The 72,089-nt window shown below is 45.7% G+C and overlaps 1 protein-coding gene across 1 annotated transcript; it reads left to right on the top strand.

The window, feature by feature from the left end:
• Window positions 1-16,746: 16,746 nt before the first annotated feature.
• On the top strand, window positions 16,747-46,257 carry UBE2V1 (ubiquitin conjugating enzyme E2 V1). The gene is made up of 4 exons (XM_063459676.1): window positions 16,747-16,854; window positions 38,942-39,090; window positions 40,937-41,062; window positions 45,406-46,257. Exons 1-4 carry the CDS (start codon window positions 16,833-16,835, stop codon window positions 45,550-45,552), a joined length of 444 nt encoding a protein of 147 aa, XP_063315746.1. The 5' UTR covers window positions 16,747-16,832; the 3' UTR covers window positions 45,553-46,257.
• The last annotated feature ends 25,832 nt before the right edge of the window (window positions 46,258-72,089 follow it).

Below are 72,089 nucleotides of genomic sequence, written 5' to 3'. Positions count from 1 at the left end.
ATAAGGTGGGAATGAAGCAGAGCTGGAGGAGAGAGTAAAGTGCTGCCCTATAGGAGAGAGCAAGAGACAGGTGTGTAAGGTAGAGGTTACTCTGGGAGGCCATACGCTTCCCTAAAGAAATTAGTTTTAAGGCACTTCTTAAAGGATTGAAGACTGGGGGAGAGTCTGATGGGGGTAGGCAGGCTATTCCATTAGAAGGGAGCCGCCCGTGAGAAGTCCTGCAAGCGCGAGTTGGCCATACGGGTGCAAGCAGCGGTCAGGAGGTGGTCATGGGCAGAGCGGAGGGAACAAGAAGGGGCATACCTATGGATCTGTAAAGAGATATAAAAGAGGGGCTAGAATTGTTCAGTACTTTATAGGTATGGGTTAGCACTTTGAATTGACTCCTATGGGATACAGGAAGCCAATGTAAGTACTGGCAGAGGGGTGAGAGGACCGACTAGAGAGTTAAATCAGTCTGGCGGTGATACCGGAGAAACTGACGGAAGCCAAGCACAGAGAGATGGACACAGGTTTCTTCAGGAAGGAAGAGATTCTTTATTGGATCACCGATCGGGACTCAGAGGGACTAACGTCACCAAAATACAGCAAATTCTGAGCCCCGGACAATAGTGCAGGCTCCTTATATAGGCACATAACTCCTCCCATATTAAGCTCCACCCGCACATTCTCTTAACCAATCAACACAAATAAGAATTAACTTCCTGTTTGACCGCATGGCTTGTCCAGCACAATGGAGGAGGGGGAATACTACATCCTGTATTCTTGCACATGCTCCGTACACTACTGATCGTATCTTGCCTCGTGCAACCAACTGATCTATACGTCAGCATATGCACGTACACATGCCACGTGGTAATCTCGGCCTACTAAATTTATTTTTACCGAGATTCCACCACATTCCCCCCTTTGATGCCTCTTGATATTTCACAATTACTTGAGGCATCACTTAACCTTGGTTTGCATACACCGCAAGTTACCATGAACCAGACCAGACTTATCTTATGATGTGAATCTTCAACACTCATCTTCCTGCATTGGTTCTCCCTGATCTAGAGCCTTATACTTATAAATCGCCATTATCTGTGCAGCAGCCTTCCTCTCTGCTATATTTTCTATCAGGCTTTGCACAGACCTAACTACTAAGGGTATAAGACACGGCAGGAGTAGACACAACATTAAAATCAGTAGGACTCCACCTACCACTGCCTTAAGCCCTCCAAACCACTCATACCAGCTACCAAACCAACTACTTGGATTATACCCTTTCCATACCTGAGTAGGCACATGCGCTAGTTTAACCATATGGCTAGTAAGCTCAGGTATTGCTTGCCCTTCGTCATCTATTTGAAGACAGCAATTGCTCAGGTTAAACTTCCCACATACACCTCCCTCTACTGCCAAAAGGTAATCCAAGGCTAATCTATTTTGGTAGACTGCTGTCCTCATCCTGGTGTTATGCTTCGCTAGAAGATTGAGCGCTTGTGATGTCTCGTTGGTGATAATCTCAACCACCGCCTGTAATCTTATAATTCGGTTGAGCATATAAATAGGGGTTCTATAACCAAAGGTACCATCTTCAGCCCACGTGGCTGGCCCATAATAATCTATGATACGCTGGGGAGGCCATTCATTATCTTCCCAGGTGCCTATCTCTATGGGTCCCCTTTTCTTCCTATGATTCACATCATACACTTTAACACCTAAAGTCTCACCTGTTTCAATTGGTAACAAGAAGAAGGATGGTTTGAGCATACCCAACACACATGCCCCTTCCCAGTCCTGTGGCAACTCCGAATAGGCTTTCTTACCACAGATCCAGTACAAATTTGCTGGGGCTCTCCAGGTAGATGTGATGGATAAATCAAACCACACATCCTTTAAATTGGCGTATCTAGCAAACGGGTTAGATGGTTCTGAGACATTTGAAGCCGACCACCAAGTTGTATTCTTTGTATCATCATCATAAGCTTTTTTGCCCTAGACAAGTTAATTCTCCTACAGAAGTATTATACATTATTCCTTTCCTTGCTATGCAAACATAACCTATGATGGAGGTCTTTAATCTCCACTCAGATTTACCTCTAACACTCATATGATAATCGGCTTGTGTAGATATTAATTGGTCAACTGCCTCAGAACCGGACATTACCTCCTTTGCTTCCCAAGGCCATTGGTCTCCCATGTTAGTACCTCCACACACATAGCAGTTGGTAACATTAAGACTACCGGCAATACTTTCAGCTAAATCAATGAACAGGTTTTTAGCATTATGGGGGATCTTATTATCTATACTCATCTCTTCATAAAAGGAATGGTATACTTGATGAGTTTGGGAGGATACCGTATCAGTCTCTATCCCTATAAACAATAATGTCCCAGGATCTAAACCCGTCCCGTATATCTGAAACCCAAATAAATTGCCATATTTGTCTAAGAACTTATCGGGGTTATTTATAAGTATATGGATGGGATTACATTCCATAGACTTACAATATGGGCTAGTCGGCAACTTAGTCACTATCATGTCTTTGTCTACTGTCTGTCCCCAAGTCGCCCACCCCACAAAAGACCAATATGGGCAAAAGTTATAGTCTTTATTTGGGCATCTAGGACTTACATATTTATTTTTACTACTGGGACAAATATATTTATCATTAGACCCATACGTCCTCTCCCATCTAAGATCCCCACATACATTCCACGGCTTTCTACCACTCGATATCGCTTTACACGCATCAAATAGCAGAACACCCGAAGAATGTACGGATTCTAACACCGTCTTATTAATTAGGGTCCCCTGAGGATCTCCATTCCTGAGAGTCAACCAAATTGTACGAGGTTGATACTCTGGACTGAAGCACTTAGGTTCTCCTACTCCTAAATGGCACACACTATAGTCTATATTTAAGTATCTACATCTCGATACATCTCCTTTACACTCGTATTGTGAATGCCAAATTAGGGTTTGGGAAATATGGTTACCTGTTCTCGTAGTCTTAATGCATACCTCACAGCTAGGAGTGTCGGTACCTCTACCTTCCTGAATATAAAAACACATATAAATAAACACTATCAAAAGCACATCTTTCGCCGTCATCCTCAGTCTTCGTCCGTGCGAAGGCGCCTCAGCTTCCAGGATGTGAGGGCTGCAGGGAATGGAGTTCTGCTCGTCTTCACAGGTGTCCCTTCGAGACTTTCCTGGCTTATATACTATGTGTTGGTAAGCGGACAGGCTTTATTATGGCCTTCTCACTCACGCACCAAATCCCTGTAACAATAAAATTTGTAATCCACACGATTCCTCGTTACTCCGACTGAGTAGTGCGTTTTAACCGGATCTTGCAGGGATTCTCTGGATCTGCTGTAACTTGCCAAGAATCGACTGCTGCTGGTTTAACCCTGGAGTGATGTATCCACGGAGTCACTTCGGCTACTTTTATCGCTGTAGGGGTAGACAAAAGAACAACATAAGGACCTCTCCACTTGGGCCCTAACGGTACATTATTCCACTCTTTAATCCACACTTGATCTCCTGGATGATAACTATGAACAGGGGGATAAATATTCACAGGTAATCTATCTTGTACCCATTTCTGTACCTCCTCCATAGTCTTACCCAACTCTACAACCTGCTGCCGGGTAATTCCTTCTCCCAACTGACTCAAATCCCCCCTTAAGTTACCAAGTACGGGAGGTGGTCGCCCATACATAATTTCAAAAGGAGAGAGGCCCATCCTTCTGGTAGGGGTACTGCGGATTCGCAATAGAGCTATGGGTAAGAGAACGTTCCACTTAAGTTGGGTTTCCTGACACATTTTAGCCAACTGGTTCTTAATAGTTCTATTCATTCTCTCTACCTTACCAGAACTCTGGGGTCTATATGCAGTATGAAGCCTCCACTTTATACCAAGCATATGAGTCAGTTGTTGTAGGCACTGATGAACAAAAGCTGGACCATTGTCCGATCCTATAGAACAGGGTAGTCCATATCGGGGTATTATTTCTCGTAGCAGGAATCTCACAACTTCTCCTGCTTTCTCTGTACGAGTAGGACATGCTTCTACCCAGCCTGAATAGGTGCACACAATTACCAACAGGTAACGATGTCCACCCGATTTAGGCATCACTGTAAAGTCTATTTGTAGATCGGACATGGGGAGTCCCCCCATAAACTGGACTCCTGGTGGCTTTACTGGTCCTTGTCTTGCATTATTTTTAGCACACGTTACACATCTTCGTACAATGGCCTGAGTCAAGTTGGACAATCTTGGTATGTAGAAATGTTTTCTAAGAGATTCTTCAGTACTGTCTCTCCCAGAATGTGTCCCGTTATGATAATTTTGGACAATTTCTACCGCTAGTGATGCTGGTATGACTATTCTTCCATCTTCTAGCTGATACCACTTGTTCTACAAATACTTTCCTGGTTCAGTCTTTAACCACTCCTCTTCTTGAGCTGTATAAACTGGAGTCCATTGGGACAGTGGAGTTGGTATAAGAGCAGCTATATGCTCCACATACTCCTGTCTTCCTGATTCAGCAGCACGCTTAGCTACACTATCTGCCATCCGATTTCCCTTGGTTACATCACCATTTCCTCTCAGATGCGCTCGACAATGTATGATACCGACTTCTTTCGGCTCCCACACTGCTTCCAATAGTTGTAGGATTTCAGCTGCGTATTTGATTTCTTTGCCTTCTGAATTCAGTAGTCCTCTTTCTTTATACAAAGCTCCGTGGGCATGAGTGGTTAAAAACGCATATTTAGAGTCCGTATAGATATTCACTCTTAAACCTTCAGCCAATTGTAACGCTCGTGTTAGTGCTATTAATTCTGCCTTTTGTGCTGATGTTCCTTTCGCCAGTGGCCGAGCTTCTATCACCTTGTCTATTGTTGTTACTGCATATCCTGCATAGCGGATCCCTTCTTTCACATAACTACTGCCGTCGGTGTAATATTGAACATCGGGGTTCTGGATGGGAAAATCACGAAGATCTGGTCTACTTGAGAATACTTCATCCATTACTTCCAAACAATCATGTTGACTTTCAGTAGGTTGTGGCAAAAGGGTAGCTGGATTTAAGGTATTTACAGTCTCTAAATGCACTCTTGGGTTTTCACACAACATTGCTTGATACTTGGTCATTCGGCTGTTACTAAACCAATGATTTCCTTTGTAATCCAACAACGTCTGTACTGCATGTGGGACTCGTACATAAAGTTCTTGACCCAGAGTGAGTTTATCGGCTTCAGCTACTAGCAGGGCGGCTGCAGCTACGGCTCTTAGACAAGGTGGAAGTCCGCTGGCCACTGCATCCAATTGCTTAGACATGTAGGCAACAGGTCTTTGCCATGATCCCAAGTACTGTGTCAATACTCCCACAGCCATTCTTCTTTGCTCGTGTACATATAAGTAGAATGGTCGTGTGTGATCAGGTAGACCTAATGCTGGGGCACTCATCAAAGCCTTCTTCACATCTTCAAATGCCGTTTGTTGTTCTTGGGTCCATAAGAAGGGGTCGTGCTCTGTACCTTTGATAGCTGCGTACAGAGGTTTTGCCAGTATCGCATAGCTGGGAATCCATATCCTACAGAAGCCTGCTGCCCCCAAGAATTCTCGCACTTGTCTTCTATTCTTGGGTATTGGTATTTGGCAGACAGCTTCTTTTCTCTCTGGCCCCATAATTCTTTGACCTTCAGAGATATGGAATCCCAGATATTTGACAGTTGGCAAACACAACTGAGCCTTCTTTCTAGACACCTTGTATCCTGCCTTCCAGAGAATGTGTAGTAGATCGTGCGTTGCTTGCTGACAGATTTCTTTTGTAACTGCTGCTATCAACAAGTCATCTACATATTGTAACAATACACACTCTCCTGGGATGGACTCGAAATCCAGTAGATCTTGGCTTAGGGCTGAACCAAATAGGGTAGGTGAATTTTTAAACCCTTGGGGCAGTCTTGTCCAAGTCATTTGGCGTTTTGAGCCCGTTACAGCGTTCTCCCATTGGAAAGCGAAAATACATTGACTTTCTGCGGCAATTCGGAGGCAAAAGAAGGCATCTTTGAGATCTAAGACTGTGAAGTAAGTAGCCCCGCCCGGAATTAAAGCAAGCAGGTTATATGGATTGGGTACAACTGGATGTATACTAACAACCGCATCATTGACTGCTCTCAAGTCCTGCACAGGTCGATACTCATCTGTACCGGGCTTTTGAACAGGCAGCAATGGGGTGTTCCAGGGGGAAGTACAGAATTTTAGGATACCATACCGTATGAACTTATCCAGATAGGATTGGATGTTCTTCTTAGCCTTCTGCGGGATGTGGTATTGTCTTAGGCTCACTGGATAAACCCCATGTTTTAGTTCAATTTTTATAGGTGGAATATTGCGGGCCAGTCCTGGTGGGTTGTTCTCTGCCCAAACTCCTGGTATGTTAAATAATGTCTCATCACTCCTAGGGTTTTGGCTAGTCAACGCTGTATAAAGTCGCCACTCTTCTTCCTTTGGTACGGATAATGTCATGATACCTGAAGGTCCATTAAACTTTAAGGATGTTGTTCCATTTGGTAGGAACGTAATCTGCTCTTGTAATTTTGATAGCATATCACGTCCCAGCAATTGGACTGGACATTCAGGCATATAAAGGAATTGATGTTTTACTACGTGGCCTCCCAATGTACAGAGTCGACTTTTAAGAACCGGTTTTTCAGCACTTCTTCCAGTTGCTCCTATCACAGTAATAGTCCTTCCAGATGGAGGAGCAACTAGATTAGTCACCACTGAATGTTCAGCACCAGTGTCGATCATGAACGCACTCCTTTTCCCCCCTATTGATACATCTGTCACGGAACCGCTGGCACCCCGACCGGGTACCCTCCGCTGACGGATGCTCCTAGTGCTTTCCGAGGTCTCCAAGCACTCCACCAGACACCATAACCACTGTAGACTCCCACGAACCGCCGCAGCTTGGTTGGGGTCTCGCCACGCTACCCACTCTGGACCCAAGACCAGGGTCTAGCTTCCAGTAGATGGACCTCTCCGAATTCCAGAGCGCAGGAACAGGAACCAGCTCTTAGCAGAGCTCAGCGATTATACCCTGGGGAGTATAGTGATTATAGCAATCCCCAGAGTGTAGTTCTCCAATCCCCCCAAACATGAGCCGAAACTTCATGAAGGTACAAGATGATCTGAGGTGCTAGCACACCCAGTCTGCTTTTATTTCCATCTTACACATAAAAGACCGCCCACAGGGGCGGGGTAAAACAGCCAATAGCATAACGGTTACAACCCACAAGTTCCCTCCCCTCAGATAACCAGTTAACATAATTATTACAGCCAGGGAAAATACAGTTTTTATACATGTGCTATAACTTTAAAACCCTACATCCAATATTCATAACAATTACATATTTGAACTCAGCACACTTCAAACATAAACCCTTCCAAAAATCAGCCAAATCCCTCCAGTGGATCAAGAGTTAGGTGGAAGTCCTTTATGACCGACCGCAAGCACAATTTCCTGCCCAAAACAGTACCATAGATTTGGGCTGTGCGGTCGGTCAATTTCATGCGGAAAAACGACTAAGTCCCATTTCGAACGGGACTTAGTCTCTGGAGCTGCAAGTTCCGTATGGGAGAAGGTAAGGGTCAGCGGTGTTCGGCAGAATGTGTAGCCGATTTTAGTTCCACAGAATCTTTAGCATACACCGCTGACCGCATTCGAATGACCAAAATGGCCGCCGCCACGTGTTCGGCTGCCGAATGACGGCCACCCAGCGCTCGGCAATTAACCTGCAGTAACCTCACAGCCTGGGAGGTAAATTGCCTGCACACTTTAGCTTCTGGGTGGTCCGCCTGTGTGGTACTTGGTTCAGTAAGCCCTATTTACTGAACCAAGTGGGAGAAAGCCAGGGGAAAGTTATTTTACAGGTCTGGGGACATAGTCTTAAAGGGGCATTGTTCAGCAAAGTCACAATATGTCCCCAGACGGTTCTTAAAGGGCCATACACACCAATAAAAGTCCATACGTTTTCAGGGGCCATAGTCTTAAAGGGTATTGTTACCCAAAGTCTCAATATGTCCCCAGACAGTTCTTAAAGGGCCAGCAGCAGTACAATAAAATACCATTCACTGTACTTAAAGGGCCAGCAGTTGCACAATAAAATACAATATGCCCCAAATAATCCAGGGGCCATAGTCAGCAGGTAGGAGGCGGGCAAACAGGTTTCTCCAATGCCCAGTGGCGAGGTTGGTTTCGTCACATTTCTCCCCTTTTCCAAACAGACTAACAGGGTACCTGACCTCTTTCCGGTCAGTGCCCTTGTTAGTCCAGCAGCCCACCCACAAAACAGGAACAGCAGTACAGCCCACCCACAATAAATGGTGATTACACCTGAGTAAGGAAAAAACTTGTCCAGGTCCAGATGCCTCACCATGGCTGTGTGGGGGACTGGTAGGCTGTTTTGGTGGGTTGCTGAGTGGGCAGAGGCCAGCTACTCTGCCCTGGTGCCAGCACTACCACGGGAGTAGTCTGGTTGGAGCCTGGTTGCTGGAGACCGACTGTCTCCCCTTTAGCTGCGCAGCTCTGCTGTTGGAGACCGATTGTCTCCCCTTTGGATACATAGTTCCGCTGTTGGAGGGGGAGACCGACTGTCTCCCCTTTGGCTAAGCAGCCTTGTTGCTGGAGGACAGGACTGACTGTCCTTACACCCTGTGCTGTAGGTGCAGAGACCGTAGTCCCATCTGCACAGTTGTGGGGCTTACAGTCTCCCCCTGGTACATTAAGCTGCCGCTGGGGAGAGGTGGTAACCAGCTCCTCTCCCATTAGAACACGCTGTGCTGTAGGTGCAGAGACCACGGTCCCATCTGCACAGTTGTGGGGCTTACAGTCTCCCCCTGGTACACTAAGCTGTCGCTGGGGAGAGGGGGTAACAGGCTCCTCTCCCGATAGAACACTCTGCCGCTGGGGAATGGAGACTGGGCTCCCAATTCCCTGCACATTAATGATCTGCCGCTGGGGAGGAAGGACGGCACCTTCTGCTCCCTGGGGTACACACTGCCGCTGGGGAGGAAGGAGGGCACCTTCAGCTCCCTGGGACACACACTGCCGCTGGGGAGGAAGGACGACACCTTCTGCTCCCTGGGATACACACTGCCGCTGGGGAGGAAGGACGACACCTTCTGCTCCCTGGGATACACACTGCCGCTGGGGAGGAAGGACGACACCTTCTGCTCCCTGGGATACACACTGCCGCTGGGGAGGAAGGACGACACCTTCTGCTCCCTGGGATACACACTGCCGCTGGGGAGGAAGGACGGCACCTTCTGCTCCCTGGGGTACACACTGCCGCTGGAGAGGAAGGACGACACCTTCTGCTCTCTGGGACTCACACTGCCGCTGGGGAGGAAGGACGGCACCTTCTGCTCCCTGGGTTACCCACTGCCGCTGGGGAGGAAGGACGGCACCTTCTGCTCCCTGGGGTACACACTGCCGCTGGGGAGGAAGGACGACACCTTCTGCTCCCTGGGACACACACTGCCGCTGGGGGGGAAGGACGGCACCTTCTGCTCCCTGGGGTACACACTGCCGCTGGAGAGGAAGGACGGCACCTTCTGCTCCCTGGGTTACACACTGCCGCTGGGGAGGGAGGATGGCACCTTCTGCTCCCTGGGGTACACACTGCCGCTGGGGAGGAAGGAGGGCACCTTCAGCTCCCTGGGACACACACTGCCGCTGGGGAGGAAGGACGACACCTTCTGCTCCCTGGGTTACACACTGCCGCTGGGGATGAAGGATGGCACCTTCTGCTCCCTGGGGTACACACTGCCGCTGGGGAGGAAGGAGGGCACCTTCAGCTCCCTGGGACACACACTGCCGCTGGGGAGGAAGGAGGGCACCTTCAGCTCCCTGGGACACACACTGCCGCTGGGGAGGAAGGACGACACCTTCTGCTCCCTGGGATACACACTGCCGCTGGGGAGGAAGGACGACACCTTCTGCTCCCTGGGGTACACACTGCCGCTGGGGAGGAAGGACGGCACCTTCTGCTCCCTGGGGTACACACTGCCGCTGGGGAGGAAGGACGGCACCTTCAGCTCCCTGGGACACACACTGCCGCTGGGGAGGAAGGACGACACCTTCTGCTCCCTGGGATACACACTGCCGCTGGGGAGGAAGGACGACACCTTCTGCTCCCTGGGTTACACACTGCCGCTGGGGAGGAAGGATGGCACCTTCAGCTCCCTGGGGTACACACTGCCGCTGGGGAGGAAGGACGGCACCTTCTGCTCCCTGGGGTACACACTGCCGCTGGGGAGGAAGGAGGGCACCTTCAGCTCCCTGGGACCCACACTGCCGCTGTGGCTTGGGTGTCCCCCACCCGGCTCGTTCGGCTTGGTATTGCAGATCCTCGGCCACATGAGCCTCAAGTATCCGGACAACGCTGTCCGGGACATCCGTGCTAAAACACGCCAGTCGCCATCGCATTTCCCGAAGGAACGCCTGCTCGTAGGTGAGCGCTGCCCAGGTGCTAACTCTCTCCATTCTGTTGTGAACAGGGCCGCTGTACGAATACGAACGTTGCCCTCAATTATAACTCCAAACGAACTGTGTCTCTGAGCTGCTTTACCTCGCACTAGGACGCCATCCCACCGCTGCCACCACTGTCACGGAACCGCTGGCACCCCGACCGGGTACCCTCCGCTGACGGATGCTCCTAGTGCTTTCCGAGGTCTCCAAGCACTCCACCAGACACCATAACCACTGTAGACTCCCACGAACCGCCGCAGCTTGGTTGGGGTCTCGCCACGCTACCCACTCTGGACCCAAGACCAGGGTCTAGCTTCCAGTAGATGGACCTCTCCGAATTCCAGAGCGCAGGAACAGGAACCAGCTCTTAGCAGAGCTCAGCGATTATACCCTGGGGAGTATAGTGATTATAGCAATCCCCAGAGTGTAGTTCTCCAATCCCCCCAAACATGAGCCGAAACTTCATGAAGGTACAAGATGATCTGAGGTGCTAGCACACCCAGTCTGCTTTTATTTCCATCTTACACATAAAAGACCGCCCACAGGGGCGGGGTAAAACAGCCAATAGCATAACGGTTACAACCCACAAGTTCCCTCCCCTCAGATAACCAGTTAACATAATTATTACAGCCAGGGAAAATACAGTTTTTATACATGTGCTATAACTTTAAAACCCTACATCCAATATTCATAACAATTACATATTTGAACTCAGCACACTTCAAACATAAACCCTTCCAAAAATCAGCCAAATCCCTCCAGTGGATCAAGAGTTAGGTGGAAGTCCTTTATGACCGACCGCAAGCACAATTTCCTGCCCAAAACAGTACCATAGATTTGGGCTGTGCGGTCGGTCAATTTCATGCGGAAAAACGACTAAGTCCCATTTCGAACGGGACTTAGTCTCTGGAGCTGCAAGTTCCGTATGGGAGAAGGTAAGGGTCAGCGGTGTTCGGCAGAATGTGTAGCCGATTTTAGTTCCACAGAATCTTTAGCATACACCGCTGACCGCATTCGAATGACCAAAATGGCCGCCGCCACGTGTTCGGCTGCCGAATGGCGGCCACCCAGCGCTCGGCAATTAACCTGCAGTAACCTCACAGCCTGGGAGGTAAATTGCCTGCACACTTTAGCTTCTGGGTGGTCCGCCTGTGTGGTACTTGGTTCAGTAAGCCCTATTTACTGAACCAAGTGGGAGAAAGCCAGGGGAAAGTTATTTTACAGGTCTGGGGACATAGTCTTAAAGGGGCATTGTTCAGCAAAGTCACAATATGTCCCCAGACGGTTCTTAAAGGGCCATACACACCAATAAAAGTCCATACGTTTTCAGGGGCCATAGTCTTAAAGGGTATTGTTACCCAAAGTCTCAATATGTCCCCAGACAGTTCTTAAAGGGCCAGCAGCAGTACAATAAAATACCATTCACTGTACTTAAAGGGCCAGCAGTTGCACAATAAAATACAATATGCCCCAAATAATCCAGGGGCCATAGTCAGCAGGTAGGAGGCGGGCAAACAGGTTTCTCCAATGCCCAGTGGCGAGGTTGGTTTCGTCACAACATCGACCATAGGCTCCGCTCGACCAAGGGGGATGGAGCCCGGTCGGTATCAATAGTCCTCCATGACCGTGTCAGCCAATCCTACAAAGTCCCTACCTTCTCTATCGGGACCTTTGCGCTGCTGGGATATATCTATCTTCCCTAACACTTCCTCTGTTCCCATTACTCCCTCCGGGGCCTCCTCTACCTCTCGCTCTGCCTCTAAAGTTTCCGTAACCTATCCTAGGTCTGTCTTTCTCACACTGTTCTCTTCGAGGACACTCATTTCTCCAATGCCCTTCTTCCCTACAGTATGCGCACTGATTTCTACTTAGAGGTTCCTCATTCCATCTACTATCGCCTCTATCTGGGCCCCGTCTATCTACGCCTGCGATCGCTACCGCTAGCATATCAGCCTTTTTACGCATCTTGCGCTCTTCCTCTTTCTTACTTTCTGTTTCCCTATTCATATAAACCTTATTCGCTACCTCCATTAGTTGGGTGATTGACATACCTGCGAACCCTTCTAACTTTTGTAGCTTGCGCTTAATATCTCCGTAAGCTTGGCTGACAAAGGCGGAGTTCACCATTCGGGAATTATCTGCGTCTTCCGGATTAAAGGGGGTATACAAGCGGTATGCCTCCAATAATCGGTCATAAAAGACACTGGGCGCTTCATCGCTTTTCTGAATCGCCTCAACTGTCTTCGACATGTTAATAGCTTTCTTTCCTCCGGCTTTCATGCCAGCAATTATAGCGTCTCTATAGGCTCTGAGTTGAACCATATCAGCACCATTTACGTTCCAATCGGGATCGGTGTTGGGATAGTGTGTTGCGGCCCATGCTGATGGATTGGCTTGGTTTAAAGTACGGGCTTTATCCTCTAGTGCTTTAATGGCTGCTTGATTTATTCTTGTCCTTTCCTCATTGTTAAACAAAGTCATTAATAACTGCTGGCAATCAGCCCATGTCGGGTTATGTGTCTGTACTATTGAGGTGAACAGATCAGTCATAGCTTGTGGTTTCTCAGTATACGAGGAATTGTGGGTCTTCCAATTTAAAAGATCGGTTGTCGTGAATGGGACATATACAAAGACTGGGTCAGCATGTGCCATTTGGCCTGCGGCATCGATATAGGCTGACCCAGGATTCAGACGAAGAGGCATCTGATAGTGTCTTAATTGTTGGGCACCGGTCAACTGTCGGGTCTGTATGGGGCTACGTGGAGGGGCGTCAGTCATAGGTTCCAGTCGGGGAGAAATAGGGTATGGGGATGTGGGAGCTTGGTTTTGGGAAAAGGTGGTAAATAAAACACTTCGAGCCGAGCTAGATGAAACTTGACCGGAAGTCTGAAGTGGCGCCAAATCAGGATATTCGTTTTTAATGGGGGTTGGTTCTGATTCCGGAAGGGGAGATTTAGTACGAGGGGGGGTGGATCCTGTACTGGAGGAGGAAGCGGAAGTGGATGGGGGTAATGAGGGGAGGGTTGCAGGACTTCCTGCGTTTGCGTCACTTCCTCTTAACGGAAAGTAAGGGGGCGGCAAAGGGATCTCGGACTCAGGGGGCGTGTCCAAAATGGGCCTAACACCAGTCCTAGTGGACGAACAAGTCCTAGCTACCATGAGGCGACACTGCTCCTCGTGGCATGTCCGGAGCCATTTTGGCGAGTCATTTACGGCCTGTCTCCAACAATCAATATAAGGAAACTGGCCGTAAAGTTCAGGCCTACCTGATACAGCCACGTGTAAGCGCTGTACCAGAGTTGGATCCAAACTGCCACGTGGCGGCCATGCCGCAACCAAAGTAGGCCACTCCCTAGTACACAAAGTGACCAAACGTACAGGAGACATTTTAACCCCAAAATCACAAGTTTTAAATCCCTTTTTAAAATTCTTCACCATACAACCTAAGGGATCCGGAATCGTTGACTGCGACGCACCCATACTTAACAATGGAACGTCGTCGACAACGAATACTATACACGCGTACTATTCAACAGTCACACCCGTTTCCTCTGGCAACAGCACCACGTGGTACGGTTACCAAGTGAAACGTACACAATAACAATAAACACTCAGGGAATTCCCGTACACACACAGCTGTTACACCAGTCACTATATAATCAATATTATGCCCTTTGGCGTAACTATACAGTCACCCACGCTATAATTCCCTATATACGAATTACCCGTCTATAACACACCCCAGTAACATCGTCTTTTACAAATAGCGGTTACAATACGGTTAGCATAGGTCAAAGCACAAGTTAAGGTCACAATACAATTATTAGTGGTTATGGTGTTAAACATGCAATGGACGACAATGATTAGTACTTATATACAGTGTCAGTAAATATACAGGGTTATGGTACCGTGCACTATAATACAGAAACACACTATTAACACTCTCGCTAGACGGCTGAGCTCGCGCTATCTAACAAGATATACACTTTACTAAACAATCGTTAACACATTTACAATTCCCAACTAAACTATTGGCCAGTACCTTGAATGGACTACCTAAAAACAATCTACATACGTTTTGGTTAGCCACCCTGCCCAATCACCACATATATAGCGAGCTAGAGGACCGAATTTACACAGACGCCTCTTAGTCGCACTATCAAAAGTCTAGTGGGTTCCAAATTTACACGCCTTCCCACTTAGCCCAGATAGGATGAGATCTAGCGAACCGAATTTACACAGACGCCGCTTAGTCTCCCGGTCCCTCCGACCTAGCGAACAAAATATACACCCTAGAACGCTAGTCTAGACAAGACACCGGTGTCCGGCTAGGGCTATTTACACCAGAGCCCCGCCTGACTAACAAAATCAAACGGTCTGACTAAAGAGCGTTCGATCGAGCGGTGCGCCTTCGCTCCTTCCCTCCGACAGAGGGGGCAGATACACAGATTCAAAACCCCTTTGGGCCTACCGCACAATCGGTATACCCCTAGTGGGTCCTGCCGTCTAAAACAGCAGTTGTCTTACCTCCTCGTTCCTGAACCTGAGTTCACACTCATCGACGGGGACACCCCAGCACTTCTCACGTAGAGGCCGATGATCTCCTGGACAACAGACCAGTGGCACCGAGACGAAGGGAGGTCCACGCAGAAGTTCAGGGGTGCAGCCGTAGAGAACGTGGGCAAAGATAGACCGTCTCACGCCTCTGCCTCTCAGCTACCGTTGAACGATGAGCTTCCCGGCCAACGCACCAAATGATACCGGAGAAACTGACTGAAGCCAAGCACAGAGAGATGGACACAGGTTTCTTCAGGAAGGAAGAGATTCTTTATTGGATCACCGATCGGGACTCAGAGGGACTAACGTCACCAAAATACAGCAAATTCTGAGCCCCGGACAATAGTGCAGGCTCCTTATATAGGCACATAACTCCTCCCATATTAAGCTCCACCCGCACATTCTCTTAACCAATCAACACAAATAAGAATTAACTTCCTGTTTGACCGCATGGCTTGTCCAGCACAATGGAGGAGGGGGAATACTACATCCTGTATTCTTGCACATGCTCCGTACACTACTGATCGTATCTTGCCTCGTGCAACCAACTGATCTATACGTCAGCATATGCACGTACACATGCCACGTGGTAATCTCGGCCTACTAAATTTATTTTTACCGAGATTCCACCACAGCGGCAGCATTCATTACAGACTGTAGCGGGGCAATACGGCTTTTGGGAAGACCAATCAGGAGAGGCTTACAATAATCCATGCTGGAAATTACTAGAGCGTGGACAAGCTCCTTGATAGCATCTTGCGTAAGATGCGGCGGGTGCGGGCTATGTTTTTAAGTCGGAATCTACAGGATTTGGCAACAAACTGAATGTGAGGCTCAAAGCTGAGGCCAGAGTCAAGTATGACGCCAAGACAGCGTGCTTGCAAGGATGGACTTATGTGGATACCACTAACATGAAGGGAGAGTGAGAGAGGAGGATCAGTATTAGGAGGAGGAAAGACCAGGAGCTCAGGTTTAGAGAGATTGAGTTTCAGAAAGCGGGAGGACATCCAGTCAGAGATGGAAGAAAGGCAAGCAGTGACACGTTGCAGGACGGCAGGGGAGAGGTCTGGGGAGGAGAGATATAGCTGGGTGTCATCAGCGTACAGGTGGTAGTGGAATCCAAGAGGCAAAAGGTTTTCCAAGAGAGGCAGTATAAAGAGAAAATAGAAGGGGACCAAGGACAGAGCCTTGGGGGACTCCAACCGAGACAGGACTCGCTCACCTAAGACACACACTCTCCCTCACACTCTCACTCTCTCTCTCCCTCTCTCACTCTCACACTCTCTCTCCCTCTCACACTCTCTCCCTCTCTCCCTCACACTCTCTCTCCCTCTCTCTCCCTCTCCCTCTCTCACACTCTCTCCCTCACACTCTCTCTCCCTCTCTCACCCTCACTCTCACTCTCACTCTCACACTCTCACACTCTCTCTCTCTCTCTCTCTCTCTCTCTCTCTCCCTGATCTCCATGGTAACTGCACACAGCCGGATGTCCAGTATCTATCAGACTCTGTGATTTCCTGGGTGGGATTTCTCTTTATTTTGACCCGTTATATCTCTATTGTTTAGCGCTCGGAGCTCGCTGCCAGTTTCCAAGATGGCCGCCGCGCACTCTGTTTATGGCCGTTCTATCCGCCCGCCCCCCGCGGTCTCTATGGTTCTTCCCCCAGTGACAGCCGGGAGAGGTTCCCGCCTTCTCTGACGTCACCGTGAGGCCGGCTCCGGAGCGCAGCGAACGCAAGATGGCGGCCACCACGGGCTCGGGTGAGCTGGGAGCCGGGGGGAGAGCGGGGGGAGAGCGGGGGGAGCCGGGGAGGGAGGCCCATGGTGTCCGCAGGCCGAGTGTGGGAGCCGGGGGCCGAGTCAGGGGCCACAAACCGAGCGGAGGCCGAGAGCTGGGCCTTCCCACCACCCTCAGCCAGCCATCTGCCCTGTCACTCCCATCATCCCAGACACCTCCACTCCCATCATCCCAGACACCTCCACTCCCATCATCCCAGACACCTCCACTCCCATCATCCCAGACACCACCACTCCCATCATCCCAGACACCACCACTCCCATCATCCCAGACACCACCACTCCCATCATCCCAGACACCTCCACTCCCATCATCCCAGACACCTCCACTCCCATCATCCCAGACACCCCCACTCCCATCATCCCAGACACCCCCACTCCCATCATCCCAGACACCCCCACTCCCATCATCCCAGACACTGCGCTCAGCCAGCAATCTGCCCGTCACCTCCCACTCCCATCATCCCAGACACTGCGCTCAGCCAGCAATCTGCCCGTCACCTCCCACTCCCATCATCCCATACAGCTCCCACTCCCATCATCCCAGACACTGCCCTCAGCCAGCAATCTGCCCAGACACCTCCCACTCCCATCACCCCAGACACCTCCCACGCCCATCGCCCCAGACACCTCCCACTCCCATCGCCCCAGACACCTCCCACTCCCATCGCCCCAGACACCTCCCACTCCCATCGCCCCAGACACCTCCCACTCCCATCGCCCCAGACACCTCCCACTCCCATCGCCCCAGACACCTCCCACTCCCATCGCCCCAGACACCTCCCACTCCCATCGCCCCAGACACCTCCCACTCCCATCGCCCCAGACACCTCCCACTCCCATCGCCCCAGACACCTCCCACTCCCATCACCCCAGACACCTCCCTCAGCCGGTAATCTGCTCTGTCACCTCCCAATCCCATCATCCCAGACACCACCCTCAGCCTGCAATCTGCCCTGTGAGGGTTCTTGACTTCAATCACACCCATCAATCCCTAGCACTCTGAATCCCATCATTACAGACTCCACAGTCGGCCAGCAATCTGCCCTGTCAGGGGCCAGGGACTCCCATCATCCTAGGTCCCTCACTCCAATCACCCATGGTCCACACATTGGCCAGCAATCTGTTTTGTCTAGGGGCCCGAAATTTCCACCACCCCTCTCCCATCATCCCAGACCCCCATCAATCTCTGGTCCAATGACTCCTATCATCCCTCACTCCCATCATCCCAGACACCACCCTCAGCCAGCTATCTGCCCTGTGAGAGTCCTAGACTCCCATCATCCCAGGACCCTTGACTCCTATCATCCCTCACTTCAATCAATCCCAGGTCTTCAAACAGTGGTCCCTGTGGGCTCCCTCTCCTGCCTGCTATTTAGTAGAGTTGCCACCATGTTTTTAGAGACTTGTCAATTATGTATATTGATGGGCAGCACAGCAAAATGATTGCTCTGCCGGAGGGAAATTAAGACATCAGTCATTATAGATGTATATACCAATGAGATTTGAAGGAAATGCACTAATTCAATTGAGCAATTATTGGGTGAACCAGACCAGTACAATCCCCACCAGGTTAAATCCAAAGCAGTAGAAAAGGCCCAGGCACTCCAAAGCTCAGAAAGGCTAATTTATTTTAACGTTTTTTCAGCAACATTTCGAAACCTCAGTGGGCCTTGCTGGGGTCAAAATGTTGCTGAAAAACTTGGTAAATTTGCCTTACCGAGTTTCGTTGTGCCTGGACCGGTCTTCACTGTTGAATTCATTGTTAAGGGGTTCCAGCAGGGCAGCACGGGCTACCTATAAACATAACTGTGCAACAATACTGCTTGTATTTTAGGTTTCCCATTCACATTAGAGAATCCAGTATTTTAAATTCATTAAAAGGACACTATAATCACCCAGACCACTTCAGCTCAATGAAGTGGTCTGGGTGCCAAGTCCCCCGGGTTTTAACCTTTCAGATGTAAACATAGCAGTTTCAGAGAAACTATGTTTATATCGCAGGGTTAATCCATCCTCTAGTGGCTGTCTTCCTGACAGCCGCTAGAGGTGAATCTGCGACGCTGGATCCGAAATTCGCATCCAGTTGCAGGACGTCCATAGGAAAGCATTGAGAAATGCTTTCCTATGGACTTTTTGAATGCGCGTGCAGCTCTTGATGCGTATTCCGCTTCACTCGGGAGCTGACGTCGGCGGGGGAGCCCGGCGCTTGATTAGGGTAAGTAACTGAAGGGGTTTTATCCTCTTCAGCGTCAAGGGAGGGGGACCCTGAGGGTGGGGGGGTCCTAAGGGTAATATAGTGTCAGGAAAACAAGTTTGTTTTCCTGACACTCTAGTTAGTAATCCTTTAAGACAATGCATCCCTAATTAAATGCACAATCGTGCTGCTAATCTATAAAAGGGGTGATACATTTTACATTTCCTGCTTGGAGAATGATTGCTCTGTAGTTTCGTGCCTAGAGGTGTGTTTAAATGGATACACTATAGTTCCCTCTGGCTCCCATCTCATTCACACCCCCCCTCCCAGCATGGAAAGAGTTAAAGGGATACTATAGTGCTTGGAATAAAAAAATGTATTCCTAGCGGCCCCCCATTGCACTGCTTTCCTATGGGGAATTGACGGTGAATGGATGCCCTTGTTCAGAGTGTGAGGACGTCCAGCGTCAGGCGACCAAAAGTTTGACTGGGAAGCAGGAAGTGCCTCTAATAGCTGCCTGATTGACAGCCTCTAGAGGCAGTCTTAGTCCTGCAATGTCATCATTGCGGTTTCTCAAAAACTGCAATGATTTACATTGCAGGACTAAGGGGGATGGTGCTGAGTGATCCTAAAGGGCCAGGAAAACAAACCCGTTTTCCTGGCACTAGAGGTTTAATAGGTCCCTCCCTCCCGCGGGGCTGAAACGGTTAAAACCCCTTCATCCACTTGCCTGAATCCAGCACCGATGTCCCTCGGCGTTGGGTCAGGCCCCTCCCCCACATTGTCAGCCGGTGGGGAAGACCTAATGCGCATTTACGGCAATGGGTGCGCGCGCGCATTAGACCTCCCCATGGGAAAGCATTATTCAATAACGGACCAAAAGTCTGTTTGTATTCCGGAGGCCCTCTAGTGGCTGTCTGTTAGCCACTGAGGGCAGACTTAGAGCTGCAATGTAAACATTACAGTATCTCTGGAACGGCAATGTTTAACATAGCAGCACTAAGTGCAAAAGGGTAACAGCACCCGGACCACCTCAATGAGCTGAAGTGGTCTGGGTGCCTACAGTGTCCCTTTAACCCTGCAATCTAAACATTGCAGGTTTCACAAAACTGAGAAGTGGTCTTTTAATTGTATTCAGTCTCACATAGCTACAGTAAGGAGTAATTCATTATACTGGGCGATAGAGTGAATGCTAAATTACAAAACATAAAAATCAAGAAAAATCCGCTATTTATCCAACAGAGTTATTAGTAAATCATCACGGTCGGTGTATGAAAGGGTTAAAAATGAAGTACGTGACTACTGTAAATGGACAAGACTATATTATTAGAAATAACATTGTAAAATGTCCGCTTAAAGTAAAACCTGTTGCAGATCATCAAAGAAATAACCTTTTAACCTCTGGTTACAGAAATACATGTTGTTGGTTGCTGAATAAGCAATATCGTGTTTAGCTGATGTAATCTTGTCATGTTACTTTTGCTGTAACTTCTGTCTATAAATATGATTGCCTGACTCTTAATACACTGGTTGTAGCCCACATTGAAACACGTTGTCTGTGTATCACCGAAAGGCTCTCCCCGAACGTTCGGTCCTAAAGTGAGGTGCATGGATAAACTCAGTGTAACATGATCCCAACAATTTGGTGGCAGTGGTGGGATTCGAACCCACGCCTCCAGTGTGTTACCCGTTACACCATACACAGATTTTATAGCAAACATGTGTCAAGTGTTTTGACAGTATTTAGTTTTTTTTTTTTTTGGTTTTTTTTTTTTGTTTTTGGTTTTTTTTTTTTTTTTTTTTGTTTTTTCTTTCATTGTGCATATATCTTTTAAATTCTTTATTTTTGTTGTGTTTAAAGATAATACACAGGATATCAGTAATCATGGCATTGCTTAGTGACAGAAGTATCCAATGTTACATGTCTAGAAGAGAAACTGCACATTTTTTGTAAGGAAGGCATACATCATACGTCTAAAGCGATTAGTGAGTGCTAAGGTATCATGGAAACGAGTCAATCTGGACATAAAGATTAAGAACAAGAAAATAGTTTATGTTACATTCTTAGTTACGCATAGTTAGTATAAATAAAGGGTAGGATAGTTAAGGGAGCAAGCTTGTTCAGATACAGCGCACCAGTTGTGGCGCGTTTAGGTAGATCAGGCAAGGCATATACATCAAGCTGTGATACTTTTTGTTAAATGCAGTGTTTACACAAATACTTCCAAATTCACCCGTATATACATCCTATTTGTACATATATCATCCTTGGACATTCTTATACATGTCATGCACTTTTCATTTGTCTCAACAAGTATATATCAGATAGGCAATATTTGACGATATTGTATGGACATTGGAGGAATTTGCACTAATTCGTATGTCTGGCTGTGTATAGCCACGTAACCGTATTCGTATGCAAAAATGTAACTATCGGATGGGTGAACATAATAAAAATTAAAAATTAAAGATTAAAAAGTAAGTAACAATTAAACAGGCACTATTCAAGGTAGCAGTTTCCACGGACATAAATCCTGGAGGGGAAGCTGTATACAATTGTGTTTCGGTCTGGAAACGAACGTGCACAGTACTGGAGAAACTTGGTCTACAGCTAATGGTGTCAATATATGACCTTGTGTATGACATTTTGTTAACATTCGGGGGTTGCTGGGATCTTCTACACACCTGCGTTCCGCTAGGACCCTGGCGGCCAACCATGCTTGTAGCGCATCGTGGAAAGCCTAGCATTAGCCAACAGGGTGCTGCAGAACTTAAATTGCAGCGAGTAGCGCATTCTACGGGTCATTCGTAACATACATTTCCAAAGAGGCAATACATATGAAAATAGCTATCCTGTACCGGTATTAAAAACTAATGCAGGTTCATGCACATTTCTACCTGTAAAATTAGTAATCAACTATGTAACGCAATTGTGCATTTACAATTTTGTTTCAGGAGTAAACCGATACCGGCACAAGTACAATGGCTGAGAACTAGGACCTAAATCAGAGTTTTCAGGAGGTTTTCAGATTTGTGATGCAAACACACCTTCCGCGCTTGCAAGACTAGAAATAACAGCTATTAAACAGAGGTTCAAAATGCGGCAATCTAAAAATCTGAGTATTAGTAGCCCCTACATACATTAAGAGCTGTCCCGGAATAAGCCTTGAAATGTTATCTAATGCCACTGCTAACATGCAGTATATATAAAAAGACAACTTGGTCTTGGAGGGTATCCCAGGTGGCTGCTGAATAGGCTATGTCCTAGCACTGTAGGGATTCTGCTTTCAGGCAAAATGTGACGATATCCTGTATGCCTCAGGAGCACCGTGGTCCATCAAGTTCTTTATAACACCTGAATCCATTCCCGCTACCATATGCGCTTAGACACAGGATGGCATCACGGTGAGCGTCATTGCATGCAAAGATGTTCCGAGTATGTCAGCAATCCTGGAATCCTTGGTACTCGGCATGTGGGTAACTGTCACTTTGTCTTGTGTTGTAATGGGGTGTTCTGCAGTCATTGTTTCCCCCTCTTTTTCACCATACCAGTGTCTCTCTCTGTATTTCCTTCTCCACCTGTACCGTTTGGAGTCTTGCCGCTCCCCGGTTCCGGAGGTATCAGCTGTAGCTGCTGTAAGCTCTGTAGAAATCTCGTGGGGTCCTCTTCTGCGGATAGTGTAAGGATAGTGTCTTTATGTGGTACGACTAGCGTGCCCGCTGCCCCCCAGCGATATCTAATACCCCTGTCTCGCAGTTGGCGGGTGATTGGCATTAACTTCCGCCGCTCCATCAGGGTTGAGAACGGGAGGTCATTGAAAACTCTGATGTGGTGGTTATTCATGTTAGTGGTGGGTGTTTCCCTCGAGTGGGCCATAAGCGCTGCTTTGACTGAGATGTCTCGGGTGACGGCTATTAAGTCCCTGGGGGCATCCACCGGGGCGGTCGGGGCCTTCCTAATCCTGAATGCTGCCATTATCGGCCAAGTATCGCCATCTTTTTTTGCCCCCATGGTTATTGCTGCCCTGTTCGTATACTCTAGCAAGGCCTCCGGGCCTATGTCTTCTGGGGCTCCGCGTATGCGGACATTTTTCTTGCGATGGCGTGTTTCCATTGTTGCCACAGTGCGTGTGAGTCGTTGGAGTTGGTGGGACAGTTTTTCCACTTGCGTTCTGGTGTCTGTGAGCAAGGTGTCCCTGTCTCCTTCCCGGCCTTCCACTGCGCCAAGGCGCGCCTTGATGCCTGCCACCTCTGATTGCACGCCAGCCAGGTCGGCCTTCCAGACCTCCCGCAAATCTAGTAACAGCTTTTTGATGTCACCTTTCGTGGAAGGTGAGTCATCCGAGTCCGATTCTTCTGACTGGTATACTGCGGTAGCGGCTTGTGGTGCCGGAGGGTTGCTTTCCTCCATAGAGGAGTCTGATTCACTGGCACTTCGAGGCCTGCACGGCGCCATTTTGGGTTGTGTTTGCTGCTGCGGCCTCTCAAAGGAGCGTCTGATGTCGGGCAGATAGGAGCCCTCCGGGCGGGCTAGTCTTTTGGTTTTCCGCCCCATCTCTCTGTTGGGGGCTTCAGCTCTGATGGCAGCTTGGTTTTAGGGTCCCAGTGCTGTAGTTTTGTGGCTTTTTAGGTCTATTTTAGACGTTGTGTGCAGGAGCTCCACACAAGCACGTCTTAGTCGTTGCTCAGCTGGCCACGCCCCCCGACAGTATTTAGTTTTTAACAGTATTTAGTTTATATATTAAAATACTTTGGAACAGTAACAGAGATTATTGGAAATAGTGTTACATCATAGAACGTGGTTATTCTTGAATAAATGACCATTAGGGCCAGGTAACTGTGGCTGCTGCAGAAGTTGTACTTCTCAATCATTCAGAAAATCCACCCCAGCTTCTAAATATTATTTCGGCTCTGTCACCCCAAACTTACCTTTCTTCCATCGTTTTTACTTTTTCTTCCTCTTTCACAATCTGTTCTTTTCTTTATTTCTGACCTGATTTTCTTCGCAGTAGGGACTATTTTGTCTTGTGTATTCTTTCTACACTTTGCAATTTTGACAAACAGAGCTTAAAGCAAGCTTTGCCCTTTGTTGGCTTGACAGAGGAAGTAGAGCCGTAAAGGGACACTCCACTGGCCAAACACAAAATAAATAACTGTTTAGTAGATATACTATAAATGAAAACTTACATGCATTTTATTATTGAGGGTATGTCTAAAAATAACTTGCACACAGTGTAGATCTCTTGTCTGCAGCCTTTGCAAGCCCTCCCCTTCTAACCCCGCCCAGACTTTCTGTGGCTGTCTAATCACAGACTCCCCAATGCAGCTCAATGAGAAGTCTTTGAAAGGCAGGTGCTCTGGGCAATTGCTGCCTTTTGAGTTTATCTCCACTGAGCTAACCAAACCAGGAAGTAACAGGACTGGTTGTATGATTGACAGTTAGGGGAGGTGTAACTAGGTTCATTTATAAATGTGACAATTCTATTGAGAGCCGCACTGTTTGCAAAATGAATAAAGAGGGGTCTGGAGTGATCCTTTAAGCCCCACCCTTTGGTCACATTTCTCAGGCGTCGGTATAATATCTAGTTCCTCTGTCCCCCAGTCTGTGCAAAGGTGAGTTTGCTCTGGTCTTGCTGCGGCTTGTTCCACTCCATGACTCAATCAATCTTGATTATCTCAGCCATTAAAGGAACACTATAGTCACCTAAATTACTTTAGCTAAATAAAGCAGTTTTAGTGTATAGATCATTCCCCTGCAATTTCACTGCTCAATTCACTGTCATTTAGGAGTTAAATCACTTTGTTTCTGTTTATGCAGCCCTAGCCACACCTCCCCTGGCTATGATTGACAGAGCCTGCATGAAAAAAAAAAACTGGTTTCACTTTCAAACAGATGTAATTTACCTTAAATAATTGTATCTCAATCTCTAAATTGAACTTTAATCACATACAGGAGGCTCTTGCAGGGTCTAGCCAGCTATTAACATAGCAGGGGATAAGAAAATCTTAATTAAACAGAACTTGCAATAAAGAAAGCCTAAATAGGGCTCTCTTTACAGGAAGTGTTTATGGAAGGCTGTGCAAGTCACATGCAGGGAGGTGTGACTAGGGCTCATAAACAAAGGGATTTAACTAATAAATGGCAGGGGATTGAGCAGTAAGGCTGCAGGGGCATGTTCTATACACCAAAACTGCTTCATTAAGCTAAAGTTGTTCAGGTGACTATAGTGTCCCTTTAAGCTTCTCCATGCAGAGTGTGGAGACACTGAACGCCAGTGTTGCACACTGTGCAGCACTGACACAGGGAATTACTCTAGTGACCGTCTGAGTTCCCCACCAGCTGCTCATGGGCCGGCGGGAGGACAATAGGTCCACCCCTTATTGTAATTTAGGGCCCCCATCCGCCGCTCATGCGGGTCGTCGTCGTCCCCTCCCACCAATTTTCATTCATGGTGGGAGTAGGGAGGGGGACGCTAGGTCCCCCTTCAGTTAAATAGCCCCCACTCACGCGGCACGGGTGGGGGACACTATGTTTTTTTTCTTAACAGTGAGCAGTCACGTTTGGGAGATTTCAATCTCCCTTATGCTATTATGGGGGTCATATTTACCCCATAGAGTGAGGGAGGACATGGGGGCTTAGGAGGTGGTGGGGAGCACCAAGTGTTTAACTGGTCATGCGCAGGAATTTCACAGCGCCATCTAGTGTGGGCAGATGATCATAAAAGTAGTAAGGGGGACACTATAAAACTAAATACATGTAAATAAAACATACTTACCATTTGATGTCTTCTTTTTTCACCCCCCAAAAAGGCCAAACAAAAATCTATAATACCCATCGTACTTATAAAATAAATCAGACAGAAAAAGAAATCCTTAAGCTGAAAAAGTAATCCATCTTCACCCAGCGAGGGCATGGCGCAGACTTAGCTCCGCAGGGCAGGGAAAGGCTTATAAAGCCTTCCCACGACCTGCAATTTGACTTAGAGCACTCTGATTGGTTGGTTTAAGCCAACCAATCAGAGTGCTCTGACAGGTAAGTCTCTACATTTACCTGTCACAGCACTCTGGTTGGTTGGCATGAAATGCAACTAATCATAGTGCTCGGAGTCATTTTACAAAGTGTGGAAAAGTTCTATGGATATTCGGTGTGTGTTTGTCTAAAATTTCTATTCATTCCTTTGTCTTTTTGACGAATGAATTGACGAAATTCCCGTAGCGAATGCCCAAGTGTTTAACTGGGCCTGCGCAGGAATTTCACAGCGCTATCTAGGGTGGGCAGATGACGTGTCCCACAGGTGCTTCATCTACCCAAACAAAGATGGCGGCGCCCAGGACTTGGGTCTGGGCACAAAATAAAAGCTTAAAAAATAAGTAATATGGGTGGCTTAGGGGAATTTGGGCGTGTCTAGTGGGACAATTAGATGTAATTGAGTCGGGAGGGGGGTAAAAAAAAAAGGGTTCGGCCATGACAATGCAGCTTTAATACAGCCCTAGTCATGCCTCGAGGATGTGTAAACAAAGTGATATAAACCCTAAATGGCAGAGAATTGAGCAGTGGGACAATAGACCAAAACTGCTTAATTAAAGGGACACTATGGTAACCAAAATAGCCTTATCTTAATGAAGCAGTTGTAGTGTACAGATCATGCCTCTGAAGTTTTACTGCTCAATTTATTGCCATTTAGAAGTAAAATCACTTTTGTTTCTGTTTATGTAGCCCTAGCCACACCTCCCCTGGCTGTGAATGACACAGCCTGCGTGAAATCAAAATGGTTTCATTTTCAATCAGATGTTACTTAATGTAAACGTTTTTATCTCCTGCTCTATGCATTTTTTGTAATTACACACAGGAGTCTCCTGCAAGGTCTAGCAAGTTATAAACAGAGCAGGAGGTAAGAAATTCTAAATTAAACAGAATTTGCAATAATTAGATCTCACTTTACAGAAAGTGTTTAGGAAGGCTGTGTAGGGGATGCATGCAGGGAGATGTGACTAGAACTGTATAAACAAAGTGATTTAACTCCTAAATGGAAGGTAATTGAGCAGTGAGACTGCAGGGTCATGGTCTATACAGTGAAACTGCTTCATTAAGCCGGAGTTGTTTTGGTGACTGTAGTGTTCCTTTAAAGGACACTTTGATTAAACTGACACAATCTTGAATCTTTATTTAGGACAGTGAGAATGCTTGTGAAACTGTTTAGGTCACTCTACGTGTCAGATTTTTGTAAGAACTGTAGGATTTTCTTAAAATATTTAAATATTTGTCGTGTGGCTTGCGTTGCGGTCTTTAAATGTAAATTCAGACCAAGAGTTCCAAGCTTAAAGCAATGCTTCTCAGAGCACATCTCTTTGGAATTCCAGGTTTCCGGTCTCTCCTCTGATAATCTCGATTGGTTCGTCTGCAGAGTTTAATTTAGATGATGTTACTGTGTATAAAAAATTGCACATAAAACAGAACCTTAGATTTTCTTAGTCAAGCAGTTGCCAGCACTGTAGGCATATCCTTAACCCCTTAACGCCGTTACGGCGTTCTATGCCGTCGCGGCTTTAAAGGGCTTTAAAGCCGTTGCGGCGGCATAGAACGCCGTAACGGCTTGCAGCCCCAGGAGCAGAGGTGTACTCACCTCCGCCGCGATCCTCTTCTGGGGGGCTGTCTGAGAGCCCAGGCAGCCCCCCTCCGGCAAATGAGGCCCCCGGGGGCCATGTGATCGCTCTCAAAGAGCGATCACATGGCCCCCTATAGCTGGCTATGGATCTGCCAGCAGGGGGACTGTTTAAAATATTAGACAGTCCCCCTGCTGGTAGGTAGTGTAAAAAAATAAATATTAAAATGTTATAAAATAAATTAAATGCCTTTTTATATATATATAATATGTATATATATTATATATATAATATATATACATATTATATATATGTAACGTCATACGTAATGTATTTTAATATTAATATTAGTATATATATTAATATTAAAATACACTTAGAATGACGTTACATATATATAATATGTATATATATTATATATATAATAGATCTACATATATATATTATATATATATACGCATAATTACAATAATAAATAAATAAAATAATTAAATAAATAAATAAAATATTGAAACAAAATATAAAATAAATTATATATTCATATGTAATTTCATTCTAACTGTATTTTGTTATTAATATATATATATTGGAAACAGAATACACTTAGAATGACATTCTATATATATCTATCTATATATAAAATACAAATAACCGCAAATATATATATATAGATAAATACATATAATTACATAAAAGATTATATTAGTATACACGTAGAATTTATATACCTATAAATGCATATATATTAAAATTCTACGTGTATATTTAAGTAATTTTTTAACATAATTATGTCATTTGATTAATTAAAATTTGATTGACATGCCTGACAACACAGGGAGAAAGTGCAGAGAATTTAATTCGCATGCACTATATTAGACCCTGTAACTCTCCAAGACACCATAAAACCTGTACATAGGGGGTACTGTTTTACTCGGGAGACTTCGCTGAACTCAAATATTAGTGTTTAAAACTGGTAAATTGTATTACAACGATGATATTTTAAGTAAAAGTGACGTTTTTTGCATTTTTTACAAACAAACGGCACTTTTATGGACTATATTATTGTTGTAATATGTTTTACTGTTTTAAAACACTAATATTTGTGTTTAGTGAAATCTCCCGAGAATAACAGTACCCCACATGTACAGGTTTTATGGTGTTTTGGAAAGTTAGAGAGTCACATATAAGGCTTGCATTTCATTTTTTTGACATTGAAATTTGCCAGATTAGTTATGTTGCCTTTGAGACCGTATGGTAGCCCAGGAATAAGAATTACCCCCATGATGGCATACCATTTGCAAAAGTAGACAACCCAAGGTATTGCAAATGGGGTATGTCCAGTCATTTTTAGTAGCCACTTAGTCACAAACACTGGCCAAATATTAGTTTTTTGCTTTTTTCACACAAAAACAAATATGAACGCTAACTTTGGCCAGTGTTTGTGACTAAGTGGCTACTAAAAAAAACTAAACATACCCCACGTTCAATACCTTGGCTTGTCTACTTTTTCAAATGGTATGCCATTATGGGGGTAATTCTCATTCCTGGGCTACCACACCGTCTCAAAGGTAACATTACTAATCTGGCAAATTTCAATTTGAAAATGGAACGTTCTATATTTGACCCTGTAACTTTCCAAAACACCATAAAACCTGTTAATGGGGGGTACTGTTGTACTCGTGAGACATCGCTGATTACAAATATGTGCATTTTGTTGCCGTAAAACCTAACAGTATTATGACATTTACAGCTAAAATGTGAGGCGGAACTACAAATTTAAAAAAAAAATTCAAATTTCTCAGTTTTTTTTTTATTTTATTCATAATAAATTGTTTCAAATACAAATATTTTATATGAAATGAAAGCCCTGTTTCTCCTGAACAAAATGATATATAATAAGTGTGGGTGCATTTAATATGAAAGAGGGGAACTACGGGTGAACAGACATATAGCGCAAATTCCAGTTTTTGTTTACGTTTTGTTTTGATCAGAACGTGTACTATTGACTCCGTCCTGAAGGGGTTAAAGGGATCATGGATTCCAGAAAATAAACATTTTTGTTTTTAGAATATATGTTCCCTATTATCGCTACTTAGAATGAAAGTTTATTGCAGATTATTTACCCTGTATCCTCTGCAACTCCTTCATATAAATAGATGTTGGCGTGCCTGCTGGTGTATTCTGCGATCTCTTCCAATCAAATGCTTCTTTTATAGAATCAGTGGATTGGATAAACACATGCACAGCCATCCAATCACATTCTATGAGCAGCATTTAATTTCAGGACCAAGTGACCTCTAGTGACTCTCAGGAAGATGGCCACTAGAGGTGTATTTTTAACACTGCAATGTTGTAACGGAACTCCCCATACTCTGACTGAGTACCTTCCGTTGATGGATGCTTCCTAGCCTGCGCCTTGGAGCACATTCACCGCACCGGACACCAGAACCACCACAGCTTAATAGGAGTCTCGCTGTCTTCTGTCCACCCTGGATCAGCTATTGTCCTCCAGGATCATGTGGGGAAGACCTCTCCTCCAGGAGAGCATATCAGGAACAAGCTCTTTAAAGAGCTAAGTGATTAAAGGTCCAGGGAGTATGCAGAGCAAAGCAATCCCCAGTGTGATTATACCAGTTCCCTCCAATAATGAGACAAGGCTACATTTTGAAGGGTATAGAAGAACTGTCTAAAACTTTATTTTACTTGGGACTAGCCCATATGGTTATTACATTAACATTGCTGTGAAAACTCAATAAAATTACAAACTGTCAACTCATAGCAGGCAACATACAGTGACTTATTATAACACAATGGCATATTTTTAAAGAGGTGGGGGAGACAATAATTAACAGAAAATATCTCACGTGCTGGCAGAATTCGAAATATGCAAATCTACCCAAATATGCAAATGAACCAGTCTTGCTATTCAGGTTGTGCATATTGCTGTTGCTACCAACAGAGGGCACTAGACAAGCTCCATAGCCAAATCCACCTAGTTGGTAGCAAACCTCAGCAGTACAGGAGAGCAGGCAATACATCCTAGGGGCCATAGTCACATGGCAGGAGGCTGGCAATCAGTCCTCTCCAATGCCCAGTGGTGAGGCTGGTTCCGCCACAAATGTAAACAACTAAAATCTGTTAAAATGACATGACCACTGCACGCAGACTTCTTTGTGATGAAGTGGTCCACGGTTACCTTTAGTTGCCCTTTAAGCCATCTTTGTAGCTGGTGAGCTGTATGTACGGTGCTGCCAGGATGCCCTCAATGGACAGTGGTATGAGCGCTGACTGTCTAAAATCAGGCGCTTTTGGCTACTCACCCACTTCACTGACCATGTGTTACTGCAAGGTTGCAGCACTCCGATTAGTGCCACCTCTGCAGACAATTCTGTTATTCTATGTACTTCCAATATAGATATAAGGTAACGGCAATGAGATCCTGGCCTTTACTATCCTGTTGCTGTTTTATACAGCTGATCTCACCGCTCAGTGGATCCTACTAACCACACCATCCGTTGTTTTGTTGCTTTATTACCGTATCTCCTCATAGAACACCAAACTAACACGCTGGCTCCTAGACCTTTCCCAGGCTTGTGCAATGCCGGCTGATTTATTATAAATATGTTGTTTGCATGATAGCTGGAGGAGAGAAGCGCTGCTGACCCAGGCTGAATCTGTCCTCGGGCACTAGGTGGAACCTGTGTGACTACGTGGGATAAAATTTCTCCTCGCTGTTGCCTTTTGATTTGCAGACAGGTGAGCAATGCTTTACTCACCTTGTTACACAAAGAATCAGTGTGTACTGAACCTGTCTAACCCATTCCAATCAAATGACCTGCCTCTGAGTTTACCTGCACCATCATCGTTCAGTTATTTTTACAAACGCCATGAACTCTGTAAAGTGTGTGTGTGTGTATAAATACACACACACACATATATACACACACACACACACACAAAGAATAGTCTAGCACTCCAACTTACTGGTGTTTATGCCCGGTGCTTGTTAGCATTCACAGATTCAATGTAGTGTAGATAGCACTCCAAGGACTTCCAAGGGATAAAGTAAACTAAACTTTTATTGCCGAATACTAAAAGATTGACATTTCAGTTTGTAATCCAAACTTTCATCAGGATATATATAAACATTTGTAACAGTAGTAAGTTATTCTCCCCATAAATACTGTTCTCTCTATCGTTTTAATTTCTAGTTCTCCTAATATTGCTTATCACACAATGATAACTTTCAGTCCTGTGATCTCTTCTTCCTCCATATAGAAACCTGGTCACATGATCTATTTCCGCATTTACCTGGTGCCCATCCATATACATCTCAGCTGTGTTTTCTACACTCATTGGATTAGCACTCATTCAGTCTCAGTCAGTCTCTGTGAGCTGCTGCCCATTTATTATCCACTTTGCTTCCTGGCTTCTGTAGATATGATGTGTTAAAATACCACTGTGCCACGTTTTGCAGCAGTTGCTGTATAGATCTTTAACCAGGACATTGCTGGGATCTTCCAGCCATTCCTGGAGCTTCCTAGGTTTCTGTGAGAGAGCTGGATATCCCCCACATCGCAGCGTAGTGAGATGGACTCGTCTCATTCATTGATCACACAAACACTACTTACCCAAGTCAATGGGTCATTTCTTACTGATTCAGTCTCTTATAACATGTCTCCTGCCTCCTACAAACGTACTCTAATCACATCGTTTCTGGAGGGACTCTGCTTCACTCTCTCGGTGCATTTCCCTCTCACCTTTAATTCAGTTGAAGGCTTTTTTTACGACTCGCTAGTTCTCCTTGTCTCACTCTACTTGACCCAGTTCTCACTTCCGTCCTCTGCACTCCCCAGAGCTTGAAATGACTGTCACAACAGATACGCAGGGCCACTTCCTTCTTCTCCCCATGGCCTGGTTTCTTCTTCCTCCTTTGATGCCAATTAGCAAACTCTGCTGCAAAGTTTATAGAGTCAGGTCTCAGCTGAGATCATATCGTAGGATGTTCTCTATTAGGGGACCATTCAATACAGTTTCTATTACAGTGAATTCTAAAATAGTCCACCAGTGGCTATAGCTGAGTGGTAGAATCCACTATTTTGTCTTCAAGGACCACTATAGGCACCCAGACCACGTCAGCTCAGTAAGGTGATCTGGTTGCCAGGTCCCCCTAGGTTTAACCCTGCAGCTGAAAACATAGCAGTTTCAGAGAATGTTTACATTGCAGGGTTAATCCAGGCCGCTTCTGCGATTCTCAATGAGTAAATCGCACTGAAATGACGCTGGACGTCCTCATGGATTCCAGCATCAAATAAGATCTCCATAGGAAAGCATTGAGTAATGTGTAGCGGAGAGCTGATTTCTCGCAGCTATTCTCCACTTTAGATCCAAGGGAGGCTCAGGAACAAGTCATTAGTAAATCCACAGCAGAGTTTCCAGCAGGTAAAAAGGTTCAGCGAAATCCCCACAGCACTCCCAATAACTGGACGACACACAGTTTCAGGAGTAGAACTGACAATCGTTTATTCCAAGGTTTCTTATAAAGCCTGCTCCCATGCAAGGGAGGGAACTACAGTAATTATGACAGTAACCAATACCATTCTTGTTACCTCCCACACATCTCCTCCCCTCAGAGTGAGTCATAATCCCCTTAAGTTGTACAGTACTTTACCCCAAACTTGGATGTACCCCTAAACCATCACATATCCTTAATATCAGGGTACCGCTAGGTAGCCCTGATCTGGGTGAATATAATATCCAAAATTCACCCAGATCGGACCAGGGGTTCGGTAGTTACAGGCAGGTGAAGTTTGACCGACCGCACACGAGTTGGTATCCGAAAAGGGTTCCATGAGAATGGGCCCTGCGGTCGGTCTCCGTTCGGCAGTTAAAACAGGCATTTATAATTGCCATCCACATTTACATTCACCTAGATAGTGATTCCCTCATTCGGTACTTTATTACTACCGAATGGGGATTCGTTATGTTTCTCCGTTCGGCAGTTACGGAGCTCTGGAGGTCTCAGCGGTGTTTGGTTGTTTGAGTGTCCGATTTGAGTTCCAGGCACTCGACGACCAAACACCGCTGGGATTTTCATGCGTAAGATGGCCGCCGCCACGTGTACGCATGCCGAATGGCGGCCACCCAGATGCAATGTTAATGAGCCGGTTAACTTGCGGTTGGAAGGAATGTGAACTTTAATAGCCGGCACACTTCTCTCTGGGGTGGTCCCTCCGTTCGGTAGTTTCCATAAGTATATAGTACGGATGGAAACTACCGAATACCATACAATTCACATAATACACACACGAATAGCAATTTCAACATAGGGAAAACATATACAAACACAGTCACACAGGCATTTTGCAGGACAGGCTTACTGCATTCCGCTACATAATGCTTTTCTATGGGCGGGTTTGAATGTGCATTCGGCTCCACTCGGAAGCTGACGTCGGCGGTTGAGGAGAGGTCACCTGCGCCGAGGGAGCCCGGAGCTGGATTAAGGTAAGGCACTAATCGGAGTGCTGCAACCTTGCAGTAACACATGGTCAGTGAAGTGGGTGAGTAGCCAAAAGCGCCTGGTTTTAGACAGTCAGCGCTCATACCACTGTCCATTGAGGGCATCCTGGCAGCACCGTACATACAGCTCTCCAGCTACAAAGATGGCTTAAAGGGCAACTAACGATAACCGTGGAACACTTCATCACAATGAAGTCTGAGTGCAGTGGTCGTGTCATTTTAACAGATTTTAGTTGTTTACATTGCAGTGTTAAAAATACACCTCTAGTGGCCATCTTCCTGAGAGCCACTAGAGGCGCTTTCTCCTCCAGAAACGAGTCAAACTTGGTCCTGAAATTAAATGCTGCTCATAGCATGTGATTGGATGGCTGTGCATGTGTTGATCCAATCCACTGATTCTATAAAAGAAGCATTTGATTGGAAGAGATCGCGGAATACACCAGCACTTACCTCCCAGCGGGAGAGGGACCTATTAACCCTATAGTGCCAGGAAAACAGGTTTGTTTTACTGGCACTATAGGATCCCTTTATATGTGACATTACAATTCTCTGTTTAGTGTGTTCTGCTCTGTTGCCAACGTTTGTGTGTGTTTTCGTTTCTATATGAGCTTAAAGCTGAACACGTCTAGTCTACCTTTCCTTCCCAGACCTTACCCAATATCTGATACTGGTATAAATACAGAATTTCTTCCTGGATGATGTTTTATTTGAAGCTTAAATTTCCACAAAGGGCAACCAGACCAGATCATCTCAATGACGTGGTCTGGGTGCCATTTTAACACGGTCACGTAAAATATTGCAGTTTAGTAGATATCTGGTTCAATATTCCACTAGTAGCTGTCGGCCTTCAATGGGAGCACTGTGCATGCACTGTTGGTTCCCAGTGCCCTCTTGGCTATTTAGAAGCGTCAACATGATGTGGCTGCAGGGACTGGATCTCTGCACTGGAAAAAATGGTAAATAAAACCAAGTTCTTCCATTTATTGTTTAGAGTTATAAAACTGAAAATATTATAGCGTTAGGAATAGAGGTTTGTATTGCTAACGCTATAGTGTTCCTTTAAATCCTTTTCTGCAAAGTGGTTTGGGTTTTTTTTCCCCTGAAAAATTCAAATAATTTTTCAACACAAATATTGTGGAAAACAATTTTAAGAAATGATACTGGATCAGTTTCTGTCTGTGTTTAACATATTGGCATGGAAAGCAGTGTGAGTGTCACGGACAGTCAGAAATTCTGGTATGTGGACATAATTCAGCCATATGGGAAGTACCGGGTACTATTTCTCAAATACTGGGTTGGTCCATTGGATCCAATCTTAGTGAAATATTCACATTGATTGTGTTGGAATTTCCCAGAATTTATTTATTCATTTTTAATGCTGCTGCTTTAAAAATTAGGAAAATGCTTTCAGATGTCCTGATGCTTTATCTAATACACAGCAAGGACAAACCAGACCAGGAAGAGGCTCATCCAATCAGGAACCTCTATTCTGGTGTGTGAGCGTTTTCCTACGCCGCAGGGCTGTATGGGACATGGAGTTAAGTTGTACCTGTCACACAGCTATAGTGATCGCATGAGACGCAGACTGCACATGTGTATAACTGCTTCTCCTGGTGTAGCAGGTAACACAAGAAGTAAAAACTCCACGTTTAGATCTACAGAGCAATCAATAGCTGTGTGAAGGTTCAAATACAAATCCATGTACGTAGTTATAAACCAAGAAGCACTATATCGTAATAATGCAGAGCAGAAGGCTTAATTTATTTATTTTTTTAAGGACTTATTGAGCAAAACTAATTTAACAAACACCCGTGCTAACAAACCTAACGTACACCGTGCACTATGTAGTGTCCTTTTTAAATCCATAGTTTCGTTTATTGCACGAGAATAATCTCTGTTGAACTCTGATCTCCCCGCTTTGCCGTGCTTCGTTTTTCTTATTTATGTTTAGTAGTTCTGCGGCCCTCGTAACAAATTTAAGCAGAACTCAAACATGTAAATATCAAAAACAGGATGTATTGAGGAGAAAGCAGTTACTGTATGTAACAAGCTGTTTAAAATGTTAGTTATTAATCTAATTCGCCTTCTATCCTTTCAGTCTTTCAATGGCCACCGCTTCTCCCCGGCTGAGACCGTCATTACAGATGATCTCTGCTAATCTAACGTTTCCTCGTGGGCGTCCGTTAGCGTCTCCTCGTAGAGATGACTTGGTTCAGTGCTTTTCTATAAGGAGCGATTGCAGAACCCTCCAGGAAGCTCCTCTACTGGCTGTTTAAGTGACTGAGTGACAGCCACTTGAGGTGGCCTTTAGCGATGTAGGAACAGTCTCCCCACATTAGGCTCTGGTGGTTTTGGTGCTTGAAATATCTGTATAATATTAATGCTTAGTGCAACTACAATATCGCTGCGAATATTCACATTTTACCCGAGGCTCTTTACTGTGAGAGGATAGAAAGTAAAGTATGTTTCTATGTGGCACTGCCACGTTTTTGGAAGAGATAACTCTTGCTTGCCTCAGCCCACCCCCACTCACTCGCCTCGCTTTTAAACCGCTTACAGGGTGTGTGGGCTGTACTGCATGGACGGTCGCAGGGGGCGGTGCTATAGCTGAGGATACTGTATGGTCTTTTCTCTAACATACGCCATAAGATGCTGGAATTGGCACACACAAAAACTATGTTTCAACATGGTTTGAATGTATTCCAATTTCCATGGAATTACAATTAGTGTGGTTTTCTTAACGATTCTAATAATTAATAAGTGAACAGTTAGCTTTGACACCAGATGCCGGTGTTTAGCTTCCTTGTGTAAAGCAGGTTCTGCCAAAGTCACGCTTGGTGACTGGATTTATTGATCTATAGATTACTGATACTGTCATGTATTTCCTTTTTGTCTGGTGCTTTATAAACGCGTTGATGGGTGGCGTTTACACATTGTTTGAATGTTGGTGTGTGATGTTTTGGGTACTCGGTATGTGTTAAGTGAATGATGTGCAGATATACTATCACAGTGCACGTGATGCCAGCGAAATCACCAGGTGCTTGTCTACTGCAAGACCTTATTTCAGATGCTGGAAATCAGCGTAGTCCTTGTAACACGGTGTCCCTCAAGCCTTCTATCAGCTTCCCTAAACATCTATAGTGATTTAAAGAGGTTGTTTAAAACTTTACTTGGTGCTGTTTAGTGTTAAGCATGTTTCTAAGGGGGCAGAACATTGCATTGTATGCGGCAAAGTCCTGATCAAAGTCAATAGGAAACACAGCAGGCTTGCTGGCTCTCCGTTCCTGGTAGAGCGTGCATGCACACAGGTGGAGCTCACTGCACAGAGCAATCTATTAATGTTTGCACCTTGGGATTGGCTGCAGTTCCAACCATGTCTGTCCGTCACAAAATCTAATAATAGACAAACTTAACCACAAAGTAGTTTGAAACGTCTGAACAACTGAAAACGAGTGGTAAACTGATATTTAATAAGCGCCAACATGTTCAGTAGCGCATCCTAGTTCTGGCTAGGATACACCAATCTGACATTATGGTGTTACCTGACTCTCTTGTTTCGAGTACACCAGGAAGTGACGTATAATGTACAAAGCCTTAGTATAAAACAAGCATGCTTTTAAAGATCCACTGAGTGTTGCTTAGTATCTGTAAGTGTTCGAGTGGCTTAGCGGTACACTTTAGTGTATTTCTGAAAGGTTGTAGTAGGGTTAATCTTCCCCATAGAGCGTAATCACACACCTTTTACATTCAATACCACAACTCCAAATAGAGGCCTTATTTATCACGGGGTCTCAGCATGGAAGGTATGTGGCTCTTGGGGAATAAAACCCTCTCTACTCAGAGACTCGCCTGTTTAAAACAACCCTCCCCAGTTTTCTGTTTTGGAATGTTTTACTTAAATGATCACATTGTGACAGCGGGTTTGCTTTGCTTGGTCCGTTTACCTGTAGTGTAACGATGATTCCCGAGCGGGCCTCATCGATTCCCCATATACCTACAGGGACAGAGCTTGTAGGCTGGTCCTAGATTATTTATAAAGCCACCATGTGTTGGATTTTGTTTAAATCAAAGCAGGTTTCTTTAACCCCTTAAGGACCAAACTTCTGGAATAAAAGGGAATCATGACATGTCACACATGTCATGTGTCCTTAAGGGGTTAATCAGACAGAATTGTTAGACCTTTAACCCCTTAAGGACCAAACTTCTGGAATAAAAGGGAATCATGACGTGTCAGACACGTCATGTGTCCTTAAGGGGTTAAACATTAAAAATCTGCATGGTTTTCGTTTTACATTTGTGGAAATGTCCTGATTTTAGTGTTTTTTGAAGAATACATTCATCTATCTCGTGTCAAACATGAGTAGTTCTGTTTTGTGGAATGTTTAAGGGAAACCCCTTATTTTCCAGAGAGCGTGATATGGAGATTGGAGGGAAATATAAAACAGACCCTCGGCAAGGTGATGCACGCTTAATAACCCTACAGGTGCTGCTCCGTCAAAAACATTCCGGTGTCTATTATTAATTTGTGATTTTAAGAATCTTCTAGGCTAATATTATAATGAAAATTAATAAGAAAGCTATGACGCAGGGTACTGAGCGTTGGACCAAGGCACCTCTTCATTAGAGAATAGTATCATTCCTGTATTATGACTGTGTATGTACCGGATCTGTCACTCATTGACTTGATGTGCATCCTCCTAATCTCTCTCTCTCTCCGTGTAACGTTTTAAGGTTGTAAAGTTCCTCGTAATTTTCGTCTTTTGGAGGAGCTGGAGGAAGGTCAGAAGGGTGTGGGCGATGGGACGGTTAGCTGGGGTCTGGAAGACGATGAGGACATGACACTCACAAGATGGACCGGTATGATAATTGGACCTCCTAGGGTGAGTATGGAAAGGACTGTGTGTGTCGTTCATTTCTTAAATAACTCAAACCATGCTTGGGAAAGTAAATCCCTCTGCTGGCTAGGATTCACTTACACAAGCTGTGCAAAAAACAAGACGCCCGATAACGGGATGGTGCCCACTACTCCTAGCAAAACGTCATATTGATTTAAGTGCCCCTTTAATTTCTTTTAATCAATGAAACTGTGCATGCAACTTTTGTACATAACACAGATTGCCATATTAGAGCTTGTTAAACTTGCCATTAAAGGAACACTATAGGGTTAATAAACATGTATTCATGATCCTATAGCATTAAAACCACCATCTGGCCCCCAGACCTCCCCTTGCATCACTAAATTTAGTAAATATTGTAGAATCTTTCCTTTATTGCAGAGTTCTGCTGCTGACTCTGCCCCGATCTGCCTGCTTGGCTGACATCATCAGAAGTTATGACCTGAGCCAATCACAGTGCTTTCCCATAGGAAAGCATTGGATTGGCTTGGACTGTCAAGGAGGAAGATCAGGGGCAGAGCCAGCACAAGCCAAACACAGCCAAATAAGCATCTCCTCACAGATAGATTGAATCAATGCATCTCTATGAGAAAAGTTCAGTGTCTCCGTGCAGAGGGTGGAGACACTGATTGTCAGTCACACTGTGCATCACTGCCCCAGGATGCACCTCTAGTAGCCATCTGAGGAGTGGCCAGTGGGGGTATCCCTAGGCTGTAATGTAAACACGACATTGTCTCTGAAACAAACCGCGTTTACAGCAAAAAGCCTAAAGGTAATGATTCTACTCACCAGAACAATTACAATACGCTGTAGATGCTCTGGTGACTATAGTGTCCCTTTAAACTATTTAGCAGCGGGAATTTAATGGCAAGTTTATTCCTTGGTATTCGGTAAGCGTTTAGTGAATTATGTGGATATTCCTGTAGCCTAAACTGGCGCCCCTCACAGAGAGAGGTAATGTCACAATTCCAGTCAGACGTAGGAGACTGGTGACGCTAGGTTGTAGGTCTTTGTGCATCTGGCTACCTGCATGTTCTCTATCAGACACATTTTTTCACCTTGGTTATCTGAATGGGTCCCTATTTATATGTTTATTATTTTTAAAGCATTTCTCCTACCGCATAGAAAGCTTGTAACCAGTTGTGCTTGTTGATGCAGTGAACCCCAGTTAATTCCTTTTGATTTATGAGTCAGGGGCCCAAACATAAATCTTCTGTTGTTTTCATTGGTCATTCCAGGAATGGCTGGAAGAATGCAGCCGTGTACAAACTGCCCAGGAAAACCTACAAGAAAGGCACTTATTAATCTCTGTTTCAGAAAATGTTGTTTAGAACAGGCTTTCAATCTCTGGCCCTCCAGATGTTGCTGGGCTACAACTCCCATGATTCTCTGGCTGTCTATTTCACTCAGAGAATCATGGGAGTTGTAGTTCAGCAACATTTGGAGGTCCCGAGTTTGGAGAAGCCTGTCTTAGTGTGATCTTGGGTTTGTTTTGGCTAGGTATACACATCAAACAATGTGTGGGCTACAGTTCCAGCAGATGTATAGTTTGAGGATAAACATTCTTCCTCCAAGATCGATGGCTGCCCCAAACTTTGTAAATACTTTAGGGCTTCCATTTCCAGCCGCCATCTTTGGGATTTCCTAATCAGAGAGCGCAGCTATTACCCTGAGTGCGGTGACGAATATCCTTTAGCTGGATGATCTCCCACTTGGCTAGTTTGTGCAGGCTGTAATACAGCAATGGTTACAGAAGCCTGCCTCTACGTTCTTCCGTCGGCTTTATCAAACACCATCGTAAACCATGCATTTGTTTCTGTTTTTCTTGCAGACAATTTATGAAAACCGAATATACAGCCTTAAAATAGAGTGTGGGCCTAAATATCCGGAATCAGCTCCGTTTGTTAGATTTGTAACAAAAATAAATATGAGTGGAGTGAATAATTCAAATGGTGTGGTGAGTATTTCTCATTTTCTTTGTGTGTGGATTTAGCGGCAGGTCTTGATACTGGGGAATAGAGCGTTCTGTGGCACACTACTGTGTTATAGGGCTCCTTCAAAGGACTCGGCAGCCACCTAAACAACTTCAGTAAGATGATCTACTGTTAAGTTCCCGGTTGCCCATCCACGTATCCTCCCTTCTCCTCCGCCAGGTAACAGATAAGGAATTGCTGATTTGCTGTGTGTCAGCTCACAGTCTAATTGCAATAAAAGTACATACCAGTAATAAAAACCTTAAAGGAACAATAAAATGTTAGGGATTCAAACCTGTATTGCTAAAGCTGTATTGTACATGTCCCTTGTGAAACACGGGTCCCTCCTCCCTGTTTGTGGTGGTAATAATGAATAATAATAAATAAATCACATTTTACTTGCCATTTTTACTGTTTACATCTCTTGCTCACTTGATGTCAAGAAGGAGCTATGGTCACTTCCACGATATTCCAATCCAATGCTTCACATAGACCAGCCCTGGGGACCTGATGCACATGTGCACTATTCCTCACACGTATATCCAACTTCCCCAAAGGAAAGCATGGAATCAATGAGTTACATCTGTCAGTGAAGTGGGCGTGTGTCTAGTGGCTGTCGGGAAGATGTGTTATAAAGGTGGACTTAACTACGCAGGGTTAAAAACTGAAGGACCACGGCACCCAATCCACTTCATTAAGATGAAGTAGTTTGGGTGACTAGTGACGCTTTAAGGTCAGACTAGAACCCAAATAAAGATTTTTTTTTTATTTTTATTTTTTCTGAGAGTGTGAAGTCTTTTTTTTTTTTTTTTTTTTTTTTAATTCTTTATTTTTGCGTGCACGTGATTAACAACGTTGTTAACTGAGCCATAACAGCTCAGGTTCTCGTTTTCCAACATACAATAAAATATGGCAAATATGATAATGCACATTTTTAGGGATTATAATAAGTACTTTTCAATGGTATAATACAGTAGGATTTTCACAAGTTTGTTAATCGCTAGCTAAGGATATAATGTAATGTTGCATTTACATCTAGGCTATAACAAGGTTAATTATTATGATTATCCAAAGATGCAGCTTACAGGATATTACATATTACAGGTGGGTTACACAATTAAACAACGATAAGTTACACAATTCTTCGCATTATAGTGTGCATGTGTTGACAGTGTACCTGCTCTACCCCGATAACCGATTAGCCCGATTAATCGCTTGGTGATGTTGCGCTTGTGGTCAGTGCCTACAGATTCCACGAAAGCGTCGTGTCTGAAGGCTAGTGGGGAGCGTGTGGGAATGTAATCTTTTTGCGGGTATACTGATCTGTAGTAGTGTGTATATGCGCGTAGTGTGCTCGCGTGTATTGTTCCCCGGTGTGTTCCCCTAAACAGAAGCTATCAGAAACTTATCCTCTAATAGAGTAACATCGTTTTGTGTACCAGGTTGTAGAGTAAGACGCTGTGTCCTGCTAGTCAGAGAATATGTGAGTATTCGCTGGGGTCTACTCTCCCTTCGGTTTGCCCAAATTGTGCGGTTTCTGAGGCTGTAGGCAAGCTGGGCTGGCTATGCGTTATTCACGGGGCAGTTTTGGTTTGCCTAAAATCAAAGAATAACCTGTAGATAACCCGCTGTAAGTTAGCGATAATAAAGGAAAAATTAAGGTAAACAATCAATTGCTCGTGCAATGTGCGGTAGTGGAGGAGAAAGGGATAACATATATGGCCCTGACCTTATCTGCAGCTAGTGTATAGGACATTGCACTCCTTGGCGCTCCGTACAGCACCCGGTTTCAAAGCAATTAACATGAAATAGACAGGTTAGCCTAAACATAAACAAAAATTTTACAAATGAATGCAGGCTGTTGGGTCTAACGTGCTTGGAGCATCGTTAAGATTGCCGGTATTAAAGAGTCATAAACCTTGGCGGGGTAAAGTCGGGTCAAGTGTGCCATAACAGTCGGCGGGATGTCTCCAATCGTGATCTGGGGTGAGTTGGATCATCAAGCATCAGAGGTGAGGCGTACGTTGAGCTCATCGACAAGCTTAGTATGTATAGTTGGTTAGTGTGAGGCCTCACCCTCTCCACCCGAGACTCCGTGATCAGGAACATGGTGGGGGGGCGTGGACAGTTAGGTTTGTCGGCTGTGGTTTAAGGTATTGTGTGATAGTCTCTGTAATTAATGTCCCTTACGGTGGGGTAAAGTTCCAAAAAACTCACAGAGGCCTTCAGGTTGTAGTAGGGATGGTGGATGTTCCGGCTTGTCCTCTGGGTACAAATTCGACTGCGCTTGCATTTTCCCAGCTTGGGGGGTTCGGGTGTTTTCCCTTGGGCGCTGGCTGGGGCAGTGTAGTCTGAGGGAAGCCGAGCAGCCTCAGGATCGCCGGTGCTTCCTGCATACAGTGTAGCTTGTGTGTGTTATCGCCCTTCGTTATCACCAGAGTGTGAGCCGGGCCCCAGCGATATTGAACATGTTGCTCCCGTAGGAGTGATGTGAGCTGCTGCAGAGATCTCCTCCAGGCCAACGTAGCCCCCAAAAGGTCTGCATAGAACGTTAAGTTCGTGCCCTCGAAAGGGTAGGTCGGCTGGGCCCTAGCCGCTGTCAGGACTGCGGTTCTGTCCCTCTGGGCTCGAAACTGCAGGATGACATCCCGGGTGGCCGATTCTGGGGCCTTAGCTGATTTTGGGATGCGGAACATGTCGTCCAGCGTCACCGCTTTGGCATGCTTTGGAGTGAGCATTACCGTGAGGAGCCGTCTCACAAAATGGGGCAGTTCAGAGTCCGTTACTGCATCTGTTATGCCTCTGATCTTGAGATGCTTCAGCCGACGCTTGTCCTCCATCTCAGCAAACCGCAGGTCCTGCTGCTTAGATAGGTTCCTCAGCTCTCTAACCTCCTGCTGTAAGTCTTTGAGTTGTGTTGCTTGGGTTTGCGTGGAGTGTTCCACAGCCCCGAGTCGTCCATTGAGGCCTGTTAAGGTGTCCCGGATCGAGGCCACCTCTGCCGATATTTTTTTATGGTGGTCCGCCATTAAGGCACTGATGGCCTCCATGCTCACCGGTGTAAGGGCTGCGGCTGGAGGAGGGGGCTGTTGTCGGGTCGGTGGTGACTTGAGGGTGGCCTGAATAAGCTCCCCTTCCGCTTCATCTGATGATTCACTATAAAAATCCGAACATCCCCCATGGAGGGACGCCATGTTAGGAGTTGAGGCTTCTCGGGCCCTCCGCCACATCTCACCTATATCCGTGCCCGGGTTGGTTTTTTCAGGCTTCAATTTTTTCGTTTTATGCCCCATCTCGTTGGGATGAGTAGCTGAGGCTCGTGTGAAGTCTTTTTTAATGAATTTATCTTGCCATTCTAAGAACAACAACAACTTTGCAAAGGTTATGTTGCAGAGATCACCCTGTACCTGTAATTGGGAAGAGTGGCATATTAAAATGCCACAATAAAGCAAGCCTTCGAGCTTAGATGTCAGAGGAAGAAATACTAATGTTTTAGTTTTTTGGTTTTTTTTACAATTTTTGTTTTAATGTTCTCTTGAATTAGCTGTAGACACACACACTACCAACATGCACGCAAAAAACACAAACATACACAACTCCACATGCACACAAAATACCACACAGCCGTATATATACTGCCAAGAAGGAATTTTTTCCTAGTATAATAATAATAATCTAGACGTGAAAACTGATTAATAGAAAGTGTTGGGTTAGAACTGCAGCAATTTTAACAAATACATCTCACAGCTATAATGCCTTTTGAGGCTGTCAGGCTGTATGGAACGAGGGATCTGGGTCGCCTGTATTAATTTAGTTCAACATGAGCTGAACTCTTCCGGATCGAGGGAGAGTTCTGCTGATTGTTGTACCTAGCCTGGCTCACTAAACAACGAGCCGGGCTATGTGTAAACTGATACAAGCTATGGCTAATGATTCTTCTTGAATCATTGAACATAAGTTACTGACTGTAGATTTAACGGAAGCAATTTTATATGCCAGTACTGTGTATCTTTAGAGTGTGCACTTGGCAGCCAATCCTCTCTCTGCGATAATTTGTTAAAGAAGCCGGCTATATTAAAGACAAGGTAATAATACAGAGGTCCAATTTGTTTGTTTTTAATTGCAATATAATATAAACAACATACATTGTGCAAATCACCTCTTCTCTTCCCAGGGGGAGATCTGCCTCCATTGTCCAAGGGAAGACTTGCCACTAAAGTGACCGGTCATCTAGTGTGCATACCAAGTGTAATGTTCTAGGCTTTGGGAGATATAACCCAGCACTTTTATTAATTCATGTTTCCCTTTCTCTCTCTTTTTATTGCAGGTGGATCCCAGAGCCATATCAGTTCTAGCAAAATGGCAGAATTCTTATTGCATCAAAGTTATTCTGCAAGAACTACGGCGTATAATGATGTCTAAAGAAAATATGAAACTTCCTCAGCCGCCTGAAGGACAATGTTACAGCAATTAAAAAAACAAAACAAACAAAAAAAACACAACAAAAAAGGAAAAAAAAACACACAAAAAAATTCATGCCCAATTTACATTGAATTTAAGCTGTCTTCATTTTTCACAATAGTAAATTTTCTAGATACATCTTGTAGACTTCAGAGTACTGGAAAGGAAGTTCCCAAGATAAAAGCAGTTTATCTTGAGTGACTGTAAATTGATACGAATATATACATATACATACATATATATGTGTGTGTGTGTGTATATATATATTTTCCTCGTGCTCCCTATTTAAGCTCTCTTTAAGTTGTGCTATTACATAATCCCATCACGTCTAACCACTGTCTGCCTAGTTATAACTTCTGTTCTCAAGAAAATCTATTTACATTTATTACTGTTCAAAAGGAGTGTGGTAAATACCTCGACTGTGAAACGTATCACACAATCACATTGCTGCAAATTTCATTTTAGGTAATTTTTTTGTTTGCCTGATTTTATTCTATTTGCTTTAGACTCATAGTCCCAAGCTATCTCTAAAATGTCCTACAAAAGGGTCCCCCCCCATCTCTCCATTTTTATTTTTTTTCCCCCTTTTAATTTTTTTTTTCGTGCGTGTGTTCCCGGCTGCACACCGGGTTTCATGGACTACTAATGGAATGCGTGCTAACCTGGGTCATCCTTTACCTCCCCTCTGTGTCGTCTTTAATAAATGCTGAATGTGGCAGATTGTGGGTTGTATTTCTTCTTTTATTTTTTTATATTGAAAGGGATGATCTGAACGCCTAACCCTACAGCTCACTCTTTTGTGATTATGGTGTCAGGAGTCACCTAGCGCTGTCAAAACATTGATTAATGGTTAGATACTTACCTGGCCGTGTCGGGTGCCTGTGATACTTCTAGTCTGCACTGATATGCTAAAGTGGAAGACCAGCAGACTAACTTTGTAGATGATAAATTTGTCGAATGCCAGCTGTCTTGAACTGATTCACAGTTTACTATGGGATGGCGCACGACACTCCTGGCACCTTAAACACGATGGAAAGCTGTAGTGGTTATGGTGCTTAGTGTATCCTTTAAGATTGTCAAACCTTCAACACTTCTGCTGTCCTATGATTATTGCTGTACCCATTCTAAAAAGACTACAAGAAATGTTTGTTTTTTGAGGAGTCTATTTAAAAAAAATTGTTACTAATTTTACTTTTTAACAGCTTGCAAGTTATGACGTAGTGATTTTTTACATGACGCAAGATGTTTTATAATGTACATTGTGATCTAGAGTAAGTTTGCGTGGACTTGGACAGAGGAACTGTTCATAAAGGTTCAAAACTAACCACTAACTGCTGTACTCACGCAGAGTAAACAAAAAACTGTTCACCCTCTGACCAGGTGAGCTTTGGTTATCACTGCTAGTATGCGGTTACCGAGCTCCTCCTGTCGGAGAGGCCCATGCCGAGCTCCTCCTGTCGGAGAGGCCCATGCCGAGCTCCTCCTGTCGGAGAGGCCCATGCCGAGCTCCTCCTGTCGGAGAGGCCCATGCCGAGCTCCTCCTGTCGGAGAGGCCCATGCCGAGCTCCTCCTGTCGGAGAGGCCCATGCCGAGCTCCTCCTGTCGGAGAGGCCCATGCCGAGCTCCTCCTGTCGGAGAGGCCCATGCCGAGCTCCTCCTGTCGGAGAGGCCCATGCCGAGCTCCTCCTGTCGGAGAGGCCCATGCCGAGCGCCTCCTGTCGGAGAGGCCCATGCCGAGCTCCTCCTGTCGGAGAGGCCCATGCCGAGCGCCTCCTGTCGGAGAGGCCCATGCCGAGCGCCTCCTGTCGGAGAGGCCCATGCCGAGCGCCTCCTGTCGGAGAGGCCCATGCCGAGCTCCTCCTGTCGGAGAGGCCCATGCCGAGCTCCTCCTGTCGGAGAGGCCCATGCCGAGCTCCTCCTGTCGGAGAGGCCCATGCCGAGCTCCTCCTGTCGGAGAGGCCCATGCCGAGCTCCTCCTGTCGGAGAGGCCCATGCCGAGCTCCTCCTGTCGGAGAGGCCCATGCCGAGCTCCTCCTGTCGGAGAGGCCCATGCCGAGCTCCTCCTGTCGGAGAGGCCCATGCCGAGCTCCTCCTGTCGGAGAGGCCCATGCCGAGCTCCTCCTGTCGGAGAGGCCCATGCCGAGCTCCTCCTGTCGGAGAGGCCCATGCCGAGCTCCTCCTGTCGGAGAGGCCCATGCCGAGCTCCTCCTGTCGGAGAGGCCCATGCCGAGCTCCTCCTGTCGGAGAGGCCCATGCCGAGCTCCTCCTGTCGGAGAGGCCCATGCCGAGCTCCTCCTGTCGGAGAGGCCCATGCCGAGCGCCTCCTGTCGGAGAGGCCCATGCCGAGCGCCTCCTGTCGGAGAGGCCCATGCCGAGCGCCTCCTGTCGGAGAGGCCCATGCCGAGCGCCTCCTGTCGGAGAGGCCCATGCCGAGCGCCTCCTGTCGGAGAGGCCCATGCCGAGCGCCTCCTGTCGGAGAGGCCCATGCCGAGCGCCTCCTGTCGGAGAGGCCCATGCCGAGCGCCTCCTGTCGGAGAGGCCCATGCCGAGCGCCTCCTGTCGGAGAGGCCCATGCCGAGCGCCTCCTGTCGGAGAGGCCCATGCCGAGCGCCTCCTGTCGGAGAGGCCCATGCCGAGCGCCTCCTGTCGGAGAGGCCCATGCCGAGCGCCTCCTGTCGGAGAGGCCCATGCCGAGCGCCTCCTGTCGGAGAGGCCCATGCCGAGCTCCTCCTGTCGGAGAGGCCCATGCCGAGCTCCTCCTGTCGGAGAGGCCCATGCCGAGCTCCTCCTGTCGGAGAGGCCCATGCCGAGCTCCTCCTGTCGGAGAGGCCCATGCCGAGCTCCTCCTGTCGGAGAGGCCCATGCCGAGCTCCTCCTGTCGGAGAGGCCCATGCCGAGCGCCTCCTGTCGGAGAGGCCCATGCCGAGCGCCTCCTGTCGGAGAGGCCCATGCCGAGCGCCTCCTGTCGGAGAGGCCCATGCCGAGCGCCTCCTGTCGGAGAGGCCCATGCCGAGCGCCTCCTGTCGGAGAGGCGGTAACATCTGTAAAGTAATCTGCTTGCTTTGTCTCATTCAAATAGAAGAACCCTATTCACTAAAGTGAGAATTTCAAAGCCTGGCAATTTGGCCTTAAATTTGAAATTTACTTTGAATTCTTACATTAGTAAATATTCTTATGAGTGCAGATAACTGGGGTTTTAATCATTAAACTGACAATAGGTAGAAAAAACTGATCCGTAAAACTCGAATCTCCTCACTCTGCCTCGGTTACGGTCTGGTTATTTTAGCCTAAAGTATGTAGTTTAGATTTTAATTTCCTACCATTCAGAGTTTAGTGAATAAACCCAGCGATGAAACCAGTTTACCTTTTTTAAAACCAAGAAAACCAATCCGCTTCCTGTGTTTCTTGTTACATTCTAAACATTTGTCATGTTTGTACGAAGTAATGCAGAACACATTCACACGTATTAAATATGACAAAACGTTACGCACAGGTAAAGCTTTTATTGACAAATTCCGTTAAAGTGTAAGCTCCCCGACCAACATAAGGGGAAACCACTGAGTTAAAACCAATTATTTAAAGGTTCATAGGGATTTGGGATGTTGAGCAGGAAACATTTTTTTTTTTTTTTTTATGTTTTAGGAGTTGTAGCTGGTACCTGAAAGTCATGATCTAAAGCCTTGAAGAAACATTTTTTTGGGTGTATAGACTGATAATTCAGAATGAAATAAAATTTTTCTACTGACCAAAGATTCCGTTAATGACCGTGCGCAGGGAGAGAACGCTGGGAGTCTTTTAAACAGGCAGTGTTCAATTCACGGAATTTGATCTTCTACTGATTTTATTTTTTTATGTGGACTGTTACTTTTATAATATTATACATATAGGCGTTATTGGCCACCGTGTGAATTTTTGGGAATTGTAACGTTTCCAATGTTCGTCCAAAAACCAGCAGACACAGAATTTGTCCAGTTCTGCAGTTTTGGTGTAAATTTAGAAATTCCCACTTTAATGAGTGAACGCTCTCTTCGTATAAGTTTTATTGATGCACAGCGTTATTTTGTGTTGCTGTACGAAGTTTGCATTTCACAACAAAATAGTTGAATGCCATCATCAACTGTTACAGCAAACGGTGATGTCTCTTATTCACAAAAGCTATTTTATAGAATCTGGTTGAGGTTTGAGTGAAAGGGTTGTTCTCCTGGAGTGAACGTCCGATGACTAGTTTGCAGTTAGTGGCCTTTTTACTAATAACACTTTGTGACATTACAAACCAAAGTGCGGGTTTGGAAACGTTCTCCAGCTCTGATATTGTAACGGCTTTTTGTTTTTCAGCCTGTTTCTCTCGAAGTCACTATTTTTAGTGGATAAACTCCTAGCTCTTGCTAACTAACCAGCATGTCGTCTCCTCTCCGCAATCAGACACCCGATAGAGAACTATGGAATGGAGGTACCCAGCTCAATGAACATTGTAGCACATAAACTGCTGCAGTGCCAGTGATGGTAAGCTCTCTCTCTGTTGCTGTAGTGGTTATGGTGCCCTGGCATCCCCTCTTTTAAGTAGTCACACAGTTTTTACACCGGTTTGATTTTGTACTTGGGGTCTGCTGGGTCTCAATACCCACCTCTATTTCAGACATTGCGTCGTAGCTTTCTATCTGATCTGCAATGTGGGGGAGCCACCAACGCACGTCTGGCACCATAACTACAGCAGTCATGGTGCTTGCAGTGTTCTTGACAGGAACATTCTGACATAAAAACAAAAAACATTTATTTTTATTATTTAGTTTTTTTTTTTTTTTTTAGTATGTTATATAAAAAAAAATGTATTCCAGTGCCAGGCCGTCTACACCGAGCAGCCGCTCCCCTGTTTCTGAGTTCATGTCCGGAAGATCTCTGGTCCATTTGAAAGCATCTCGTAGTGAAGCATAGGGGGCCTACTGGGCATACGTCACAGTCACTGCATTCCTCCTGTTACATACTACTCATAGCTAAACATTAGACCCAAAGCAATGTTGGTACTGGTTATCTATTCATATGTTACTGTATCACAGCTTAGAGGAATCCTTGCACATACAGGCGATTCCCCTTCAGGTGTAAATCTCGGTAAGAGGAGCTATGAGCCAGGTATTTACCTATTTTGAATGTAGGCTGTTGTAACTATGCTACTTTCTATAGCACTACGCACTGCTACTTCCAACAGCTGGTAGATATGTTTAAAACCATAGAACAAGTGATGGAACCACCGACCAGTGTTTACCAATACCATGTGACACTATATAACTGTCAGGACACTTTAAATGTCTTAATTCAACTATACATAAACAAGCAAGCTTAGCAACTACAAACTCTCAATACACCTAGAACAACATTTCTAATGTTTTGGCATATTTAAATGGGCCCTGTATGCACCCTGATCATCTGATACCAAACAGCCACTAGAGGCAATTCCTGCTAAACTTTGTAGCATGAGGCCAGCCAGTGTTTTGCAAATCCCAATAGGATAGCATGGAGTCAGGGCTTGTGCTAATATTAGGTCCCTGCCATTGCTTGCATCCGAGAAGGCAGAGAGCAGTATAGCACTGAAAAACCTCGGTGTTCGAAACAGGTAAGTCAAAGAAAGTTTTAACCCATTCATGGTCATGGGAGGGAGTGGAGGCAGAGGGACACAATAGTGTTAGGAATACAGTTATATATGTAATGGAATAGCTTTGGAATATAGATTATACCCCTGCAGTCTCACTCAATTCTCTGGCATTTATGCAGCCCTAGCCACACCTCCCCTGCCTGTGACTGACACCGCCTGCATGAAAAAAAGGGGGGTTGGCAACCAGATGTTAACTTTCTTTAGAAGTTTTTATCTCATGCTCAGTAAATGTAATTTTATTCACACAAACGAAGAAGGGTGGCCATTAACAGAGCAGGGGATACATTCTAGATTAAGCAGAATGGGCAACAAGGGAATCTAAGCCATCTAGGTTACTTTTCAGGAAGTGTTTAAAAAGACTGCCGGTTACATGCAAAAGGTAGGTAGGGAGGTGTGCATAGGACTGTATTAACAAAGTCATTTAACTCCTAAATGGCAGAGAATTGGGCATTGAGACTGCTGGGACATGGTTTATACACCAAAACTGCTTCATTTAGCTAAAATTGTTTTGGTAACTAGAATATCCCTTTAATTAAAGGGAATCTTTTTGAGAGAGTGTCCAGGTAGAGTTACTCTAGCAACGCCAATATGAGGAGATGTAAAATGTGCAGAATTATTTACTAACATCAGAAATATTGTGAATTTCAAATTTAAAGCAAAGTACCTGAACTGAAGCATGGCTGACTGGGAGACGTCTTCCCATTTAGCTACTTTGAACGTAAATTAAAAGTCACATTGAATACACAACAATTCTCACTTACCCTGTGACTTACCCTGTTAATCACCAGAACCACTGCAGTTTAACGTAGTGCCTCTGGGGCATAGATCCGGTTCTGGCTGTAGGACCAGCATTGTAAACTCTGCCTCAGTACCTTTAATGGCCACTAGAGGGATGTCCTGGGTTCGGTCTTGCAAAGATTGCAGGATCAAGGCTCAGCATGGAGATACTGGGGGTCCCTCCTGGCCTCCTCTACTAACGCCATAGAGATGCATTGATTCAATACTCAATCTCACATCCAGGATACCACAAAATAAATTGTCCATTTAATGAAACAAAATGTGAGTGATGATCAATTTTACTGTGGTTGTTATAGTGCCCTAGCAACACCCCTTTCCTGGGATCCTCCGGGCGTCCCTCCCTTACTAACGCCCGAGAGGCAGAGGCTTCTAAGCAGTAACCTCCATTAAGTAAGCCTCCGACAATGAATGCAGGAGAGCTATTGGATGTTCTGATGGCTTTCTGGCATTTGTGTTGGAGAATGAAATCGTGTGGACCAAAAACAGTTTAACTACTTATAATGTGGTGGGGGCTGCAGGGCACTCCTGGAACCATAACCACTACAGTGAGGTGTAGTATTCCTTTAAGAAACACAGAGCACAAGCAAAATATCTGTTAAATATGTAGATTAAAGCCGGGCTCCTCAAAAGAGAGAGCCCCAGATGTTTTAAAACTACAAGTTCCATGATGCCTTGTCATTGTGCGTGCGAAGAATCACATGCAAATCCCTCCCACAGCGGATAGATTTAGATTTCAGCCTCACATTTGGGTTACGTGGCCGCTGTGCGGGTACAGATCAATATGGGTTAAATAGGAAATAATTCTGTGCTTCATCCATACAAACTGTGTAAACCAGACAGGGGATTTGGTTATTGTAGGCCAACGACGCTCTCACAAACAAAATAGTTAATTTGGAGAGGAGGAGTTGGTTTTTTTTCCGGCTAATTTGCCATTTCTGTATAAGCAGGACTGTTCGATTCGCCCCTTACTGAGCATTCAACAAAACATTGTTGATGTAAATTCAAATCCCTAAAGTAACGAAATCAATTATTACAATAATTTCCAACAATACCTTTATTTTTTTGGGTTTAATATTTGTTGTTCTCTGTGAAAACGTGAAGCTTTGTTTTACAGACGAGAAATACAATCTACTAAAAGATCCCATTTTTTTTTCTTAATTTCCACATGATCCATTCGAAGACGTTCTACGTTCGATGACCATAATAGACTGAGTACGAAACTATCCCATCCCAGAGCGCTTGCAGCTAATCACTGGCCTCCAAGACTGGAGGACTCTGGGTAGTGAATCAGAAATTAATGTTATGAGTTGTACGAGCAGCTGTGGTGGGAGTGAGCCATGGGTGCAGTGAAAGCTCCGGTTTTGTAAAACTGCTCTAAGATGGACAGACAACCAGGAGATGGCGCATACAGACTCATAGCACCATAACCACTTCACTGAGCTGTATCAATACAATGAACTGTAAGGGTTAGTGCAGGGATAGGCAACCTTCGGCACTCCAGATGTTGTGGACTACATCCCCCACAATGCTCTTACACCCATAATGCTGGCAAAGCATCATGGGAAGTCTGGTCCAAAACATCTGGAGTGCAGAAGGTTGCCTATGCCTGGGTTAGTCCTTAGAATGCCCAGCTCATTGTGCACTTATGAACAGTGACCACTAGAGGGTGCCACAGGCTTCCAAATTGATATCTTGAGTCTATTGAGGCTCTGCAGCGATTACAGTTTTTATAGAGGAAACAGATTTATTTTCGCACTGAGTAAGATTTCATGACGGGCCAGGATTTGATCTGCGTAAATGCTGCGGATCATGGGAGATGTAGTCCTCCAGCAGTTTTGTGCCGACCAGTCTAAACAAAATCATCATGGTGGCACCAAGCTCCAAGGACGTGCCTGGCTAATGTGTAAACAAATATTGTTACTAGATATCCGTTAGAAAGAAAGATGACTGTACAGACACCTAAAGGCACACTCCCACCACCATAACAACGTATCTCATTTAATCGGCTCTTGGTAATTGGTTGGAGAGGCTCGCCACTGGCCACCTGTCTTAACCTTCCTCATTATTATTATTTATATAGCGCCATCAGATTCCGTAGCGCTGTACTATAGGTGCTCATAAGGCAACGCAGAGAGGAACGGGAGACGGGTGCCGAGCCCCAACTTCAGGGTTAAATCGTTGTAAAATGGTTACACGCTGAGCGTTAGCTGGCGCCCAGACATTCCGGCCTCCATGATAAATTAAATACGTTTAAGTTTTTAATGAGGGTGGGAGTTTAAACGAAAAGCCGCATGCAGCTAAACATTTTCATATAATATTCCCCACCACCACCTCCACCCCCACCCCCCCAAAAATACAATGAAAAAGAAAAAACGGGCAAGTTTTCACTGGAGATTTATCTACTAACTTGTAAAATAATTTGCAACGGCATGTCCCTTGAAAGCTTGTTTGAAGTTGAGTGCACTTTATTTTGTTGAGTGGGGGTATTAAAATAGAAAGGGTAGTAGATACCTGGACTGGCCTTCCAGCAGAAGCAGTAACAGTGATATAGAAAGGGTAGTAGATACCTGAAATTGCCTTCCAGTGGGAGCAGTAACAGTGATATAGAAAGGGTAGTAGATACCTGGAATAGCCTTCCAGTGGAAGCAGAAACAGTAATATAGAAAGGGTAGTAGATACCTGGAATAGCCTTCCAGTGGGAGCAGTAACAGTGATATAGAAAGGGTAGTAGATACCTAGAATAGCCTTCCAGTGGGAGCAGTAACAGTAATATAGAAAGGGTAGTAGATACCTGGAGTAGCCTTCCAGTGGAAGCAGTAACAGTAATATAGAAAGGGTAGTAGATACCTGGAATGGCCTTCCAGTGGGAGCAGTAACAGTGACATAGAAAGGGTAGTAGATACCTGAAATTGCCTTCCAGTGGGAGCAGTAACAGTGATATAGAAAGGGTAGTAGATACCTGGAATAGGCTTCCAGTGGGAGCAGTAACAGTAATATAGAAAGGGTAGTAGATACCTGGAGTAGCCTTCCAGTGGAAGCAGTAACAGTAATATAGAAAGGGTAGTAGATACCTCGAATGGCCTTCCAGTGGGAGCAGTAACAGTGACATAGAAAGGGTAGTAGATACCTGAAATTGCCTTCCAGTGGGAGCAGTAACAGTAATATAGAAAGGGTAGTAGATACCTGGAATAGCCTTCCAGTGGGAGCAGTAACAGTGATATAGAAAGGGTAGTAGATACCTAGAATAGCCTTCCAGTGGGAGCAGTAACAGTGATATAGAAAGGGTAGTAGATACCTGGAATAGCCTTCCAGTGGGAGCAGAAACAGTAATATAGAAAGAGTAGTAGATACCTGGAATAGCCTTCCAGAGGGAGCAGTAACAGTGATATAGAAAGGGTAGTAGATACCTAGAATAGCCTTCCAGTGGGAGCAGTAACAGTGATATAGAAAGGGTAGTAGATACCTGGAATAGCCTTCCAGTGGGAGCAGTAACAGTGATATAGAAAGGGTAGTAGATACCTGGAATAGCCTTCCAGTGGGAGCAGTAACAGTGATATAGAAAGGGTAGTAGATACCTGGAATAGCCTTCCAGTGGGAGCAGTAACAGTGATATAGAAAGGGTAGTAGATACCTGGAATAGCCTTCCAGTGGAAGCAGTAACAGTAATATAGAAAGGGTAGTAGATACCTGGAATGGTGGAAGCAGTATGCATTAACTCGGGAAAGGAAGAATGCTTGGGATATTAAGAAACTTTCCCACAATCTGCTTGAGACTCCATACTGGGCAGCCTAGAGGGGCTAATTACATCTGATTAACTCTCGCAATCTAGGTTTCCAGGTTCCTAAAACCTTTACAGTTTAAGATCTGAATTCTTTTCCATTTTAATATAAATAAAATCAGTTTTGGTTTTCGGCGAACGCACACGGCAAATATCCGCTTGTTGAGGAAGTGGATGCAGCAGGCTTCTCTAGAGATCTGGAATGCTGACAGATCGCGATAAGATTTTAGCCAAGTCGCATTCCTCGGAGGATGCTCTGAGATTCCCTGGGACCGCTGGATTTTACTTTTGTCTAAAATAGAGCAAGCAGATGTTGCTCAGCTGCCCCATCGACTTCCAGCTGAGAGAAACTGAAAAAAGCCACTCGGCGTGTAAGCAATAATCTAAACATTATGAAGTCGTACCCTTAAGCAAGTCATTAAAAACTTCCCACGATGCTCTGTGCAATGCGAGCTTCCGCAGAGCGCATCAGTATTCCTGCATTAAAGCCGGTATATCCTGCACGGGTCAGTGTTGGGCTGACACCTGTTAGCTCAGTTCCACAAACACGTCTCCCTGCTCTCCTCGGTGGCGCCAGAGAACTGCGGTCCTCCGCCATGTGATTATTTGTCTTAGCAGATCATTTAGGCTAAGGGGGAACATTGGGGAAGAAGAGGGGGGGGATATGGGCAAGTGGATTTGCCATTTGCAGCCACGTATAAACACACATATACAAATTATTTTAATGGTGTTCTGTCCCACACTAAAATAAGACCATTTAAAGGGGGGGCAATTAAAGGAGGAACTGAGAGGGCTGGGAAGAGGGCAGGGGGGCGATGCAATTAGATGTGTTCGCTAACTAAAATAAATATGGATTTATTTGCTAAACAGCAAAGTTGACAATTTATCTCTGCACTAGAAAACGTTGGAGATATATCGCTACATTGGAAAAGTTTCTATGCTCTGCTAATTTGGTGTTACTGTTTAAATAATCGTTTTCTCTCTGTCATAACTTAATGCGTCCTGTCCTGAAGAGCTAGCAATCTAAATCCTGGACAGAGTGTTTGTTTATTCCTTCTCAGGGTCTTACATGATAAATATGAATTTATTTAATCAGAGATTAAGGCAGTCAGAAAACTGGATGAAACCTTTCAATACTTTACATAGACAGACGGGGGGGTTATTGTTTTGGGGTGTCTGGCTAATAAATCACATTTTTTTGTTTATTATATATCCTTTTCTCATGGAATTTACCCAGACCAGCTAGTGGTTAATGATAAAATGAGCTTTGTTAAGTTGGGCTTTAGCTTGAAAGAACATGGAATTCAGGATAAAACAGCCACAATGTGACTCTAAAATAGTTTAGTATAAATTTTATATTTTTTTTCTAATTCTCTGGAATTTAGTATTTTGAATAGAAACCCCAGACTTAAAGTGCTGTGTGCCCTGACCATGGACCTGTTGGTCTTCCGTCTGTCCATTAGGAGGTGCTGCCATGATATACCCCAGTAACAACCTGTGGGGCACGTAGGTGCTTAACATGCCACTATTCTACTGCCACGATATATATGGACGCGTGCAGGGCCGGACTGGGAACAAAATTAGGGCCGGGCATTTTTCAATCAGGGCGGCCCCCTAAGAAGGGGGCGGGGCCAGAGAGGGTGTGTTTTGTCATCACTAATGACAAGCACGCCCCCTCTCAAAGTGAGCATGTTAGTTCAATGCGCATAGCCCCCCTGAAGTGCTCTAGCATTAGAAAAAGGCCCTGTATTTGTTCTGCGCAGCGCAAGCAAATTTAATAACATGTTTGCGCTGTGTTTGCTTTTAAATTGTCTCTGGTGTCTCCACAAGTGGGATATCAGAGGACAAAAGGGCCAGGAAAGTGTATGGTGCATGTGTTTGGAGCCTGCTTGTGGGATTGCGTGTGTGTAGAGTGTGGTGTGGTATTGTGTAAATAGGTCAATTTAATTTGTGTTTGTGGTGTAATATGTGTGGCTAGGGGCTGTAGAGAGTGTGTGTATAGGGGGCATAGTGTTATAGGGGATGTAGCAAGTGCTTTGCATACGGGCTGTAGTGTGCGTGTATAGGTGACGTAGTGTGTGCAGGGGTTGTAGAGAGGGTGTGTTTAGAGAATGTTGTATGTGTTTGCTGACAAGGAATGTAGTGTGTGTGTAGGTGGTGCAGTGTGTGTGTGTAGGAGATCGAGTGTGTAAAGGACCCAGAGTGTGTATAGCAGAGTGTGTGTGTGTGTGTGTATAGAGGATTAAGAGTGCATATAGGGTAAGGGATCTAGCGTGTATCTGGAGCGTAATGTGTGTAGTGGTGCAGTGTGAGGGGTGCTGTAGTGTGTGTGTGTGTGTGTATATATATATATATTTGGACGTATTGTATGTGTGAGGGGCGCAGTGTGTGTATGTAAGAGGGGTGCTGTGTGTGAGGGTGTTTTTATCTGCCGTCACATTCTAGGTTTCTAATTTTCTTTGTCTGTTAACTCACTGAGGGTTATTATATAGATATATATGTGTGTGTATATATATATATATATATATGTGTGTGTGTGTGTGTGTGTGTCTGGGTGCTGTGTGTCTCTGAGGGTGCTGTGTGTGCCTGGGTGCTGTGTGCCTGGGGGTGCTGTGTGTGTCTGGGTGCTGTGTGTGTCTGGGTGCTGTGTGTCTGGGTGCTGTGTGTCTGGGTGCTGTGTGTGTCTGGGTGCTGTGTGTCTCTGAGGGTGCTGTGTGTCTCTGAGGGTGCTGTGTGTCTCTGGGGGTGCTGTGTGTCTCTGGGGGTGCTGTGTGTGTCTGGGTGCTGTGTGTGTCTGGGTGCTGTGTGTCTGGGTGCTGTGTGTCTCTGAGGGTGCTGTGTGTCTCTGAGGGTGCTGTGTGTCTCTGAGGGTGCTGTGTGTCTCTGGGGGTGCTGTGTGTCTCTGAGGGTGCTGTGTGTGCCTGGGGGTGCTGTGTGTGCCTGGGGGTGCTGTGTGTGTGCGCCTGGGGGTGTTGTGTGTGTGTCTGTCTGGGGGTGCTGTGTGTGTGTGTCTGGGGGTGCTGTGTGTGTGTGTGTCTGGGGGTGATGTGTGTGTGTGTGTGTGTTTGGGGGTGATGTGTGTGTGTGTGTGTTTGGGGGCGATGTGTGTGTGTGTTTGGGGGTGATGTGTTACATCTAAATATTTTTTTTGTTAATAATTAAAAAAATATATATATATATCCCCCCCCCCCTCCCCTTCTTACCTTTAGCCTGGGAGGGGGCCGTTGAAGCAGCCATGCTGGAGGTGGGGCAGTTGCTGAATATCCCCCCTCCCTTCTTACATTATGCCTGGGAGGGGGATTCTTTCCGCAGCTTCCTTCCCTGGTGGTCCAGTGGTGAGAGTGAACTCTAACCTGCAGGCTAGAGTTCACTCTCGCGAGATCTGAGCGGTTACCGCGGCAACGCTTAGACCTCGCGAGAGGACCCGGCGGAGCTGCTGGATAGAGCTCCGCCGGTCCTCTCTCCTCCTTCCCTCACTCCTCAGCCCCGGGCGGCCGCCTTTAACAGTGTCTCTGGGCCGGTGAGGGAGATCTTTGATCTCCCCACCGGCCCATGGAGACACACAGCGGGGCCGGCGCCGGCGCTCGAGGAGATCCTGTGATCTCCCCTGCCGGCCTCGGCCCCATGGCCATCGCGGCCCACCGGGCATTTGCCCGGTGTGCCCGATGGCCAGTCCGGGCCTGGACGGGTGATACATCGCACTCTGCCCATTTCAACCGTGTGACATTTAAATAAGTTATTACGTTTCAGCATCCCTAATTATTATTATTGCCATTTATATAGCGCCAACAGATTCCGTAGCGCTTTACAATATTATTAGAGGGGGGATTTAATTATAAATAGGACAATGACAAGAAAACTTACAGAAACGATAGGTTGAAGAGGACCCTGCTCAAACGAGCTTACAGTCTATAGGAGGTGGGGTGTAAAACACATTAGGACAGGATAAACTATTTTTAACCAGTATGTTTGAGCAGAACCACTTATTGGGGAGGAGAATTTATCTTTGCTCAGTATGGACCAAGATCTTTTGAGACCATCAGGCAAATTTTGGTAGACATAAAAACAAAATTAAAATGTTGAGATTCGTCATTGTGAATTATTTTTGGCAAATTCATGTGTTGCGTACATTTTTCGATGATAACCAGTGTTGGCCAGTGAACGGATCTCTAGATTATCTAGCCAAGGCCTTTTTCTAACAATAACAGCCATATTGCACATATGTGTAATTCAATTTATCGATTGAAATCAATTTCTATTTACGTTCCTTTGCATTTTGTAATTATTTCTTTTATTTGTTTAAAGTGCCTCTGGGAGTAAAGTTGCCGGTAAACAGTGCGATTTATTTGAAGATTATCCTTGGTCTCCGAGGGTGAAGGATGCTGAAGTGCTGTAGATTTAACTGAATGTTTTAATGGAGAATGTCATGTTTTACAAATACCTACATCTGGTAGTACTTTTTAACTCTGTAGATAAGAGGCGGTGGGGTGGGGGCTGGAGGGGGGGACAAGACGCCCTTTTTTTTCTTGCAATTTCGTTTTCTCTGATCTTCATGTCACTGTTAATCCCTCAGGAGCCGCCGCTGTTCCCTTGCTGTTTATGATGATGGTCGATTCATTGCTTCACGTATTGTCCAATAATCATCACATTACTGGTCATTTTTAGACAATGGTTCGAGCCGGTTATAGATCTATGTCATCTAAAGCTGGGTCTTTCTCAGTGTGACACAACAACGACCCACTCAGCCAGGGCAAGTCTTCTGCTACCAGCGCCCAGTCATTGCTGGTTACATCGCCAACATAATAAAGCAAATTAAAGAGACACTATAGTCACCTGAACAACTTTAGCTTAATGAAGCAGTTTTGGTGTATAGAACATGCCCCTGCAGCCTCACTGCTCAATCCTCTGCCATTTAGGAGTTAAATCCCTTTGTTTATGAACCCTAGTCACACCTCCCTGCATGTGACTTGCACAGCCTTCCATAAACACTTCCTGTAAAGAGAGCCCTATTTAGGCTTTCTTTATTGCAAGTTCTGTTTAATTAAGATTTTCTTATCCCCTGCTATGTTAATAGCTTGCTAGACCCTGCAAGAGCCTCCTGTATGTGATTAAAGTTCAATTTAGAGATTGAGATACAATTATTTAAAGTAAATTACATCTGATTGAAAGTGAAACCAGGTTTTTTTTCATGCAGGCTCTGTCAATCATAGCCAGGGGAGGTGTGGCTAGGGCTGCATAAACAGAAACACAGTGATTTAACTCCTAAATGACAGTGAATTGAGCAGTGAGACTGCAGGGGAATGATCTATACACTAAAACTGCTTTATTTAGCTAAAGTAATTTAGGGGACTATAGTGTTCCTTTAAGTGCCCAACAGGGTAGAATAGCTCATAGGAAAATCAAAGAAACTGGGCAAAATTCAAATATGCCGGGTTTACTGTGGAGAATTGATAATGGGTATTGCTATAGAGCTGAGCTACAAGGAGACAAAAAAATAATAATGATTTATTCTGACCTAAATTTGCAATATCTTAGCAATTTCTCGGTTTAGTGAATAACCCCCAACTATTATTCCCAAATTACAATCAATAAAATCTTACATTTCCAACTAATGAACAAATAAGAAAATAAGTGGTATGATGAAACAACAAATCACCTTACTGTGTGAGCTAGTGTATGAACTACAGCCCTCCTTACTGTGTGAGCTAGTGTATGAACTACAGCCCTCCTTACTGTGTGAGCTAGTGTATGAACTACAGTCCTCCTTACTGTGTGAGTTAGTGTATGAACTACAGGCCTCCTTACTGTGTGAGCTAGTGTATGAACTACAGCCCTCCTTACTGTGTGAGCTAGTGTATGAACTACAGCCCTCCTTACTGTGTGAGCTAGTGTATGAACTACATCCCTCCATACTGTGTGAGCTAGTGTATGAACTACAGCCCTCCATACTGTGTGAGCTAGTGTATGAACTACAGCCCTCCTTACTGTGTGAGCTAGTGTATGAACTACAGCCCTCCTTACTGTGTGAGCTAGCGTATGAACTACAGCCCTCCTTACTGTGTGAGCTAGTGTATGAACTACAGGCCTCCTTACTGTGTGAGCTAGTGTATGAACTACAGCCCTCCTAACTGTGTGAGCTAGTGTATGAACTACAGCCCTCCTTACTGTGTGAGCTAGTGTATGAACTACAGCCCTCCTTACTGTGTGAGCTAGTGTATGAACTACAGTCCTCCTTACTGTGTGAGCTAGTGTATGAACTACAGCCCTCCTTACTGTGTGAGCTAGTGTATGAACTACAGCCCTCCTTACTGTGTGAGCTAGTGTATGAACTACAGCCCTCCTTACTGTGTGAGCTAGTGTATGAACTACAGCCCTCCTTACTGTGTGAGCTAGTGTATGAACTACAGCCCTCCTTACTGTGTGAGCTAGTGTATGAACTACAGCCCTCCTTACTGTGTGAGCTAGTGTATGAACTACAGACCTCCTTGCTGTGTGAGCTAGTGTATGAGCTACAGCCCTCCTTACTGTGTGAGCTAGTGTATGAACTACAGCCCTCCTTACTGTGCGAGCTGGTGTATGAACTACAGACCTCCTTACTGTGTGAGCTAGTGTATGAGCTACAGCCCTCCTTACTGTGTGAGCTAGTGTATGAACTACAGACCTCCTTACTGTGTGAGCTAGTGTATGAACTACAGCCCTCCTTACTGTGTGAGTTAGTGTATGAGGTACAGCCCTCCTTACTGTGTGAGCTAGTGTATGAACTACAGGCCTCCTTACTGTGGGATCTAGTGTATGAACTACAGCCCTCCTTACTGTGTGAGCTAGTGTATGAACTACAGGCCTCCTTACTGTGTGAGCTAGTGTATGAACTACAGGCCTCCATACTGTGTGAGCTAGTGTATGAGCTACAGCCCTCCTTACTGTGTGAGCTAGTGTATGAACTACAGCCCTCCTTACTGTGTGAGCTAGTGTATGAACTACAGCCCTCCTTACTGTGTGAGCTAGTGTATGAACTACAGCCCTCCTTACTGTGTGAGCTAGTGTATGAACTACAGCCCTCCTTACTGTGTAAGCTAGTGTATGAACTACAGCCCTCCTTACTGTGTGAGCTAGTGTATGAACTACAGCCCTCCTTACTGTGTGAGCTAGTGTATGAACTACAGCCCTCCTTACTGTGTGAGCTAGTGTATGAACTACAGACCTCCTTACTGTGTGAGCTAGTGTATGAACTACAGCCCTCCTTACTGTGTGAGCTAGTGTATGAACTACAGACCTCCTTACTGTGTGAGCTAGTGTATGAGCTACAGCCCTTCTTACTGTGTGAGCTAGTGTATGAACTACAGCCCTCCTTACTGTGCGAGCTAGTGTATGAACTACAGACCTCCTTACTGTGTGAGCTAGTGTATGAGCTACAGCCCTCCCTACTGTGTGAGCTAGTGTATGAACTACAGACCTCCTTACTGTGTGAGTTAGTGTATGAGCTACAGCCCTCCTTACTGTGTGAGCTAGTGTATGAACTACAGCCCTCCTTACTGTGTGAGTTAGTGTATGAGCTACAGCCCTCCTTACTGTGTGAGCTAGTGTATGAACTACAGCCCTCCTTACTGTGTGAGTTAGTGTATGAACTACAGCCCTCCTTACTGTGTGAGCTAGTGTATGAACTACAGCCCTCCTTACTGTGTGAGCTAGTGTATGAGCTACAGCCCTCCTTACTCTGTGAGCTAGTGTATGAACTACAGCCCTCCTTACTGTGTGAGCTAGTGTATGAACTACAGGCCTCCTTACTGTGTGAGTTAGTGTATGAACTACATCCCTCCTTACTGTGTGAGCTAGTGTATGAACTACAGCCCTCCTTACTGTGTGAGCTAGTGTATGAACTACAGCCCTCCTTACTGTGTGAGCTAGTGTATGAACTACAGCCCTCCTTACTGTGTGAGCTAGTGTATGAACTACAGCCCTCCTTACTGTGTGAGCTAGTGTATGAACTACAGCCCTCCTTACTGTGTGAGCTAGTGTATGAACTACAGCCCTCCTTACTGTGTGAGCTAGTGTATGAACTAGAGCCCTCCTTACTGTGTGAGCTAGTGGATGAACTACAGGCCTCCTTACTGTATGAGCTAGTGTATGAACTACAGCCCTCCTTACTGTGTGAGCTAGTGTATGAACTACAGCCCCCCTTACTGTGTGAGCTAGTGGATGAACTACAGGCCTCCTTACTGTATGAGCTAGTGTATGAACTACAGCCCTCCTTACTGTGTTAGCTAGTGTATGAACTACAGCCCTCCTTACTGTGTGAGCTAGTGTATGAACTACAGGCCTCCTTACTGTGTGAGCTAGTGTATGAACTACAGCCCTCCTAACTGTGTGAGCTAGTGTATGAACTACAGCCCTCCTTACTGTGTGAGCTAGTGTATGAACTACAGCCCTCCTTACTGTGTGAGCTAGTGTATGAACTACAGTCCTCCTTACTGTGTGAGCTAGTGTATGAACTACAGCCCTCCTTACTGTGTGAGCTAGTGTATGAACTACAGCCCTCCTTACTGTGTGAGCTAGTGTATGAACTACAGCCCTCCTTACTGTGTGAGCTAGTGTATGAACTACAGCCCTCCTTACTGTGTGAGCTAGTGTATGAACTACAGCCCTCCTTACTGTGTGAGCTAGTGTATGAACTACAGACCTCCTTGCTGTGTGAGCTAGTGTATGAGCTACAGCCCTCCTTACTGTGTGAGCTAGTGTATGAACTACAGCCCTCCTTACTGTGCGAGCTGGTGTATGAACTACAGACCTCCTTACTGTGTGAGCTAGTGTATGAGCTACAGCCCTCCTTACTGTGTGAGCTAGTGTATGAACTACAGACCTCCTTACTGTGTGAGCTAGTGTATGAACTACAGCCCTCCTTACTGTGTGAGTTAGTGTATGAGGTACAGCCCTCCTTACTGTGTGAGCTAGTGTATGAACTACAGGCCTCCTTACTGTGGGATCTAGTGTATGAACTACAGCCCTCCTTACTGTGTGAGCTAGTGTATGAACTACAGCCCTCCTTACTGTGTGAGCTAGTGTATGAACTACAGCCCTCCTTACTGTGTGAGCTAGTGTATGAACTACAGACCTCCTTGCTGTGTGAGCTAGTGTATGAGCTACAGCCCTCCTTACTGTGTGAGCTAGTGTATGAACTACAGCCCTCCTTACTGTGCGAGCTGGTGTATGAACTACAGACCTCCTTACTGTGTGAGCTAGTGTATGAGCTACAGCCCTCCTTACTGTGTGAGCTAGTGTATGAACTACAGACCTCCTTACTGTGTGAGCTAGTGTATGAACTACAGCCCTCCTTACTGTGTGAGTTAGTGTATGAGGTACAGCCCTCCTTACTGTGTGAGCTAGTGTATGAACTACAGCCCTCCTTACTGTGTGAGCTAGTGTATGAACTACAGCCCTCCTTACTGTGTGAGCTAGTGTATGAACTACAGACCTCCTTGCTGTGTGAGCTAGTGTATGAGCTACAGCCCTCCTTACTGTGTGAGCTAGTGTATGAACTACAGCCCTCCTTACTGTGTGAGCTAGTGTATGAACTACAGACCTCCTTACTGTGTGAGCTAGTGTATGAACTACAGCCCTCCTTACTGTGTGAGTTAGTGTATGAGGTACAGCCCTCCTTACTGTGTGAGCTAGTGTATGAACTACAGGCCTCCTTACTGTGGGATCTAGTGTATGAACTACAGCCCTCCTTACTGTGTGAGCTAGTGTATGAACTACAGGCCTCCTTACTGTGTGAGCTAGTGTATGAACTACAGGCCTCCATACTGTGTGAGCTAGTGTATGAGCTACAGCCCTCCTTACTGTGTGAGCTAGTGTATGAACTACAGCCCTCCTTACTGTGTGAGCTAGTGTATGAACTACAGCCCTCCTTACTGTGTGAGCTAGTGTATGAACTACAGCCCTCCTTACTGTGTGAGCTAGTGTATGAACTACAGCCCTCCTTACTGTGTAAGCTAGTGTATGAACTACAGCCCTCCTTACTGTGTGAGCTAGTGTATGAACTACAGCCCTCCTTACTGTGTGAGCTAGTGTATGAACTACAGCCCTCCTTACTGTGTGAGCTAGTGTATGAACTACAGACCTCCTTACTGTGTGAGCTAGTGTATGAACTACAGCCCTCCTTACTGTGTGAGCTAGTGTATGAACTACAGACCTCCTTACTGTGTGAGCTAGTGTATGAGCTACAGCCCTTCTTACTGTGTGAGCTAGTGTATGAACTACAGCCCTCCTTACTGTGCGAGCTAGTGTATGAACTACAGACCTCCTTACTGTGTGAGCTAGTGTATGAGCTACAGCCCTCCCTACTGTGTGAGCTAGTGTATGAACTACAGACCTCCTTACTGTGTGAGTTAGTGTATGAGCTACAGCCCTCCTTACTGTGTGAGCTAGTGTATGAACTACAGCCCTCCTTACTGTGTGAGTTAGTGTATGAGCTACAGCCCTCCTTACTGTGTGAGCTAGTGTATGAACTACAGCCCTCCTTACTGTGTGAGTTAGTGTATGAACTACAGCCCTCCTTACTGTGTGAGCTAGTGTATGAACTACAGCCCTCCTTACTGTGTGAGCTAGTGTATGAGCTACAGCCCTCCTTACTCTGTGAGCTAGTGTATGAACTACAGCCCTCCTTACTGTGTGAGCTAGTGTATGAACTACAGGCCTCCTTACTGTGTGAGTTAGTGTATGAACTACATCCCTCCTTACTGTGTGAGCTAGTGTATGAACTACAGCCCTCCTTACTGTGTGAGCTAGTGTATGAACTACAGCCCTCCTTACTGTGTGAGCTAGTGTATGAACTACAGCCCTCCTTACTGTGTGAGCTAGTGTATGAACTACAGCCCTCCTTACTGTGTGAGCTAGTGTATGAACTACAGCCCTCCTTACTGTGTGAGCTAGTGTATGAACTACAGCCCTCCTTACTGTGTGAGCTAGTGTATGAACTAGAGCCCTCCTTACTGTGTGAGCTAGTGGATGAACTACAGGCCTCCTTACTGTATGAGCTAGTGTATGAACTACAGCCCTCCTTACTGTGTGAGCTAGTGTATGAACTACAGCCCCCCTTACTGTGTGAGCTAGTGGATGAACTACAGGCCTCCTTACTGTATGAGCTAGTGTATGAACTACAGCCCTCCTTACTGTGTTAGCTAGTGTATGAACTACAGCCCTCCTTACTGTGTGAGCTAGTGTATGAACTACAGGCCTCCTTACTGTGTGAGCTAGTGTATGAACTACAGCCCTCCTAACTGTGTGAGCTAGTGTATGAACTACAGCCCTCCTTACTGTGTGAGCTAGTGTATGAACTACAGCCCTCCTTACTGTGTGAGCTAGTGTATGAACTACAGTCCTCCTTACTGTGTGAGCTAGTGTATGAACTACAGCCCTCCTTACTGTGTGAGCTAGTGTATGAACTACAGCCCTCCTTACTGTGTGAGCTAGTGTATGAACTACAGCCCTCCTTACTGTGTGAGCTAGTGTATGAACTACAGCCCTCCTTACTGTGTGAGCTAGTGTATGAACTACAGCCCTCCTTACTGTGTGAGCTAGTGTATGAACTACAGACCTCCTTGCTGTGTGAGCTAGTGTATGAGCTACAGCCCTCCTTACTGTGTGAGCTAGTGTATGAACTACAGCCCTCCTTACTGTGCGAGCTGGTGTATGAACTACAGACCTCCTTACTGTGTGAGCTAGTGTATGAGCTACAGCCCTCCTTACTGTGTGAGCTAGTGTATGAACTACAGACCTCCTTACTGTGTGAGCTAGTGTATGAACTACAGCCCTCCTTACTGTGTGAGTTAGTGTATGAGGTACAGCCCTCCTTACTGTGTGAGCTAGTGTATGAACTACAGGCCTCCTTACTGTGGGATCTAGTGTATGAACTACAGCCCTCCTTACTGTGTGAGCTAGTGTATGAACTACAGGCCTCCTTACTGTGTGAGCTAGTGTATGAACTACAGGCCTCCATACTGTGTGAGCTAGTGTATGAGCTACAGCCCTCCTTACTGTGTGAGCTAGTGTATGAACTACAGCCCTCCTTACTGTGTGAGCTAGTGTATGAACTACAGCCCTCCTTACTGTGTGAGCTAGTGTATGAACTACAGCCCTCCTTACTGTGTGAGCTAGTGTATGAACTACAGCCCTCCTTACTGTGTGAGCTAGTGTATGAACTACAGCCCTCCTTACTGTGTGAGCTAGTGTATGAACTACAGCCCTCCTTACTGTGTGAGCTAGTGTATGAACTACAGCCCTCCTTACTGTGTGAGCTAGTGTATGAACTACAGACCTCCTTACTGTGTGAGCTAGTGTATGAGCTACAGCCCTCCTTACTGTGTGAGCTAGTGTATGAACTACAGCCCTCCTTACTGTGCGAGCTAGTGTATGAACTACAGACCTCCTTACTGTGTGAGCTAGTGTATGAACTACAGACCTCCTTACTGTGTGAGTTAGTGTATGAGCTACAGCCCTCCTTACTGTGTGAGCTAGTGTATGAACTACAGCCCTCCTTACTGTGTGAGTTAGTGTATGAGCTACAGCCCTCCTTACTGTGTGAGCTAGTGTATGAACTACAGCCCTCCTTACTGTGTGAGTTAGTGTATGAACTACAGCCCTCCTTACTGTGTGAGCTAGTGTATGAACTACATCCCTCCTTACTGTGTGAGCTAGTGTATGAACTACAGACCTCCTTACTGTGTGAGCTAGTGTATGAACTACAGCCCTCCTTACTGTGTGAGCTAGTGTATGAACTACAGTCCTCCTTACTGTGTGAGCTAGTGTATGAACTACAGCCCTCCTTACTGTGTGAGCTAGTGTATGAACTACAGCCCTCCTTACTGTGTGAGCTAGTGTATGAACTACAGCCATCCTTACTGTGTGAGCTAGTGTATGAACTACAGCCCTCCTTACTGTGTGAGCTAGTGTATGAACTACAGCCCTCCTTACTGTGTGAGCTAGTGTATGAACTACAGACCTCCTTGCTGTGTGAGCTAGTGTATGAGCTACAGCCCTCCTTACTGTGTGAGCTAGTGTATGAACTACAGCCCTCCTTACTGTGCGAGCTGGTGTATGAACTACAGACCTCCTTACTGTGTGAGCTAGTGTATGAGCTACAGCCCTCCTTACTGTGTGAGCTAGTGTATGAACTACAGACCTCCTTACTGTGTGAGCTAGTGTATGAACTACAGCCCTCCTTACTGTGTGAGTTAGTGTATGAGGTACAGCCCTCCTTACTGTGTGAGCTAGTGTATGAACTACAGGCCTCCTTACTGTGGGATCTAGTGTATGAACTACAGCCCTCCTTACTGTGTGAGCTAGTGTATGAACTACAGGCCTCCTTACTGTGTGAGCTAGTGTATGAACTACAGGCCTCCATACTGTGTGAGCTAGTGTATGAGCTACAGCCCTCCTTACTGTGTGAGCTAGTGTATGAACTACAGCCCTCCTTACTGTGTGAGCTAGTGTATGAACTACAGCCCTCCTTACTGTGTGAGCTAGTGTATGAACTACAGCCCTCCTTACTGTGTGAGCTAGTGTATGAACTACAGCCCTCCTTACTGTGTGAGCTAGTGTATGAACTACAGCCCTCCTTACTGTGTGAGCTAGTGTATGAACTACAGCCCTCCTTACTGTGTGAGCTAGTGTATGAACTACAGCCCTCCTTACTGTGTGAGCTAGTGTATGAACTACAGACCTCCTTACTGTGTGAGCTAGTGTATGAGCTACAGCCCTCCTTACTGTGTGAGCTAGTGTATGAACTACAGCCCTCCTTACTGTGCGAGCTAGTGTATGAACTACAGACCTCCTTACTGTGTGAGCTAGTGTATGAACTACAGACCTCCTTACTGTGTGAGTTAGTGTATGAGCTACAGCCCTCCTTACTGTGTGAGCTAGTGTATGAACTACAGCCCTCCTTACTGTGTGAGTTAGTGTATGAGCTACAGCCCTCCTTACTGTGTGAGCTAGTGTATGAACTACAGCCCTCCTTACTGTGTGAGTTAGTGTATGAACTACAGCCCTCCTTACTGTGTGAGCTAGTGTATGAACTACATCCCTCCTTACTGTGTGAGCTAGTGTATGAACTACAGACCTCCTTACTGTGTGAGCTAGTGTATGAACTACAGCCCTCCTTACTGTGTGAGCTAGTGTATGAACTACAGCCCTCCTTACTGTGTGAGCTAGTGTATGAACTACAGCCCTCCTTACTGTGTGAGCTAGTGTATGAACTACATCCCTCCTTACTGTGTGAGCTAGTGTATGAACTACAGCCCTCCTTACTGTGTGAGCTAGTGTATGAACTAGAGCCCTCCTTACTGTGTGAGCTAGTGGATGAACTACAGGCCTCCTTACTGTATGAGCTAGTGTATGAACTACAGCCCTCCTTACTGTGTGAGCTAGTGTATGAACTACAGCCCTCCTTACTGTGTGAGCTAGTGTATGAACTACAGCCCTCCTTACTGTGTGAGCTAGTGTATGAACTAGAGCCCTCCTTACTGTGTGAGCTAGTGGATGAACTACAGGCCTCCTTACTGTATGAGCTAGTGTATGAACTACAGCCCTCCTTACTGTGTGAGCTAGTGTATGAACTAGAGCCCTCCTTACTGTGTGAGCTAGTGGATGAACTACAGGCCTCCTTACTGTATGAGCTAGTGGATGAACTACAGGCCTCCTTACTGTGTGAGCTAGTGGATGAACTACAGGCCTCCTTACTGTGTGAGCTAGTGTATGAACTACAGCCCTCCTTACTGTATGAGCTAGTGTATGAACTACAGCCCTCCTTACTGTGTTAGCTAGTGTATGAACTACAGCCCTCCTTACTGTGTGAGCTAGTGTATGAACTACAGCCCTCCTTACTGTGTGAGCTAGTGTATGAACTACAGCCCTCCTTACTGTGCGAGCTAATGTATGAACTACAGCCCTCCTTACTGTGTGATCTAGTGTATGAACTACAGCCCTCCTTACTGTGTTAGCTAGTGTATGAACTACAGCCCTCCTTACTGTGTGAGCTAGTGTATGAACTACAGCCCTCCTTACTGTGTGAGCTAGTGTATGAACTACAGCCCTCCTTACTGTGCGAGCTAATGTATGAACTACAGCCCTCCTTACTGTGTGAGCTAGTGTATGAACTACAGCCCTCCTTACTGTGTGAGCTAGTGTATGAGCTACAGCCCTCCTTACTGTGTGAGCTAGTGTATGAACTACAGCCCTCCTTACTGTGTGAGTTAGTGTATGAACTACAGCCCTCCTTACTGTGTGAGCTAGTGTATGAACTACAGCCCTCCTTACTGTGTGAGCTAATGTATGAACTACAGCCCTCCTTACTGTGTGAGCTAGTGTATGAACTACAGCCCTCCTTACTGTGTGAGCTAGTGTATGAACTACAGACCTCCTTACTGTGTGAGCTAGTGTATGAACTACAGCCCTCCTTACTGTGTGAGCTAGTGTATGAGCTACAGCCCTCCTTACTGTGTGAGCTAGTGTATGAACTACAGCCCTCCTTACTGTGTGAGCTAGTGTATGAACTACAGCCCTCCTTACTGTGTGAGCTAGTGTATGAACTACAGCCCTCCTTACTGTGTGAGCTAGTGTATGCCCCGAAGTAAGCCCCGAAGACCATGCTGTCCAACGCGTCAGTGAAGAGCTCAAGATCCGTGACCGAAACCCCTGCCTGCCGAAAGAACACTGTACCATTGAAATCCCACAAAAACGCATCCCACAACACCAGATCAGCCCGCATGGGCGACAACACCCAGATGAAATGGTGCGGCGACTGCACACACGCCGCAGCTACAGACAGGCTCCGGCTGGAAATCCGTCCCATTGGAATCACCATGCAAGCAAAATTGAGCTTCTCAAGGAGCAATTGTAGTTGACAAAGGGTCACCTTCTGTGCCCAAAGAACCTCAGCTACCCACAGCCCCAGCAGTTTATCATGCGGCAGCCAGCACTCACCTAGCTCCGAATCTATCTCCACGCCCAGGAAACTGAGAAACTCCATAAGACCCACTACCCATTCGATGGTCCGCAGACAACTTGAGGAGTTCGTCAGCCTCACGCTGAAGAAATCATCCAGGTAGTGCACCACCGACTTACTCCCCGCCTCCATATGAACCACGCACTCCAAAAAGGAACTGAATTTCTCGAAGTAAGAGCAAGAAATTGAACAGCCCACTGCGAGACATAAGTCTACAAAATACCCCTGTCAAAGAAGCAACCCAGCAAGTGATGACAATCCAGGTGAACCAGAAGCAAGCGAAAAGCAGCTTCCACATCAACCTTAGTCATCAAGGCCCGATGCCCAGCT

This window comes from Pelobates fuscus, chromosome 6 (genome assembly GCF_036172605.1).
Source record: "Pelobates fuscus isolate aPelFus1 chromosome 6, aPelFus1.pri, whole genome shotgun sequence".
In the NCBI taxonomy this organism is placed as follows: Eukaryota; Metazoa; Chordata; class Amphibia; order Anura; family Pelobatidae; genus Pelobates; species Pelobates fuscus.
This window is presented reverse-complemented; position numbering and strand designations above follow the sequence as displayed.

Coding starts and splice junctions, on each gene's coding strand:
- UBE2V1 (XM_063459676.1), top strand. CDS start 16,833: ATGGCGGCCACCACGGGCTCGG. Junction 39,091..40,936: donor TGATAATTGGACCTCCTAGG/GTGAGTATGGAA, acceptor TTTTTCTTGCAG/ACAATTTATGAAAACCGAAT. Junction 41,063..45,405: donor TGAATAATTCAAATGGTGTG/GTGAGTATTTCT, acceptor TTTTTATTGCAG/GTGGATCCCAGAGCCATATC.